The 72089-nt window shown below is 35.1% G+C and overlaps 1 pseudogene across 1 annotated transcript; it reads right to left on the bottom strand.

The window, feature by feature from the left end:
* Window positions 1–59144: 59144 nt before the first annotated feature.
* LOC149181057 (cytokinin riboside 5'-monophosphate phosphoribohydrolase LOG7-like) lies at window positions 59145–62311 on the bottom strand (annotated as a pseudogene). The gene is made up of 6 exons (XR_016256713.1): window positions 62303–62311; window positions 61761–61959; window positions 61456–61486; window positions 60308–60407; window positions 60068–60138; window positions 59145–59675 (listed from the first exon to the last, which is right to left on the bottom strand). The product of XR_016256713.1 is annotated as a cytokinin riboside 5'-monophosphate phosphoribohydrolase LOG7-like (transcript).
* Window positions 62312–72089: the final 9778 nt, after the last annotated feature.

Here is a 72089-nt window from a genome sequence, read left to right as displayed (position 1 = left end):
CTTACAATGAGTTATAAGGTTCTATAAATAACAAAGGTTGGGGTGACCCTTGACATTCCCCTTTTTGACTCTTCACCTACCCTAATGACTCTTCAACTACTACATGACTCTTACATTCAACTATTGACACTTGGACTTTCACTTTACAATATGTTACATATAATCTGCACATGTACACATGTGAGAGAAAATAGGCTTGAGAAAGCCATGCAAGACATCACTAAGACTTGGACAGTTATGGGAAGATTAACTCTTTGACATCCTCACCATGGTTGATGGTGGAGAACAGATGCCAAGCTTGGTAGTCCATGGTGGTGTCCGTGTACTCTGTGGTGACATCTTTTTGGTTGCCTCTGTTGCATCTAGGTACACTAATTAGGCTCCTCTATCCAACTCTTCTAATAACATGCGCATCATTGTCTTGAGTGCAATCGGACCAATGACTTACTGATGCGTAGTGTCTGCACTGATTGTCAAGTCTACTTTAGTGGCTATGCGCATCAACTCGTCAAAGTACATTTCAAACTCCAATCAGACTTGATTCTTTGTATTTTCCTTGGTGAGTGTCCCAGTAGATGGGATAGTATGTGCACGCACAACAACATCCACACTTCTAAACACCATTGTGTTTAAATCCTGCAAACTAGTGATGAGCTACAGGAGTTCCTCATAGTTTCGAATCTAACTCTGGATGTATGCCTTCAACTCTACCACCTTGGGCTTCCTGAACTTGGGAAAGTTTAATAGGGATCCCTTGTATCTCATTGTCCATGTTTTCATGTGGTTGACAACGGTATGCAAATTTGACAAGATTTGTGCTCTCCTAACATAGCGTTGCTGCCAACTATGGAGATGGACAACTACCTTATGCACAGTACTGAATCTAGAATACAAAATCTGCATGAATGTTTCGAGGGACGATAATTCATCCAATATCACTTTCTTCAACTCTGCTCTAGTGGATGATGTAACGTATTCTCCTCCCTACTTGTTCGTCTGTAACTCCTCAACCATTCACTCATTCTCTGCTATCAAGAAGTGAACACTCGAGCTTGTGGCTTTTTTATATGGTCTGGTAGCATTGGCCAATGTTGTTGGATGTTTGCACATGTCACAAATGATCACTCGTTCTTCAAACTGCGCAGGAGATGTGTGGACATCTGGAGTAGTCACTCTACATGATTGCAGAACTCTATGATGCTACTCGTTGAATGATATGTTTTGCATCTCTACTTCCGGACTATCTTCAAGGATCTCATTATATCCTTGATCGCTCAGGAATTGCTCTGCCTCCAAATATGGTGAAGTTGGTGGGTCGACCTCTTGGTTATAAGGCATGAGGCCGATATCCTGTTCTGACTCTAGCTTGTCCATCTGCTAAAGTATCTATTCAATCTCTTGAGCGAAGTGCTGGTCCTGTGACTACTCACCCTGTATGCTTTGTGCTAGCTGTTGGGATGGGTATATAACTTGTATGGGCCCAGTTTCATCAGTTTGTGCATGTTGTGCTTCCTGTTGTACCTATTCCTACTGTAACTCCTCTCGTCTATGCAGCTCCTCTTCTTCTTGAGTTCCCGCTTTAGCACCTGCAACTCCTTCTCTATTTGTCTCTCTACCTTTGTACCATCCTCTTGTCATGATGTCACCTCATAGCCTCAATCTCCAAAACTAATTTCATCACAACTGGATCTCAATGAACTTGCAACTTTGCTTCACCTCTGCGTTGTCAACAACCTTCCTCTTGCATTTGTCGCACATAGGTGTGATGCCTTCTACTATTGTTGATGGTGCTGCTCGTTGTGATGTCGCTTCCATTTCATCTTGATATCCTTGTCCATGAACAACTTGACTTCCTCATAGATAAGAAAGTTCATAAACGCTTGATCGAAAACATCCCCATTTGTGTTCTCAATGGTGTCTTTGACTCTGCTCTCCTGGAAGCCATTGTACCTATGTTTCTGAGAGGAAGATGAACACCTATGATAAATGGAGACATAGAAACACTCATGGAAAGAAATATGTTAGTTGAAAACCAAAACAAACTGAAGGACTAACATCCAACATACCTGTGTGACTGTGTGTGAAGATTGCACAATTTTCACTGCGAGGCTCGGAGACTAACTACCAAGGTGTGCAAGGCACAGTTCAGGCTTCTAAGAGACTGACTGACTACTGAAACTGCACAATGCATAGGCTAACCTAGTCTGCTAAGGATTGAAACTACACAATGTGCAATCTCAATCAGCAGTTACATGCAAACCAACAAACTGTATTACACAGTTTCTAGAGCCAACAAAGCATTTCCTCCAAAAATTGCACAATGCAAGTCTGGAGGTCAGTACTAAGCTAGACTTGCACACTTTCTAGAGGGAAGGAAGAGCCTTCACTTCTAGAAATGTGCAATGCTAGCAGGGCAAGGAAAGGTCTGGGCTAAGGCAGCCCAGACCGGTCGACGAGCAACTGAAAACATGAGAAGTTCAAATACATGATGAAAATGAGTGTAAAAAATAGTGAATGATCATGCATGCAAACAGCGAGTGCAAGATTTAGAAAATTGGAAAACATGCATGTGTGTGAAGCAGGTCGCCACAACGGTGACTCTTTGTTCAAAACTAGTGTCATCCATGCGACAATAGTGACATGCAAATGAAAAATGAAACATTGCTTCTACAAGCTAACATACATTAAAATGACATCAAGCACTCATTGAAATCAAGCAGACAACACTTATACAAAGTGAAACATAAAAAGTGACAGAAATGCGGTGCAAGACATGAGAAGTAGACTTAACCTGAAACAGCTAAGATGAAAGTGTCGAAGACTCCTAGATGTGATGTGGGATGTCAAAGATGGAATATCTATTTGAGGAACGAGATTTGTAGTGTTCGGTTCATAAGTTTTGATAAGATCGAAGTTATGACGTGCATGGCACAAATCTAGGAAAATGCAACACTTGGCGAGAGGTTTCTAAAATGATCTTTGCATGTAACCTCTGGTTGCTAAAATAGATCCCTAAAATCTAGGGATTCCTTTTGCATGATGCCTTTTTCTATTTCAAGAAAAGAATCCCATGCATGCAAATTAGTTTTACTCAGTCCCAGAGGGAACCGGTCAACCTCAAGCCACATGCATCGGTGTACGAACCTAGGATGATAATTTACACAGTTTCTAGGATGAGAAAAGTTGGCTGTCTATCACGCATTGCAAAATTCCTGGGCTAAGAATATCACTGCTTCCCAGAATTGCACAATTTCTAGGTTGAGGCCCCATGCTGGGTCAAATTGCATAGTTTTTTGAAGGAGGACTACCTGACTATTCTATGCAACTCTAGAGACGACGAGGCTACCAAGCTTATTTGCGCAATTTGTGATGGGAAGGCTGGTTCCCCTCCATAATTGTGTAATTTTATGGGAATGTCTCATCCAAGAAATAATCTAAGTTCGGAATGTCGGCCTGTGAGAGGGAGATAGGAAAGCTGACATTCATAAGCCGACAGGCCATTGAAACTCAGCTAAAGCCTATTTACATGACAGTGTAAGACATGCTACTAAGGATAGCTGGTAGGGAGGCTCGAAAACGAAGCTAAGTAAAAATTTGGAGGGTGGTTGTAGCCGCTACAACACTTGGCAACACATCAGTAGATCTCCATCTCTCTGCATGGACCTTGTTCATGAAAAGCAAGTCTAACACCTCCAGAAGTATTGTTATGTTCTCTTATTGTCTTGGGTTCCACACTTGCTTGATTGCAAGATGTAGCATTTATCATGCTCTTGATCGGTCGACACACATTCCAAGCCAAGCCAACACAGTTGTTTTGATTGGGATGAGGGCTATATTGGTGCACAAGCCATATGATAGTTATAGTTTAATTTTTCATCTCTACTGTTGCTCCACTGCCAGCAAGCCTGTACAATACCCTGGCAGAGTCACACAGGAATAAAGCATTGCTCCACTGCCAGGGAGCCTGGTTAGTACCCCCGCGAAGTTACTTGTATCACCACTATGCGCAGGAAGCCTTTTTCTTCTTTCGCCTTATTCATTTTCACTTTTTTGAAATTTCTCACATTTTCATTTTTATTTTATCTATATATATATATATATATATATATATATATATATATTTCATTTCCATAACTCTGCATAGCACTTATTCATTTCAGAGCAAGAAGAGGGATCCCAACTTATTGAGAGCAGAAGAGGTTGTTCCTTTAGACAAGTAGTTTTTATATACCTCTGACGTGCTTGTTAAGGTTTTCCCCCTCACCTTACTCTACTTGACTAAGATAACAAGGGTTAACCCAAAACAACTGACTAGAGTAGGTGACACTAGTTAGCACATAAGAATTGCATTTTCACTAAGGCTCACTTCAATCAGAACGTATTTTCCGTTGATGTATCATGGACTACAAACAACAATTTCTTCATACAAAGGCAGGATGATAGATAACCAAGTATTGATAACTGCACAAGTCCTATTGTACTTTACCCAACTTGTTTCAAGAGTTACAAATGGTTTCATGTGAAACTAACCTACGAACGTAAACAAGCAAGTAAACCTGAACACAAAGAAAAAGTAGAAGCAAATGTGTAAGCAAAGAGAGCAAGCAAACAAACAAACAAACAAAAAAAGCAAGAAGTAAACATGCATGCAAGCAAACAAAACAAAAGAAAACACTACTCTTACTCCTAAGCTAACGGTGCATGGGTCTTCTCATGTGAGGTGATACTCCGAATGCAGCCACCGATGCATTGGTCGACCCATGTTGGTGAAGGCATGATTTGCGAACAACATAGTTGTGTGAACCATCAAACATGAGAGATATAACAATGAAGGAAAACACACTCCAAGTCTGACTACGTCCACAAAACATAAGTGGGTGCAAGAGCATGACATGCAACCCATGGACTTACCATGGTGTTCTGCGACACTGTGCATAGATGTTATGCATGCGCATACTCTTCATTGTGACATGCAAGAAAACGAAAGAAACAAAGACGACTTGCGTCATGCATGTCTACTTGCTATGTAAGATTCCTCCAATGCATGAGCGATGGGATTGTGTAGTTCAAGTGGAGGAATAATAATTTGTGTGTGAGATTGATCTTAAATGCATACAGATGAGTGACAAGGAGCCTTAGGTGTCTCAACAATTTCCTGATCAGAAGTGAAACCAACCTCAAGACAACGAGGACCTGGCATAACCATCAGCTTGGGCTGAAGTGCCTCGACACCCTGGGGGGTTTCGACTTCCTCGATAGGTAGATCATTGAAGACCAGTGGCTTAGATGAATTAACAATGAGTGAATCAACATCATGATCAAATGAAGAAATACAGAGATCATGACAACCATGATTAGAAAATTTAGGATGTTCATCAGCATCCTCATGATTTCATGAATCACACAGAGGGGTAGATGGGAATAAAGAATGTTCACCCTACGCCTTTCCAGAAAAAGCATATGAAAAATAATGTGGATGTTCAATGAATGATTTGTCCTCTCTGTTGTTGGATGATCGAATGACATCTAGTGTGTCCTGTGAATGATCAACAATGCGTGCATCTGTAGATGGAGATACACATGCAAAATCAGTGATGGAAAAATCACCAAAGATGTCAGGGAAAAATAGAAGAGGCACAGAAAGAAGGGAACCATCCTTCACCATGGGTTGACGTTCAGGCTCGTAAATGAAAATGCATATTGGTTGTGTGACATCAACTCTGTCAATGGATTGATCCTCGTTCACAGCAGGTGTAGAGTCTAGAATCAAATAACACAAGATAGTGCAATCCAGAGGATGAGTAGAACACGAATACTGAGATTGAGGTAAGAAATGCATGTGACAACCCATGGGATTCACAACCAAGTCTGCGGGAAAATTGAGAGAAGTGATGTTGGGAGGATGTGACAGTTGAACGGACGTGTGTGCATGTTCTCCCACATCACTCAGAAGTGGTGGAGTTGTTTGATGAGGGGACGACAGGGAGTCACCTGTAACAGCAACCGTGTCCATCTATGATTGCGAAGCTCCATCACCAAAGTATGTTGAGTGGGGTTTGAACTTCAACCTCTTCTTGGGACTGATAGATTTGGTAAGGAAATATTCAAACCTATCCATGAGATACTAGAATTTCATCTGACTTTTCAGAGCTTCAAACTACAACACACAGAAACGGTCCCAAAAATCTGTAGGCAATTGTTGTGGATTCATCAGTTGTCTTAAAAAAAAAATTCAAGAGGTTCTGGATCAAATTGATGGACAATAGATTCAATGAGATAACAAAACTGCTCAATTGAGTGCACGTTGTCGGGTGGAAAACTACAACACCATCCTTGTCGGGATTCGCAAACTGTGTGCACAAGCAACAAGCAGGTGTATTCATCAAGGAAGTCATATGTATCATTGAGAAATGCATAGAATTATTGTAAGTACATAGGCTAGGAAATTTCGCCTTCACCATCATACATGAATTCCGACAAGAGATTTGAAAACTCCCTCATGATGTCGAGACGTTTAGCTTGAGAAAAACATCGCGGAGGGACGAGTTTGAAAGTATCCATGAATCATGTGCGAAGATTCAAAATATGATGAGAGGACAAAGCTTGTCATCTGGCCCTCCTTCTAGTGCCAAAAATGTTGACAGTGTTGAACCTGCCAACATGTCAAGGGATCTCCCCAATAATAAGTCCCAACTAGATCTTAGACCATTTGCTATAGGAGTCCCAACAGTGGGTCATACGGTATTGCCTTGACCACAGTTACATGCAGAAGTAAGTAGGATGTCCTTATTGGTAGAAAGGGTTTACATGCGCAACAAGCCAAGGGAGGTGCATGAATGGTTCTAACACACGGAGAGTGGAGTGAGTGTGCCCCTTGGAAACATGTAGAAACACAAGGCTTGGAAGGGGACACACGAGAAATGATGCATCACAAACTGGAAGGCAGGTGAACCAATAGTCCAAAGTGATGGTTAAACCAACAAAACATCTCAGTAAGATTCATGCAGACATGTACAAAAAGAGTCTACACATACATGTGTAAGCAAAAAGATTCATATATCATTAGAGTAACCAAGATAATTGAAATACAATAACAAAATATGCATGAAACATGCTCGCTTTGTTATATTAAGAAGTGAAATTTCCAAACATATAATACAACCATGACCAACCACTAATCCCAATAAAGGAACATTACAGTCATTGTCACCTTCTCCTCCAAAGAGATTTACTAGCTCTGCACTCTAGAGGAGTCAAGGCTCATTACAATACTCTCTAATCTTTCTCTAATATATTCCTATCGGAAGCTTGGCTTCCCAAAAGCCCTTACAATGAGTTATGAGGTTTCATAAATAGCAAACGATGGGGTGATCCTTGACATTCCCCTTTGTGACTCTTCACCTACCCTCATGACTCTTCAACTACTACATGACCATTATATTCAACTATCGACACTTGGACTTTCACTTTACAAGATGTTAGATACAATCTGCACATGTACCCATGTGAGACAAAATAGGCTTGAGCAAGCCATGCAAAAACATCACTAAGACTTAGGTAGTTGTGGGCAGATCAACTCTTCGACATCATTGCCATGGTTGACGGTGGCGAACTGATGCTAAGCTTGGTAATTTGTGCTGGTGTCTGTGTACTCTATGGTGACATCTTTATGGAAATGAACTCTTGCCTCTATTGCATCTGGGTATACTGATTTGGATTCTCTATCCAACTCATCTGATAACATGCGCATCATTGTCTTGAGTGCAACTAGATCAACGACATACTGATGCATAATGTTTTTGATGATTTCCAAGTTTGCACTAGTCGCTATGTGCATCAACTTGTCAAAGTATGTGTCCAACTCTAGTTGGATTTGATTCTTTGTCTTTTCCATGGTGATTATCCCAATAGATGGGATCGCATGCTCGTGTGCAATAGCATCCATGCTTATAAACACTCATACATGTGAAGCCTTCAAACTGGTGATGAGTTGCGATAGTTCCTCATAGTTCCATATCTGACTCCAAATGCATGCCTTCAACTCTACCGCCTTGGGCTTCATCAACTTATGAAAGTGTAATGGGGCTCCCTTATATCTCATTGTCCATGTTTGCATCTGGTCGACAACAATATGTAGATTTGGAAATATGTGTGATATCCTAGCACAACGCTACTGCCAACCGTTGAGATGGACAACTTCCTTATGCATGGTGCCAAATCTGGAATAAAACATCCACATGACTATTTCAAGGGATGATACTTCATCAAGTATCACTTTCTTCAACTCTTCTCTCATGGATGTTGTAACCTGATCTCCTCCCTACTTGGTCATCTGTAACTCCTTAGCCATTCACCCGTTCTCTACTATCAAGAAGCAAATAATGGAGCTGGTGGCTTTTATATATGTTTGGGTAGCATCAACCCATGTTGTTGAAGGATTGCATACATCAGATATGATCAATCGTTCTTCAAATTACATAGGAGATGTGTGAAGATCCGGAGTAGTCACTTTGCACGATTTCACAACTTTATGTTGCGACTCATCAAATGATATGTTGTGCATCTCTTCCTCTGGATTGTCTTCAAGGATCTCAGTATCTCCTTGATCGCTCAAGACTTGCTCTACATCGAGATCTAGCGAAGACGGTGGGTCGACCTCTCAGTTTTAAGGCATGGGGTTGATATCTTTTTATAACTGTGGCTGCTCCATCTTCGTATCCATCTACTCAAGTATCTGTTCAATCTCTTGAGCAAAGTCCTGGTCCTGTGATTTCTTACCCTATCTGCTTTGCGCCAGCTACTAGGATGGGTCTATAACCTGTATGGGCATAGTTTCATCATTGTGTGCATGTTGTGCCTCCTATTGTATTTGTTCCTGCTACAACTCCTTCTTCGGTCTATGCAGCTCCTATTCTTCTTTGAGTTATCACTTTAGCACCTACAACTCCTTTTCTGTTTCTCTATCTACCTTCATGCAATCCTCTTGTCACGTTGTCACCTCATAGCCTCAATCTCCAAAGTTGCTTTCATCACAAGTGGATCTTCTTGAACTTCCAACATTTCTCCACCTATGTGTTGTCAACAACTTTCCTCTTGCATTTGTCGCAAGCATGTGTGCTACCTTCTGCTACAGCTGATGGTGTTGCTCATTGTGATGCTGCTTCCATTTAATCTTGATATATTTTTCCATGAACAACTTGATGTCTTCATAGATAGGCAAATTCATAGACACTTAATCGCCTGTATGCCTAGTTGTGCTCTGAATGGTGTCTTTGACTCTGCTCTCCTCGAAGCCATTGTACATGTGCTGCTGAGAGGCAAACGAACACTTGTGATACATAAAGACATAGAAACACTCATGGCAAGCAATATGGTAGTTGAGAACCAAAAAAAACTGAAGGACTAACATGGAACATACCTGTCTGACTACCTGTGAATATTGTGAAATTTTCATTGGGAGGTTGGGAGAGTAACTTCCAAAACTATGCAAGGCATAGTTCGGGATACTAGGAGGTTGGCTGATTTCTGGAACTACACAATGCACAGTCTAGCCTGGCCTACTAAGGACTGAAACTTTGCAATGTGAAATTTCAGTCATCAGTGACATGCAAACCAGCAAACTCTATTGCACAGTTTCTAGGGCCAGCAAAGCACTTCCTCCCATAATTGCGCAATTCAAGCCTAGAGGCCACTGTTGGGCTAGACTTACACATTTTCCGGAGGGAAGGCAGAGCCTTCACTTCCAGAAATGTGGAATGCTAGCCGGGCAAAGGCAAGTTCTGAGCTAAGGAAGCCTAGACCCACTGATGAGTGACTGAAAACATGAGAATTATGAATGCATGGTGAAATGTAGTGTAAATAAGAGTGAATGATCATGCATGCAAACAATAAATGTAGGACTCAGAAAATGGGAAAACATGCATGTGTGTGAAGCAGGTCGCCACAACAATGACCGTCGGTGCAAAAACCGTGTCATGCATGTGACACCAGTGACATGCAAATGAAAACTGAAATGATTTTTCTACAAGCTGACATAAATTAAAGTGACAGTAGGCGCTCATTGAAATCAAGAATACATCACTTACACAAATCAAAACACAAAAAGTGACAGAAATGCAACACAAGACATGAGAAAAATACTTACCTTGAAACAAGTAAGCTGAAAGTGTCAAAGACTCTTAGATGTGATGTGGGATGCCAGAGTTGTAAGATCAATGTGAGGAATGAGCTTTGCAGCGTTTGGTTCATAAGTTTTGATAAGATCGAGGTTATGATACACATGCCACAAATCTAGGAAAAAGAAACACTTAGCGATAGGTTTTTAAAATGATCTTTGCATGTAACCTCCCGCTGCGAAAATAGATCCCTAAAATCTAGGGATGCCTTTTGCATGTTGCCTTTTGCTATTTCGGGAAAAGCAAGCCATGCATGTAAATCAATTTTTCTCAGTCCCAGAGGGAACCGGTCAACTTGAAGGCACATGCATCGATCTATGAGCCTGAGATGATAATTTTCACAGTTTCTGGGCTCAGCAGAGCTTGTCGTCTATTAGGCATTGCACAATTTCTAGGCTGAGCAGGTCAATGGCTCCTAGAATTGTGCAATTTCTGGGTTGAGACACAGTGCCAGGTCAGATTGCGCAGTTTTCTGAAGGAGGACTGCCTCACTGTTGCGTGCAATTCTGGAGCCCAACAGGCTTCCCATCCAATATGCGTATTTTTTGAAGGGAAGGCTGGGTCCCCTCTAGAACCGCACAATTTTCTAGGGGAGTGTTTCAACCAACAAATAGTCTAAGTCTAGAATGTCGGCCTAGGGGAAGGAGACAAGCAAGCTAACATGAACAGGCTCGCAGGCCAGTGAAACTCAGTTGAAACCTATGTACTTGACACTGCAAGACATGCTACTAAGAATGGTTGGTAGGGAGTCTCCAAAATAAAGCTAAGGCAAATTTTTGGAGAGTGGTTGTAGCCACTACAACATAACATTTACGATATATTCTAGAATACTCATAATAGAATATACAAAATCAAGGATTGAGATTTCTTTTATTCTTTTAATTCAATTAATTAATTAGAAAAATCATATGAAAAAATATGACAAAGTGATTTATGATTTTTTGAACATGTGATATTGATAAGCCATGGTATTGTAATGAAACCTATTTGAAGATTAAAAATCTTTATCGTATATAAGTCATGGTATTGTAATGAAATCTATTTGAAAATTAATAACCTTTATGATAAATTAGGCATAAATATCCAAAATATTGTTTCATATTTTTCTAAATGTATATTATTTAATAATAATGATGATTTAAAAAATAATTTTTTTTTGAGTTTTACTAAAAAAAATTTAACAACCTAAAATAATTCATATATAATAAATGTTAATATTTTAATTCTTATTATTTATTTATTGATATCTATCCATATTTATTATCCATTTAATTTATATAAATAAACTATTTATTTTATATTACCACATTCTAATCTATTTATATAAACACCATTAAAACCAACTCCCAACGATATCCCATTTAAATGATCTTCGGGCTATTTTATCTTGTATCATCAACACCTCCTACTCTTTATTTTATTAAATAAGTACTACTGAAAACCAGCTCCACATCTCTACCATTTAAATGATATTTGGATTACTGTACATTCATTGGCTCATGAAAAATGTGGACAAGCACTGCAGCTTTAACTCGCTTTTGTTTATAAGGCAAAAGTATAGAGTACTCTTCTATTTTTTCGTGCTTTATTTATCCATTGCCACTTACATCTAATATTTCAATTATTGAATGCAGTGTTGGAGTGGTTTTGCTTAAGCTGCTTACTTGCAGAAAAACCGGTGCGAGAAAGGAAGGTTGGGAGAGAGCGTGACCATCGTGCAGAAGGTGAAGAAAGCGACCAACACCAAGAGTGGAACAGTTCATATTTCAGAACGTTATAGACCTCCGTCTCAGCAGCTCCCCTTTGGAGGTTAATGCATATTTTCTTCGTGGCTCTGCTTTGTTTGAGTTACACTTAGTGAGCGTGCAGTTTCGACCGCTTTAAATATAATTTAATTATAAAATGTGTCAATCATAGTGTTCTAATTTAAAAAAGTGTATGTAACAGAACATTTTCTCTACAAATGTCAGTATGTGGACGCCTTTTGAGATGGAAAAGATTACAGCAGTCCCTAGCAATGGGTGACTCTTGACATATTTGAAAAGGTAGAACAAAATCCATAAAAATACTAGGACCCCCTCTCTATACATTATGTGGTCTATCTGGCTTATTAGAAATGTGACCTAAATAAGACAGTAGCTTATTAGGACGAAAAGAACAGAGGATGCATAATATGCACTTCCATATAGTTATGGAGCAATTATCTGGTTGGCCTTTTTATGGAGCATGCAATCCGTGTTGGGAATAATGCTTAATTTTGTTATGTAAATTGCTGTTAAATTGGTGAGCAGATTTTGTGTTCTCTGTGCAAAATTAGGACAGCAAATTATTAGGGTGGTCAGTAAGATTAGTGGTGTCGCTAGTTGATTGATAATCATATTAGTAATATTTTTACTATATAAAAATGTAGTTAACGGTTTAATTGAATATGATATTTACAGCAGGTTTGAGCTCACACATTGGTTGTGTTTTATTTGTTAATTTGTTTTTTTTATGTGTTTTTCTTCACAATTATGTTCCCTTATCCACTGGCCATTTCATATTCTACAAGTGGTATTTGAGCATGTAAATTTTTTTTATTAAACTTTTGTTGTTGGAATTTCGCCAAAGTTAATCATGTAGAATTTTAACCAGATTCAAGTTCTAGAATTTTATGGGAACCATTATGATTATTAGTGCAATGAGATGCTAACCTTTTTTATTGGAGAAGATTTGTCGGAGATTGTTGAATCAGGTTATGAGGAGCCAGCTAATTGGAATGCCCTTACAGCCAATGAAATAACAACGAGAAATGAAGCAAAGATGAAGAATGCTCAAGCTTTGTTTCATGTTAAGATAGGTCTTGATAGGAGCTTATTTCCAAGTATATCAAAAGCAACAAAAATTGCCAAAGATGCCTCGGAGGCTCTACAAGAACCTTACCAAGGTAGTGATCAAGCTTTAGACATTGAAGCAAGAGTTCTAGAATTTGAAGATGCAAGAAGCTGAAAGTGTGAGTCACTATTGTGTGAGAGTCAAAGTTGTGGTCAATAAAATGGCTACACTTGGAGAAACTATAAGTAATGAAGTTATGATTAAAAAGGTATTGAGATCTTTAACACATAGATGGAATCATGTTGCCATAATTATGGAAGGAAGAAAGGATTTGACAAAACTACAATTTGATCAATTGGTTGGATCCTTGATGTCTCATGAAGAAAGATTGAAGGACATTTTTGAAGGTGTAGAGAAAGATTTTTCCTCTCTATTACAAATTACAAAGAATGAAGATGCAAGCAGGAGTAGTGCCAAAAGAAATCAAGGTCAAGGTAAATGGCAAAGCCAAAATTCATCAAGAGGTAGAGGAAGAGGTGGCTCAAGTGGAAGAGGTAGCTTCAAAGGAAGAGATAGAGGTAGATTTGATAAGAGAAATGTTCAATGTTACTATTGTAACAGGTATGGCCACTTTGAAAGAGAATGAAGATTGAAAGAAGGTAAAAATGCTAACTATGCTCAAGAAAGTGGTGAGTATACTCGAGATCACTTATTTTTATCTTATGCCAAAGGTGAAAATACTAGTAAATATGTTTGCTACCTAGATTCTGGATGCTCTAACCATATGACAGAGAATGAGAAGTTTCTTTCAGCAAAGGATGGAAGTTTCAAATCAAAGATCCAGCTTGGTGATGATAAATCATTGGAGGTTGCTGCTAAAGGAGCTATGGAGGTTCAAACAAAAGAAGGTATAAAGAGTATTCATGAAATTTATTATACTCCACAACTAAAGCATAATTTGTTGAGCGTTGGGAAACTATTTGAGAAACTTTATAGAGTAATCTTTGGAAATAAGACATGTACTATCTATGATAAGAATAAGGGAAATAGGGTGATGATTGTTATGCCTACGCCAAGAAATAGGATGTTTCCCTTGAGGTTTGATGAACATACCAACAATCTTGCAAGTATGGCTCATGAGGATTCAAGTTGGTTATGGCATCTCAGGTATGGACATTGAAATTTTAACATTTTGAAGTTTCTAACCTCACATGCATTAGTTTCTGGTTTGCCCAAAGTAGAAGAGAATAAGGAGGTTTGTGAAGGATGTGCTAAAGGAAAGCATGCAAGGGAAATTTTTCCACCCACTTCAGATTGTTCATTCAGACATATGTGGTCCTATGTAAACTAAAAGTTTCGGTATGTCATCATATTTCATCACCTTTATTGATGATTACTCACAAAATTGTTGGGTATAATTTTTGAAGGAAAAAAGTGAGGCCCTTGATACATTCAAGAAGTTCAAAGCCCTCGTAGAAAATGAGAAAGGGTGCAAGATCAAATGTTTGCGTACTTGCCATGGAGTAGAATTTTGCTCAAAAGCTTTTCAGAGTTATTGTGATATGAATGGCATTAGGTGGCAACATACTATAACATACACACTCCAATAGAATGGCATAGCTGAAAGGAAGAATCGTACTGTGGTTGAAATGGCAAGCTTCATGTTACAAACTAAGTGGCTGAGCAATTCTTATTGGGGAGATGCAATTGCTACAACAATATACATCCTCAACCATAGCCCCACTAGTGCACTGGACAAGATGATTCCCTATGAAGCTTGGTATGGAAAAAGGCCTAATGTTAATCATTTCAAAGCTTTTGGTTGTTCAGCTTATGTGCATGTACCTAGTCATAATAGAAAAAAGTTAGATGCAAAGAGTGAGTTATTTATTTTTATTCGGTATAGTTAGACAAACAAGGCTTATAAATTGTATAATCCTCTAACTAACAAGCTTATTGTCTCAAGAGATGTAATTTTTTATGAAGGGGGACTTTATGTTCATCAAAAAGGCCATGCTAATAAGAAAAAATCTATTTTGAATGATGATATAATTATTGATATTGATCATGAGCAGCCAACTAATGTTTCTGTAACTAGTGGGTTAACTCCACCAAGCAGCCCTTCATCAATTTCTTCAACATCAAGTTCAAGTCCAACTCCTTTTCCAAGTTATACAAGGAAGGTAAGAAGATTGAGTGATATTTATCAAAGGAGTGCAAATCAAGAACATGAAGAAAGCCCAATAGGTGAGATAGTCAATTTCACTTTATTAGCCAAGGCTAATTTTGAACCATCATGTTTTGAAGATGCATGTAATAGTGAGGTTTGGATGCAATCCATGCATGAAGAGATGGATTCCATTCAAACGAATGACACTTGGAAGTTGACAGAGCTTCAATGACAAGAAAAAGATTGGCTCCAAATGGGTCTATAAGACTAAATTTAGCAGTGATGGGAGTGTTGAAAGACACAAAGCAAGATTAGTTGCTAAAGGATTCACACAAAAGTATGGAATTGATTATGAAGAGACATTTGCACCATTAGCAAGACAGGAGACCATTAGAATTTTGATTTCATTAGCAACTCAGAAAAAGTGGACCATACATCATATGGACGTGAAAAGTGCCTTCTTGAATGGGTACTTAGAAGAGGAAGTTTTTGTGGAGTAGCCACGAGGTTTTGAAGTGGAAGGAAAGGATAATAATGTCTACAAGTTGAAGAAGGATTTGTATGGTCTCAAGCAAGCACCAAGAGTGTGGTATGCAAGGATTGATGGATACTTTCAGGAAAATGGCTTTGAGAGAAGTAAGAGTGATCCTACCCTTTACTACAAACAAGAAGATATTGATATTCTAATCATAAGTTTGTATATTGATGATCTATTTTATATGGGTAGTAGTTCTAAGATGAAGGATAAATTCAAAATTTCTATGATGAATGAATTTGAGATGAAAGATCTAGGCATTATGAAATATTTTCTAGGAATGGAGGTTTATCAAAGTAAGGATGAGATTTTCATTTTTCACACAAAATATGCACATGCTATGCTAAATAAATTTGATATGCTTCATTGTAATCCATCCCCTACTCCAAGTGCTCATGGAGATGTGTTATGTAGAGATGATGGTGCTGATTTAGTTGATGATAAAGCTTACAGAAGTATTGTGGGGAGCTTGATATTTCTAACCCACAGAAGGCCTAATATTACATATTCAGTTTTGCTTGTTTCAAGGTATATGACAAATCCATCTAAAATACATATGAAGGTAGCCAAGAGGATTTTAAGGTATGTGAAAGGCACTCTAAATTTTGGTATTCATTACTACTCTTTTGAAAAATTCAATGTTGTTGGATTTAGTGATTCAGATTGGGGAGGTAGTATTGATGACCGTAAGTCCACATCTGGAAATTTTTTATTTTTTGGTTCTGGTTAGATTACATGGATCTCAAAGAAACAAACCATTGTTTCCATCTCATCCATAGAAGTGGAGTATGTTACAATTACCTCAGCAGGTACACAAGCTCTTTGGCTCAGAAAAAATTTGGAATAAATTGGAGAAAAACAAATTTAGCTAGCAGTGATTTATTGTGATAATGTAAGTGCCATCATGGTAGCAAAGAATCTAATTCATCACAACAGAACAAATAATTTTGACATGAAATATCACTTCATTCGAGATCTGGTGCAGAAGAAGGATATTGAATTGAATCATATAAATACTTAGCATCAACTAGCATATATCTTCACCAAAGGAGTTGCAAAAACTCACTTTCTGTCACTACGAGATAAGATAGTAAATCTTCATTAATCATTGGCGGGAGTGTTGGGAATAATGCTTAATTTTGTTATGTAAATTGCTGACAAATTAGTTAGCAGATTTTGTGTTCTCTATGCAAAATTAAGACAACAAATTATTAGGGTGGTGAGTGAGATTGGTAGTGTGAGTAGAGTTGTTTCATATTAGATAGTTTATTGATAATCATATTAGTAATATGTTTACTATATAACAATGTAGTTAATAGTTTAATTGAATATGAGATTTACAACAGGTTTGAGCTCACACAGTGGTTATGTTTTATTTGTTAATTTGTTTTTTTTTGTTTTTCTTCATAATTTTGTTGGCTTATCAATTGGTTTAAAGAAACCATTTCATACTCTACAATAAGCGGGAGTGTGGTTGTGGAGCAATCAGTGTCATTGATAAAGGTAAGTTCTATCATTTCTCGCTGGAAAATGGGAAAGGTACAAACGACAAGGCAGAGATCATTGCATTATGGGGTGTTCTTATAGCGGAAAAATTGTTGAGGTTGGAGAGTATACGGGTTTTTGGAGATGCTAAAGGCATCATTGAATGGCCTAGGGACAACACAAGATTCAACCCACCATCCTTAATAATTGGATCAGGTAAGAACCTTTCAACATACATTTTGCGGGAACAAAACTGGATTGCTGATCTTCTTCCCAATAGAGGTGTTGCTAAGAAAACATGTAAGTTCTTCTTTACAACTAATGAACAGGGGATAATGGTTAATGCTAGCATCATAAACTATTCATAGATGAAAATGTAACAATTTTTGAGAAATATTTATAAGGTATACGCAATACTTTTGGGATATATAGAAGCCTTTGATAAAATATATGACAAAAAAATATGAGAAAGATCTATTAATGATTTATATGTATGAACAATAATGAAACAATAGGTAGCTAGCAAGTACTATATGAGAATGTTAGTCAAAAATATTAAGATACAGTAGAAATAGAAGAAACACAAAGAAAGAGATTTTGAATGCATGTACTATTTTTTTATATATTAATATAAAGAACTAGTATTTTTTTCCCTTAAAAAAAATATATGTGCAAAAATTAATATATAAGTTTGCAGCAGTTTAGAGTCTATTTAACTATGTAACTTCGGACCATTAATATAATGCAAATTAGCGAACAACGACTCCTATCAAATTGTGTTATTATGTGGTTTCTCCACAATCCAAACTTAAAAACTGAGTGACCTACTTAAGTAGGTGTCTCCACCAAATAAAGTTATTTTCAAAATTATTACTTCCCGCTTATCATTCATGGTGATGTGCCACACAGCAACAATTTTTCTATGCTCCAAAGCCTATTCGGGAGAAGATGAATAATGGCATGGGCAGATTGAAAGAATCAATTTTATTTCGTAGTCACATTAGCGTACCCTGCATGTTACATACAATTTGAAAATACAGTTCATTCGGTTCAAGCTGCCCGAAAATCAATCCCAACAAATTTAATATGAATAATCATTGTTGCTACAGAGTGTGCTACGGTGGATGATCAACTTGTGCGGTCTAAAGTTTATTAAAGTTTATCTACAATTTCCAAGGATTCTAAGGAATTTGTAGTAACCGATCGTATCCTAACCCTACATAACTACACTTGTTCTCATTTTTGGTAAAATCTTGTTTTCGCCAAGTCGGTAAAGGCCGAGGAGAATCATTCGATTTCTGTCACAGGTACCACACAACCTCAACAATTGCGTTAGCCGAATTCCAATGTGACCGCGAAAAGTCAAAGGATGGAAGCACACATTATTTGATGTAAGGCATTCCTTTGGAAACTATTTTTTAAGACCCTTTTAACAAAAAAAAAAAAAGAGTACGAATCTTCTCATGAGATATTCATAAGTAAAAACACATAGATGTGATTCAAAGGGCTTATTAAAGGAAAAACACATATATGTTATTCACAGGGTTTATTAAAGTTTTTTTTTTAAATAGGATTTTGTGCGTTATTCATAATGATATAAAAGGTATTTATTTATGAAGTTGTTTATATTTGAAAAGTTTTTTATTAAAACAAAAGGGTTTTATTTGAAAGTCTTTTTTATAAGTACAGGGGAAGAAAAAAATGATTGTACAAACAATTGTGGGGGAGGTTTTATGTGGCAATTTTAAGTTACATTTATAGTCATTGTAGTTAGAGTCGGAGATGGCAGCAAAGAGGCCACTTTTCCCAACTCTCAACAAATGGGAAAAGCTAAGAGACTAAGAGAGTTAAAGCAACAATCACAGCTATTTCAACAAAAGCTTTTTCAGATCTATTTGAACGAACTGGAAAACTAAAAGCAAAATAATTTTATCGCCTTGAAATGCATAAATAATATGTAGATAATCTCATCCTTCCTCTCATTACATATGCAAAGAAAAATAAGGAAGCTTAGGAAACCCTTGAGAGGAATTGTAGTGTAAGGGGGATCATTCAAGTTGAAGATGAAGGTGGATATATCACAACACATCTACAATGATATGAATATTTTGGTGAATCCCACTTTTAATTAGATGACAATGATGTTATCAACTACATAGAAAGAGTACACAAATGCTCCTCAATGCAAGTGTGTAGAGCCACAAGTGGATGCCAGTAAAGTGAATCCAACAATAGAGCTTGTTGATGACAATGAAGTTGTCATTGGAGCATCCACTGTTATGGTGAATTCATTAATGAAATTTGTTGATGTTATATTTCATGAAGACCATTTGGGTAATGATGAATGGTTGCATATGATGCAACAAAAGCATATTATTGATAAACTATTAGTTGGTGAAAGAAGCTCACTTGGGTCAAAAACCAAGTGGAAGACAACGTCTTTGAAGTAACTGAAGTTCATAAAGAAATAGAAACTATAGAATTGAAAATAATGGAGAAACACATTATTGTTTAGATGTTTTCTTCCATTAGGAATTAGTTTCTCATTTCAAAGAATTAGTTCCAACTTATTAAGGTTGTAATTGATTGTTGTTAATTCAATGAATTTGCTAGTGTTGTGACGAGCCACCGGGTCTCCTCTCATTTTTTCTCATTCAATTTTGTCTACCATTATTTCTAGTTGGTATCAGAGCACCAGGGAAGAGGTGGCATAGTCCTCTAGCTGAGGTTAGGTGCTCATTCTCTTGCGTGAGGCCTTTTCGTATTGTGGACCATTGTGGTAAAACGCTAGAAATTGTGACATGCTTGTCTATGCTGGACTTTAAGGTGTTGGAGTCGTGGAATGTTGAGCAAAGGAAGCATCTTTCGGTGGGATCCTTCAAGTTCTTAAATGCTCGAACGTTGAGTAGAGGTGAAGTGTGTTGATCTATTGTTTCTGCAGTCGATTTGGTGGAGCAATCGTGGTTTCGTGGGTTTCTAAGAAGAGGTAGTCTGTTTGTGCACGGAAACGACTGCTCTGTGAGTACCAGACCGATCTGGGTTATTAGTGGTGCCCGTTAGTCTAAAGCGACATTGCAGAGCTGCGTTTAATGCAATCAACATTGGCGTTTTCTTTTTTAAACTGTCGAATATGAAGCTTGCTCACTCCTGGAGTACAGTGAACTCGATAGAGTGAACGAGGCCACGATGGGCAGAGCCTCCTATAGTGTTACCGTTTCCCGTAAACCAAGATGTTTGTAAGCTCGATTAATTGGAGAGACGGTTGCACGAGCTAAGCTATCTTTACAAAAGAGCGCGAGAGTCAGAGTAGCCTGTTCGAGCTCTCCGCCACTTGTCGAGCCGAGTCTGCATTTCATGTGATAAGTCGACTCTGCTCGAACTTATGAAAGAGCGGATCTGCACCAAACATAGCTAGAGCATATTTGACCTGCCCTGATCAGTCGGTGGAGTAGATTGGGTGAAGTCGACAACCAATGTGTTGAAGCAACATGCCACACAGGAGCTGGAGGAAATGAACATCAACTCCTCGGTAAGCTTAAAAATAAAATTGTATTTCTACCACTGCATGCTCCAATTATGTGACAGTTGCTTTGACGATGGAAAGGTCATGAAACCCAAAGATTTACAAATGCATCGCTTCCATCCTCCAACGACACCTGGTCATAGTCAAAGCTGAACGGACTTGAGCGCTCTTCGGGCAACGTAATTTTGTTTGAAACACATCAAAATCTTTGTTTAAGTGATGGCCGCCGGTCCCCACATGTTTTTTTTCTTCTATCACCCCTCTTCATTGAGCGCTGCTACAATATTAGAAACGCAGTTGTCTATAACGCGATTTTTTGAAAGCTTTTTCGGCGGGTTTTTCCGGTCGAAATCCGGCAGGAATTTATTGGAATCCAAGTTTGATAGCTAGTTTCTGCACAATGAAAGCGTCCCAGGGGTTTTCCATGGTGCTGAATCCAAATATGCAGTTAAAAAAACATTTTAACTGCAACAAATAAAGATTTAACCTCAATTTTTTCCGCCGGATTCCGTCACCGGAATCTCCAAAAAATCGCATTATAGACAACTCCATTAGAAACATTATATATGAACTTTATCAAAAATGTCCACACGCTTCCGGTATATTCGAAACCGGCCTAGTCTGTATTTGTTTTAAAAAATGGTCTTTGGTTTTTGTTTGGACGGCACATATGAAAAGGGGATCCTACATTAAAAGGGGTCTTTTTAAGGTTGAGCATTTATGAGAGAAAAAGGGCTTTATTTTTTTAAGCGCTATTAATTTTATTTACCCTCTATTTAAATGTATTTGGAGGTGGTGAAAGTTCTTTTAAAATCCATTGGAGCTCGTGAAAGTTCTCTCGCGAGAAAATGGAAAATCCACTTGCAGAAATATAGCTGAATGAAGCAAATAAGTTAGATGGCACAAACTACGTTAACTAGAAATTCAAGGTGCACACACTCCTAGAAGGCTATGGCCCTAGACCATTACAAGGGGATGAAGCAAAACCTGCTACAGCCATGACAACTACAACAATTCAAGGCTGGGAGAAGAGAGAAAATAAAGCAAAAGTATTTCTTAGAATGTCTATCAAAGACAATATAATTCCTCATATCTGTGATTATAAGACTTCTATTGAAACTTGGAATACACTTTACGAATTATAAGTGACTAAAAACAAAAAACGAGTTCTCTTCTCAAAAAGTAAGTTCATGTACATTAAAATGGAATCTATTAATGCCTTTACTTCTAGAATTAAAGAATTGAAAGATAAGTTGGGGAACGTAGGAGAGTTAGTACCTAGTATTGATCTCGTAATAATGAAGTTAAATGTAATGTAAGAAGATTATGCGATGTTTATTACAATTCTTTTAGCAAGGGAGAAAGTGCCAAATTTTGAGGAATTGACAAATGTACTATTGGAGGAAGAAGAGATGTGCAAGAACTTGAAGCCTTGGAATCTAGATTTGGAATTTGTGGCGAAGAAGAAACTCTTCAATTGGAAATGAGGAGGAGGAAACAGATGAGGAAGCTCATCCCAGAAAAATTCAATTCCGAAATCAAATCAAGGTATGTCATCTGGAATGAAATGCTTTTAGTGTGTTAGAAGTGGGAATCTGAGCACAGACTGTTATAAGAAGAAAAATGATGAATCTAGACATAAACATAGAAGACAGTCTAGACATTTTGTAGGAGAATTATGATATAAAAAATATCAAGTTATTTATGTCTAATGTTGCATTGTCTTTGTAAATGAATGATATTAATACATGATTTGTGGACTCTAGAGCGTCGATTCATATGACATGCACTAAGGTTTGGTAATAAAACATCTACCTTGGAGATGATCATGCATATAAGATCATGGGATATGGTGATATACCTATGGCTTTACCAAATGGAACCATCAGGTGCATCCATAATGTTATGTTTGTTCCTCGGTTCACAGAGATGAATTCCCCTCTAATTATGATAGGAGAAGAAGAGAAGTATTAGAACTTGTGCATTCTCATGTTTGTGGTCCCATGCATACTAGATCCCTAGGAGGAGTTTATTATTATTATTATTTTGTTTATTGATGATTACACAAGGTACACTTGTGTGTACTTCCTTAGGAAAAAGAGTGGTGTTTTTTATTATTTCAAAGAATTCGAAGACATGGCGGAGAAGCAGACATGGTTTTTTCTAAATATCTCTTGTTCAGATCAAGGGAGAGAATACAGATCTGGGAACTTTTTCAAGTACTACAAGGATCATGGAATAGTGTAGCAATTCACTGTACCCTACACTCCACAGGAGAACGGTGTTGCAGAAAGTAAAAAGAGGACATTGGTGGAGTGCACACAACGTATGATCAAAGGTAAGAACCTCTCAAATGCTTTTTGGGGAGAAGCTATTAGTATTGTTTCTTATTTAAAGAATATAAATCCAACAAGGTATCTCGATTTCAATATTCCATTTGAAGCCCTATATGGTTTTAAACCAACACTTCATCATTTGAAGATATTTGGGTGTAAGGGATTTGTACATATTTCAAAGGAGAACATAAGGAAACTTGATGCTAAAGGTATCAAATATATTTTTGTAGGATACTATTCAAAATTTAAAGCATATAAAATGTTTGATCCATCTACTCACAGAGTATCTGTGAGTAGAGATGTATTTTTCCATGAATAGGAAGATGAAGGAAACAAGGAAAACATCTATGAAAGATGGAACATTCTTCCAGAATTTGAAGACAATAAAGTAGAAGCAGAAGCAAAAAATAGTGAGAAGAAAAAGCTTAGGGAGGAATCGAGCGATGTGGAGATCATTAACAGTCAGAGCCCATTCAGAAATGGAGAAGTAATTTTAGAGAACAAAGGTGAAAGAAGTGAAGCATGCAAGAAATCTACTCATCAGATTCGACTACCTCAAAGGTTCAAGGACTATGCTCTCATGATTAGTGTTTTGAATGTCATAGAAGCCATGAATTTTAATGAAGCTATTGAATATGAAGAGTGGAGAAAAGTTATGGAGGAATAATATGAATCTATAATAAAAAATAAAACCTGCGAATTGAAAAAATTTCCTAAAGGAAAAGATCTCATAGGATGCAAATGGCTATATAAACCCAAGTTTAAAGAAATGGTAGCATAGATAAATATAAATCTAGATAGGTGGTGGAAAAAGGGTACTCTTAGAAATAGGGTGTTGATTATGAAGAAACATTTGCTCCTGTAGCTAAATTGGGCACTATTAGATTGTTAATTTCATTAGTTACAAATTCATTGGAATTTGCACCAACTAGATGTAAAACCTTCCTTTCTGAATCGTGACTTAAAGGAGGAGGTATATTTGACACATCTTTAAGGGTTTATGAAAAAAGGGCAGGAACATTTAGTTTATAGATTAAAGAAATATTTTTATGGGCTGAAACATGTACCTAGGTCGTGGTATGAAAAGATAGATTCTTTCCTTTGCGAGCAAGGTTTTATGAGAATTCAAAGTGATATGAATATGTATACCAAATTTGATTGAAAGGGGTATGTGGTGTTGATTCCTTTGTATGTTAATGAGTTGATCATTACAAGAAATTTAGTGAAGTTAATTAATGAAATTAAGATGTAGATGTCATAAGTATTTGAGATGAAATGTCTAAGTGAGTTATATTATTTTTTAGGTTTTAAAGTTTGGTGATATGTTTCTCAGACTTTTGTTTCATAGGGTAAGTATGTCAGATAAGTGCTTAAAATGAAAAGCTCCTTTTGTTCCTATGCAATAGAATGTGAAGCTTCATCTTGATGATGGTTCAAAAGAGGTTGATGGTACATTGTACAGACAACTAATTGGAAGATTGAATTATCTTACTACCACTAGACCTGATAATACATATTCATGTTGAGAATGCAACAAGATGATGGAGCTTAGTGGAAAGGAGTCGCCTTCACTAAGTGGGCCCACAGGCAAATTATGGCGCAAAGTAGACTATGTCTATTTTTAGACATATGGATCGTGGTCTATGAGTTGCAGTATGTTATTTGTGGATGATTGGTCATGTTGGTAAAAATAGATGGACTTCTATTTTTAGACATATGGGTAGGTTTCTATTTTTAGACTACCAGGGTAAAAATAGAACAGTCGAATATTATTGTCTCATAATAATATTTGGACTATAAACATTATCTTATCCTCTTGGAGCACTTTAGTTTGAGCTACAGATGTGGCACATGCAGCTGTCAGAAGGAAATATGCTTTCTTTGTGGGTCAGTTGAGCTATTGCATGCAGGACTTCAATTAGAACTCATGTGGTTGAGTTTCGGTGGAGTTGATTGTGGAGTTGATGGAGATGTGTTCAGTTTGACTTGGTCGAACTAGTTGTATTTTAGTCTAACTATAGAATACACTAGTGATGAGTTGTGTGAATTAAATATTAATTAATTCACTAATTATTAACTCATAAACCAATTGAAGAATACATCAATTAACTTAGTGCATGTACAGTTCAGTGGAGACAGGTGTTAGAGGTTGAGATTGCTATGAGTTGTGACTATAGTTGTGCATGAGATCTTGCAGAATCAATGGGATTGAGTTATGCCAATGAGGACTGCGCAGTGTGGGCCAATACCAAGGCAATTGTATCCTGTGTTCACGTGATTTTCACTTTGGATTGTGCAGTGGAGGCAGGCAAAGTAGCGGAGGAGATTTGAACCTGTGACTTGTTTGGATCTAAGCTAGTTTTGTGTGTAACAAGTGGAGATAGTACTGAGTACTTGTGAGGAGTATTGTACTATGTATTGTTACATGTTCTCAATCATTATAATATACAGATAGTGTGGGGTTATCAGTTGTATGCTTTCCCCAGGTTACATACTGTGTTAATGTGTGCATGCGATTGATGTTTCATTGTTTTTAATGCTGCTAAATTGATGATCAACGTAGAGGAGGTTATGTATTATGCATGTATTCCGCAATAGTGTATAATCGGGATAATCTCTGTGAATAAGTGTTTATTATTCAAATTTCTAAGCAGTTGATCATCAGATCTATTATTCAGAAAGTGTTTACATTTTATTTCTTCAAGCAGAGTCTGTAATCGGGCCAGGTAGCCTTTGGATTCATCCTTCCTTTGGAAGGTGAGATATCCGGTAAAAGCCCATACAGTCAATCTTTGTATGAGAAATACTTTGTTCTCACGAATTCTAGATTAGAGGCGGTTGAGTTTGGAGCTGGTGGAATTCGAATTTGCAGCAGTGTTTTCTTGGTATCAACGTGGCAATGTCTTTCAACGGATTGCGATTGGAGTATGCTCTTGAGGGCAGCTCGAACTATATTGAATGGAAGGACAGGATGGAAGCGGTGTTAGATGATAATGGGCTGAAGGAGTTCATAGAGGCTGAGGTCCCAAAGCCTACTGATATTGCGCAGGTTGATGCTTGGCAAAAGAAGATAGCAAAGTGTCGAAGGATTCTGTTGGAGGGGGTGAAGGATCACATTGTGTCCAGCCTGCATGGAAAGGCTTCTCCATACTTGATGTGGAAAGTGTTGACAGATCTATTCCAAAGCAAGAGCGATCAGAGGAAGCTGCCGCTCAAAGATAAAATCAGAAACATTAAATTTGAGAAGGAAGACAGTATGCCAAAGTATCTCACGAAGTTCACTCAATACAGGGATGAGCTGCGAAGCGTGGGGGTGACTGTCAATGATGAGGACTTGGTGAGCTTGGCTCTCCTTGGTCTTCCGAAGAGTTAGCATTCCTATCAAGACTCTAGCAATGGTCGGGAGAAATTGCCAGGATGGGAGAGACTTTGGTCAGATCTTGTGCAAGAGGAGATCAGGCGGAATACCAGGGACGGATCTTCATAAAAGGCAACTGATGAAGAAATTTGCGCTTTGGCTACCAAAGCAAAGAAGGGGATGAACAAGAAAGCTTCTCATTCCAGTGCAAAAGGCAAGAAGCAAGACATGTCCAATGTGAAGTGCTTTCACTATCACCAGCATGGACACTATGCCACAAATTTTCCGCAGAAGAAGAAGAACAAGCAAGCTGCTAGATCTACAGCAGGAGAGGTTCTAGCGTCGCAGTTTGAGCTTCATTTTTCATTGATCGCATGCTTGGTTTCAAGTGTGATGGGATCGGTGTGGTTCTTGGAAAGTGGTGTGTCTTTTCACATGACAGGAAATTGAGATTTGTTTTCTGATCTAGAGGAGAAAGATCTTGGAGTGCACATCGAGATGGGCGATGATGGTAGATACAGTGCGACCGGTATCGGTACCATTTGTATTAGAGGGAGTCTGGTAAACCCTTTGTATTGAAGGAAGTGATGCATGTTCCAGGATTGAAGAAGAATCTTATCTCTGTGGCGATGTTAGAAGACAAGGGATATGATGTTGTTTTCAGCGAGGGAAAGGCTTTCCTGCGTAGCAAAACAACTGGAGAAAACCGAAAGATAGGGGTTCGAGTGAGGAACCTTTATCAGTTGCATGTAGATGGCTGTGCAGCAATGGCATGCAAGGCAGAAGGATTGGTGAGCTGGGATGATGACGAGCTGTGGCACAGGAGATTGGGTCACCTTCACCATGGAGCCTTGAAGATACTGCAGTAGATCACTACAGGGCTTCCTAAAGGCACTCTTGTGCAGTTAGATCAGTGCAAGGGGTGTACTTTGGGAAAGTTTGTGAAATCCACTTTTCATGAGAAGGATAGTCGTGCCACGACAATCCTTGAGAGAATTCACACAGACATGTGTAGACCTTTCTCAGTAGCTTCGATAGCAAAACACAGGTATTATGTGATCTTTGTTGATGATTTCTCTCATAAGTGTTGGATCTTCTTCAAGCAGAAGAAGAGAGAGACATACTCAAAGTTCTGTGAGTTCAAAGTATTGGTCGAGAAGGAGTCGGGGAAGAAGGTGAAGGCTCTTAGGAGCGACAATGGTGGTGAATACATCTCTGGTGATTTCAAGGATTTCTCCAGTGCAGAAGGGATTCGAAGAGAGCTCATAGCTCCCCATAACCCACATCAGAATGGGGTTGCTGAGCAGAAGAACAGAACGATCGTGGGTGCTGCACGGGCGATGTTGCATGATCAGGGCCTACCCCTTCACTTGTGGGTGGAAGCATGCAATACTACAGTATATGTGCAGAACTGTTGTCCTCACAGGATACTTGGCATGAGTACACTCTAGGAAGTTTATTCTAGTAAGAGGCCTGATATTTCTCATTTGAGGATTTTTGGTGCTAATGTTTACATGCATATGACGAGGGATGCCAGGAAGAAGTTGGAGCCGACCGCAGAGGTTGGGATATTTGTGGGGTACACTGATACGCCCCACAACTATCGTGTGTATTTGCCAGACAGTGGTAAGACTGTTGTGCGACGGGATATAAAATTTCAGGAGGAGAAAGCCATGAAGTGTTCGCTTGAGAGGGAGCCACACTTGCATGCATATGAGGAGCTATTAGTTCCTAAGGATGAGCTTCAGGATGTGGATCAGCCACATGATGAGTTCATGGAGTGGAAGAGACCACTCATGCAACGCCAACCATCAGAGGGCGAAAGCGCTTGACAGAAGCTGAGTGACTGGCTCAAGATGCAGAGAAGGTTGTAGGTCCACCTACAGCCCAACGCGTGCAGAGACAGTCACCTGATCAGTACACTAGATACATGGCTCTTGTGAGGAAATGTGTTGTGACTGAGCCATCCTCTTTCGAGGAAGCTGTGGAGGATCCGGCATGGGTAGATGCTATGGTGGAAGAGTATGATTCGATTGTTAGAAATAGTGCATGGGAGATTGTCCCAAGACTGGAAGGGAAATCAGTGGTGGGTTCGAGATGGATCTACAAAGTTAAGCAGGTAGCTGACAGGAGTGTGGAGAAGTACAAGGCAAGATTTGTTGCCTGAGGCTTTTCACAGATAGAGGGGATCGATTATGAGGAGACCTTTGCACCTGTCACAAGGTATTCTTCCATACGGACGATTCTTGCTCTCTCAGTGCAGATGGGATGGCACATTCATCAGATGGATGTGAAGACTGTGTTCCTCAAAGGAGTCATTGAGGAGGAGGTGTACATAGAACAGCCCGAAGGTTTCGAGATCTTTAGCAGCGAGTTGCATGTATGCAGGCTCAAGAGAGCCTTGTATGGGTTGAAACAAGCACCACGTGCTTGGTACACATGGATAGACAGCTATTTCACCGAACTTGGATTCTCCAAGAGTGAGGCGGATCCTAACCTATACCAGATTGTGGTGGAGGGTAAGTTTATTATCATTGTACTTTATGTAGATTATTTGATTCTAACAGGTGATGAGCTATTGATACTTTCATGCAAGGATGATCTTGCTAATGATTTTGAGATGAAGGACTTGGGCCTCCTTCATTATTTCCTGGGATTGGAAATTTGGCAGTGCAGTGATGGACTATTTGTTTCTCAGGGTAAGTATGCTCGGGAGATACTGGAGAAGTTCAACATGCATGGCTACAAGCCTGTTGATACTCCTCTTCCTGGAGGTTGGAGGAAGGAGGATGCTACTTCGGCGGAAGTAGTGGATGCCACTGTTTATTGACAGTTGGTGGGGTCGCTTATGTATCTGGTCAATACACGACCCGATATATGCTATGTTGTTAACCAACTTTCATAAGCTATGGTTAAGCCAACCAAGCTCTTCTGGAAGGCAGGCAAGCATGTATTGCGTTATCATAGAGGCACATTAGGATATGGATTGTGGTATAGACAGGAGGATGAGGTGAAGCTATGTGGCTTCACAGATGCAGATTGGGCAGGGAGCATAATGGACAGAAAGAGCACATCAGGAGGGGTCTTCAGTATCGGGTCAACAGCAGTTTCTTGGTACAGCAGGAAGCAAAGATCCGTGGCACTGAGTTCAGCAGAGGCCGAGTATATGGCAGCAAGTTTGGCTACATGCGAGGCTATATGGATGAGGAAGATCCTGGTTGGGTTGTTCAGTTCTCACTTGGAGCCTACAGTGATTTATTGTGATAACCAGAGGTGCATTAAACTCTCGGCTAATGCAGTATTTCATGATAGATCCAAGCACATTGACATCAGGTACCATAATATCAGAGATTGTGTGCAGCAGAGAGTCATGTTACTTTCATACATTCCAACGGAGGATCAGGATGCTGATATCTTGACTAAGGCGCTCACCGAGAGCAAATTCGAATACCACCGAGGCAGGATAGGGGTTGCTGATAATCCATATCTTGTTGAGACGGAGTGTTTAGAATGCAACAAGATGATGGAGCTTAGTGGAAAGGAGTCGCCTTCACTAAGTGGGCCCGCAGGCAAATTATGGCGCAAAGTCTATTTTCAGACTATGTCTATTTTTAGACATATGGATCATGGTCTATGAGTTGCAGTATGTTATTTGTCGATGATTGGTCATGTTGGTAAAAATAGATGGACTTCTATTTTTATACATATTGGCAGGTTTCTATTTTTAGACTGCCAGGCTAAAAATAGAACAGTCAAATATTATTGTCTCATAATAATATTTGGACTATAAACATTATCTTATCCTCTTGGAGCACTTTAGTTTGAGCTACAGATGTGGCACATGCAGCTATCAAAAGGAAATACGCTTTCTTTGTGGGTTAGTTGAGCTATTGCATGCAGGACTTTAGTCAGAACTCATGTGGTTGAGTTTCGGTGGAGTTGATTGTGGAGTTGATGGAGTTATGTTCAGTTTGACTTGGTTGAACTAGTTGTATTTTAGTCTAACTAAGGAATACACTAGTGATGAGTTGTGTGAATTAAATATTAATTAATTCACTAATTATTAACTCATAAAGCAACTGAAGAATACATCAGTTAACTCAATGCATGTACAGTTCAGTGGAGACAGGTGTTAGAGGTTGAGATTGCTATCATATGTGACTATAGTTGTGCATGAGATCTTGCACAATCAATGGGATTGAGTTATGCCAATGAGGATTGCACAATGTGGGCCAATACCAAGGCAATTGTAGCCTGTGTTCACGTGATTTGCACTTTGGATTGTGCAGTGGAGGCAGGCAAAGCAGCGGAGCAGATTTGAACCTGTGACTTGTTCGGATCTGAGCTAGTTTTGTGTGTAACAGGTGGAGATAGTACTGAGTACTTGTGAGGAGTATTGTACTATGTATTGTTACATGTTCTCAATCATTATAATATACAGATAGTGTGGGGTTTTCAGTTGTATGCTTTCCCCAGGTTACATACTATGTTAATGTGTGCATGCGATTGATGTTTCATTGTTTTTAATGCTGCTAAATTGATGATCAACATAGAGGAGGTTATGTATTATGCATGTTTTCCGCAATAGTGTATAATCGGGATAATCTATGTGAATAAGTGTTTATTATTCAAATTTCTACAATTCATTTAGTGTGTTGTGTAAATTTATGACCAGACCTCTAGAAATCCATTGCAGAGTAGCGAAACAAGTACTCAGGTATCTTAAAGGAATGATTGATTTTGGTAATAAATATACTCCTTCATTTGATATTAAGCTAACAGGTTACTCAAATTCAAATTGGGGCAGTAATCTGGATGATAGAAGGTCTACCGCATGTTATGCATTTAGTATTGGATCGAGGATTGTTTCATGGAGCACCAAGAAGCGACCTACTGTATCTTTATCATCTACAGAAGCAGACTACAAAGATTTGTGTGCAGAAATTTGCGAAGCTATTTGGTTGAGGCGAGTTCTTCAAGATGTTGGAGAAGAACAAAAGGAGGCTATAGTAATCAAGTGCAACAATGAGATCTCAATCAATTTTGGAAAATAATCTAATTTTTCATGCAAGGATGAAGCATGCTCATTCCCAATTTCATTTTATTAGAGAAAATATACATTCTAAGGAAATTTGTATTGAATATTACAATACTTGTGAAAATGCTACGGACATTTTCACAAAACCCTTTGGGATGATAAAATTTGAATTGTTTAGAGAGATTTTAGGTTTGGAAATCAATCATTTCTCCATGAAGGGGGGAACTTGATACTAATGGAGAAACGGATTTTTGTTTAGATGTTTGCTTCAATTAAGGATTAATTCTTGATTTCTAGGAGTTAGTTCTATCCTAGTCCTATGCATCTTTATAAGGTTGTAATTTATTATTGTTAATTCAATGTATTTTCTAGCATCATGGGAAGCCTCATGGTGTCCTCACCTAAGGACTGCTATTTTTTTCTCATTCAATTTTGTCTTCCATTATTTCTAGTGACAAAGATAGAGAAAGAAATGCAAGAAGATAAATTTCTCATTAAAGGGTAGAAAGAACAGAATCAAAATGATTTTGGAGACATTTTTAAACTTACCATTAACTTTTATTGTGAACGTAAACAAAACAACTATGAAGAAGAGTCAAATTTACTTGAAACATGGCTTGCAGTAGGATGTTTTGATAAAATCTGCATAGAAGTTACAAAAATGAATGCTGAAGGGTGATGAAAACATTAATGATATTTTCATGAACTAGAGTCTTGAAGAGATATTTTTTTACTCTAGATTTATGTTGCAACAGAATATGATGATGAAAATCACACAATAGAAGTTGACATGTGGTAGTCGTTAACACACAAAATAATTTTTGAACAGTTGAAGGGCATGTTTAGACCACCTGGAACAATGGAAGAGTTGCACAACCAAATGAAGAATCTGAAATTTGAAACCTGCAACAGAAAGGAAAATATGAAATAATTTAGAGGATATAGAATTTGGAACAAAAGAAAAAGAAGAGGAATCTAGTTGATGTCAATTTTTTTTAAATTTCAAACCTAGCTGAGACTTGAGCTACAAGCATCTTAGTTTAAATTTTTGTGGTTGTAATTAAGGGGCCGTGCTAAAGAATCTAATTACAACTTCCTATTAGGTGTCATAACTATCCATCCAAGTGTCATAATTAGTTTGAGATCACTTTAGTTTAGTTAAATTTTATTCGAGTCTCACTGCAATCATTTATTGTTGATGTCTCCTATGCAATTCTATTTAATTGTTTAATAATATTGGGAAGAGTAATAGTTTCTCCACTTTTTTCATTCTCTATTCTCTTCTCCACATCTTGCATTATCTAATAGTATTGAGTTTCCTTGGTTTAGGTCTTCGCATGAACTTATGGGTTTCCTCACCATGGCTCGTCATAGGTAAAACTTGCAGGCAATGTGCCACAGAATCACATGATGGTATAGATATATGTCATGGGCATGCCTTTCGGAGTGAAGGTAGGAATGGAATTGGATGGAAAAATTTCCTGTGAGAGGATGATTTGTTAAATACAATTTAAAAATTTACAAAATTAGGAATCTTATGGGTTGACACTGTAAAGACAGGCTCAGAGGTGTAAACTGGGTGGATCTGTTTTGAAATTCTAACCCATATTTGGATGCGAATGCTGATTAAATCGCATTATGGTTCATGTGTTTGGTCAACGTGGTAGCAAGAGCATGTGCACACGGGTCAATTGAGCACAGAGTCAGGTTGATTCATGCCTTGGGTATGAGACAGTTTGTATCGTGTGACATTGATTGAAGGATGGTTCTAACTCACACACATATCAAGTGATGTCGGTTCAAGGAATGTAAAGGTGATGGGAGTGGAATGATGGGAATGACATATGCTGATTGTGTAATGTCCATGTAAACTTAGAGTTTTCTAGAGGTATATAGTGTAACTGAAACGTTGATGCATCCATACTAAAGGGCACGACCCTTTCTATGTTGTGATCAACCAAGGTAGCAGTGATCTTGTGGATTTTTGGTGTACACCACGAATGCAAGACCAACCCCATTCTAGTTGATTTGTAGTACATCTCTCAAAAGATTTAATTAATCTATTAGTTCCTATGTGGTATAGATAACTTGCCTTGGGTAGGGAGGGTTTTAGGATGGAAACCACTTTTGAGAGAGCTAAAATATTCTAATGAGGGTCGAAATAGGGTTCAAGCTTGATCTAGTGGGTTCATCCAATAAATTAGCTAGACTTAGTTACCCCATAGGCCTAGACCTATTTCAACTCACACTGCATGTAGGCTTGTATAAATTTTGTATTTGATTCGTATGATAGAAAATCTGACGACTACGACTTCATTGCCCACTTTGGAGTCACACACATGTTATTGCATTATCTCAAATTTGATATTGATTTCTTTTGTGGTGATGAAACTTTTCAAGTTACTTTTCTCAATGGCAAGACATTTATCCCACTCCCTATGTATGAGTTTTAGTTTATTTTGAATTGGTGAATCGTTTAGATTTCTTTCTTCTAGAACCGAGCTTTTATCTTTTAGATTTCATTTCAATAAACTATCTCACATTGCTACAATCTTAAATTTAGTTTGATGCTAATGAATGCTATAATGGAGTCCTTTCAGAGAAAACAGGTAGTGGTAGGGTAAGGTGGAATCCAGGGAGAAAAAAGGGTTCACAATAGGGAATGTGAAATGGATACACCACCTATATGTGAACAGTGGAGAAAGATACGACTGTAGCAAAGTGGTCACAGTGGGAATCTTGGAGATGAAATGGTTGCAGAAAAAAGGATTCAATTGCTACAATGAAAACATTAGAGAAAAAAGAGTTACCTGTGGAGCCCTAGAGAACAAAAAATTGACCTTAGAGAAATCATTCCAACAGTTAAATGGCAATACAAACTGTGATCAATATTTCAAAAAGTTAGTTGTTATTTATTGAATATGCTTAATTGACTTTTTCTCAACAGTTTGATGTATTTCTTATAGTTTAGGTATAGTTTCATTCAATGCTAATCAAACTAGGGTTCATGGTAACTGATATTAGAGTTCATAATGGAAACAATCAGCTTGGGTTGTGTCCATCTAATATATATTCCTTTCTGGATGAACTTATCATTACAGCCACTGCTACAGTGTTGGATTGAAGAGGTTAGATTTGGTTCTATGTCTAAATTGTTTGTGGTGTTTTTAATGTATGTCTTGCATCAATGATGACCTTTTGTTAAAATACATGTCATCACTCGATTATCAAATGTAAGAGAAATTGAAGTAGCTATGATCTAATGGGATCCCTATGATATAGTGCATATGGTATAATGGTTATGATGTATGATATAAAGAGAAATTGAAATGGTTACAATATAATGATTTAATATATCAATTATTAATCATTATATCAATTATACTAATAATAATTGACATTATTTTAGGGTGTTGATTTTTTTATTTTAAATAAGTGTAATTAACATGACAATGAACTACTTTAAATATCATATTATGGTATGATAAATCAACTAGGTTTTAATGATTTTGTATATTACTTAGAGCACTATAGTTGACATTGTTTTATGGTATTGAATTTTTTGTATTCTCGCATGTATTTGTTTTTAATATTAATTATTTTGAAATAAATAAATAAAATTCGAATGTTAGTTATAAAATGTGCAAAAAAAAGATAGATGTATTTTAAAGTTAATTAAGAAACATGAAAATAAATACAAGATACAAAGTGAAATTTTAAATTTTCTTCAAATTACAATAAAAAAACTAAATTTACAGTAATCCATTAAGGAATGTAACTTGTGTTTAGAATAAGATCCATAAATTTTATGCATGACGTCTCTAACTAAAATCTCCCACACCCGTTTTCAAGTTGGTAATGGATTAAAAAGATTTAAGAGTGTTTGTTCAACAACAATTTGTTTTGGTTGAACAGCATTTGTTCAACCATTGGGTTTGTGTATATTTCTCAATTGACACCCCAAGAAACCTATATTATTAATAATCAATATATTTTTTTGAAAATATATATATATATATATATATATAAAATAATGTTTTAATATATTTATTTTTTTAAATAATGAAATAGGTTATTAATATATTATATATATATATAATATTATTAATACGCTAATAATATTTAAATAATATTAAGAAGAGTTTAATATCTTAATAATATTTTATTATCTTGATAATATTATCTAAATATTATTTATTTTTATAATAATATATTAATAATTATGAATTCATATATTATTATATATAAGGTTTATAATGTTAAGATTGATATTTGGGTTTATAATGTTTGGTTTTTAATATTAGATTTTATAATATTGAGTTTAATATTATGTTTAAAATATTAGATTTTAATATTAAAATTTACAATATTATTAATATTAATATTAATAAATAATATAAATAATATTATTTTTAATAATATAATTATTAATAGAATTTTAAAATTTAAAATTTAAAATTTTATTGACTCTAACCATATGATTTAAAGTGTTAATGATATATCTCTATATCAATAGTTGAACATACTTTAAATGTAAGAGATTAATATTATAAATCAAAGGAATAATAAACCTAAATCATTAATATTATAAACCCAAGGAATTAGAAACTAAAGGGAATAATATAAAGCTAAATAGATTAATAAATACAAGGAGTTAATGTTATAAACTCAAGGGATTATTAATATTATAAATAAAACGAATTAGTATTTTAGACCCAAGAGAATAATATTAAGCCTAAAGAATTAATGAAATCAATAAAATAATTTTATAAACCTAACAAGTTATTAATATTAAAGTCGAATGATTAATATTATCAACCCAACGGAATAATATTAAATCAAAGGGATTAATAAACCAAAGTGGTTATTGACATTATAAACCCAAGGGATTATTGATATTATAAATTGAAGGGATAAATATTATAAACCAAAGGGAATAATATAAAACCCAAGGGATTCATAAATTGAACAAAATAATTATCTAAACACGAGATTAATAAACACAAGAGATTGATACTATAAACTCAAGGGATTATTAATGTTATAAACCCATAAGATTAATAAATTCAAAGAATTAGTAGTATTATAAACCTAGGGGATTAATATTATAAACTAAAGGAATTAATACTATAAACTGAAGCGATAAATATGATTAACTATGTTAGTGTTTATAATATTTATACATTAAAACATGTTAACTATGGTTAACCATTGTGGACATGGTCAACTATAGTCAACATGTTAATCATATTTAATAATAGTGAGCGTGACTACCTTGGTGAATCATACTTACCTAAGGAATCACGGTCCATCTATACGTGACCTATAGTGAAACATACTGGATGGTCATATTTGATGATGGGGACTTATAGTGGATGGCTAGGGTTGATGCTACTAATCCTAGGCTTTATGATATCAATCCTAGGGTTTAATATATCGAACATAGGGTTTATAGTAATAGTGTTTATAATAACAATCTTAAGGTTTACGATAATGGTTTATTTTGTTGCCTTTCCTAATGTTATGGTTTTGTATTAGGGTTTAATATTGTGACATTGGAATGGTACAAAAATCTATCAAATGTCACATTGTGACAAACATTGTGTCAATATGACAATCAATATGAAATTCATTATTACAATTTTACATTGCATTTCAATTTATTCTATTGGGTTTTATAATCTTAGGATTTCATATTAGGATTTAATACTGTGACATAGGAATGGTGAAAAAATCTATCAAACATCATACTGTGACAAACATTGTCTCAATATGACAATCAAACTAACAATCATTGTTGCAATTTTACATTGCTTTCTAATTTATTCAATATCGCATTGTTATGTTACAAAATTCAAATTTAATATTGGGTTTATATATTAGGTCTTCAATATTTTTGTTGTAAGCTTGGAAGGACTACATATTCATCATGTCCAATATATCACATTTCGGGGCAAGGAATTTAACTAGTAACTTCACATCACTATCTATCTAAGACCCATGGACAATATTAGGTACTAAATATTAATCCTACAAATTAATATTATTCCCTTGGATTTATAATGCTTGGGGTTTATAATATTAATTCCTCGGGTTTAATTTTTGTCACAACACTGCATTGCTAAAAACATTGTCTAAATGTGACAATCAATCTAACAATCAATGTCCCAATATTACATTACATGACAATTTATTCAATGACACATTATCCATTAATATTTATCCCCTTAGTTTAATATTAATCCTTTGGGTTTATTAATCCCCCGAGATCAATATTAATCCCTTGCATTTATAATATTCATCTCTTGGGTTTATTAGTCTCATGGGTTTACAATATTAATTATCTCGTGGGTTTAATATTAGGTTTTTAATATTAATCCTATGGTTTAATATTATTCCCTTAGATTTATAATTCCTTTGGTTTATAATATTAATCACTTGGGTTTAATGTTTGTCACAACATTACATTGTGATAAACATTATCTTAATGAGACAATCAATCGAGCAATCATTGTCGCAATGTTACATTACATTGCAATTTATTCATCATCTCACCGTGACATTAATCCCAAGGGTATACTAATCTGTTGGGTTTAATATATTAATAATCCCTTGGGTTTGTTAATCCCATGGTTTTATAATATTAATCCCAAGAGTATATAAGAATAATCTCTGACTAATTAATATAAAAGGTAAATGTTATGGTTTTATAATGTGAGAGTTTTATATTAGGATTTAGTATTGTGATGTTGGCATAATACAAAAGTCTATCCAACACCGCATTATGATATTAGGGATTTTTAATTTTCAATGTATAATATAAGGTTTAAAATAGGGTAAATAATATTAAGGTTTAATATGGGGTTTAATATTAATCCCTTGCGTTTATAATATTCATCTATTGGGTTTATTAATCCTATCAGTTTATAATATTAATAATATATTAGGTTTATAATCCCTTGGGCTTGATATTAGGCTTTTAATATTAATCGTGGGGCATAATATTATTCAATTGGATTTTATAATTCTTTTGGTTTATAATGTTAATCCCCTAGGTTTAATTTTTGTTGTAATGTCACATTGTGACAAACATTGTCTTAATGAGACAAATAATCTAGCAATCATTGTCACAATGTTACATTACACTATAATTTATTCAATATCACAATTGTGACATTAATCTCAATGCTCTATTAGTTCCTTCAGTTTAAAATATTAATAATCCCTTCGGTTTATTAATCTCATGTTCTTATAATATTAATCCCAAGGGTTGATAATATTAATCCCTAACTGATTAATATCAAATGTAAATGTTATGGTTTTATAGTGTCAAGGTTTTATATTAGGGTTTAGTATTGTGACATTGGAATGGTATTAAAATATATTCAACATTGCATTACAGCAAACATCATCTCAATATGATAATCAATGAGAAAATCATCATCGCATTGTTACACTACATTGCAATTTATTCAACGTCACATTTTTACGTTACAAAATTGGGGTATAATATACCATTTATGATATTAGGGTTTTTTAATATTTATTTATGGTATTATGACTTTTAAATATTGTTTCTATAATATAAGGTTTAATATATGGTTTATAATATTAATCCTAAGGTTTGAAATATTAATCAATCTCACAATAATTGTGGCAATGTTTATAATCGCTTGGTTTTGAAATATTAATATTGTTGTTTATACTCCTTGCATTTATAATATTAATAATCCCTTGATTTTATTAATCTCTTGGGTTTACAATCCCTTGCGATTTTAATATTATTAATCTTTTTGGTTTATAATATTAATCCTTGAGTTTATGAGTCCTTTGGGTTTATTAATATTAATAATCCATTGGGTATTTAATATTAATTTGTTGGGTATTTAATAATAATTCATTTTTTATGTTAATCTATTAGGTTTATAACATTAATAATCAATTAGGTTTATAATATAAATCTTAAGGGTTTATATTATTAATCCTTTGGGTTTTTAATATTAATTCCCTGGGTTTATTAATCCCTTATATTTATAATATAAATAATCACTTGGGTTTATAATATGAATAATCCCTTGGGTTTATTAATTCTTTTGGTTTATTAATCAACATCGCAATTTATTCAACATCACATTGTCACATTACACAACTCAGATTTAATATTGCATTTATAATGTTATGCATTTTTCATCTTAGGTCTTCAATATTAATCTGACAGTTTAATATTATTTCCTTGGATTTATAATATGTGGGGTTTATAATATTAATTCCTTTTGTTTAATACTTGTTGCAGTGTCACATGGCAACAAACATTGTCTCAATGCGACAATCAATCTCATAATCGTTGTCGCAATGTTACATGATATTGCAATTTATTCAACATTGCATTGCAACATTACATTGAACTTAATTCAACTTCACATTTTGAGATTAATATTTATCCCTTGGGTCTAATGTTATTTCCCTTTGGCTTATTTATCCCTCAGGTTTAATATTAATCCCTTGCATATTCATCTCTTGAGTTTATTAATCCCTTGGGTTTAATACTATGTTTTTAATATTGTTCCCTTGATTTATAATTCCTTTTATTTATAATATTAATCCGTGGAGTTTAATGCTTGTCAAACATCACATTGTGAAAAACTTTGTCTTAATGAGACAATCAATCTAGCAATCATTATCACAATTTTGCATTACATTGCAATTTATTCAATGTCACATTGCAACCTTAATCTCAAGGGTCTATTAATCCCATGAATTGAAAATATTGATAATGCATTGGGTTTATTATTCGCATGGTTTTATAATATTAAACGGTAACTCACTCATATTAAATGTGAATGTTAGGGTTTTATAATGTGAGGTTTGTATATTATGGTTTAATACTGTGACGTTGGAATGGTACAAAATTATATCCAACATCACATTATGACAAACATTTTCTCTATATGATGATCAATCGACCAATCATTGTCGTATTTTCACACTACAATGTGATTTATTCAATGTCGCGTTGTTACATTACAAAATTGGGGTTTGATGTTAGGTTGATAATAATAGGGATTTCTAATATTAGGTTTATAATATTAAGGTTTAGTATATGCTTTTATAATATTAATCCATGTTTAAAATATTAGTCAATCTAATTCTCATTGTGGCAATGTTTATAATCCCTTGGGTTTAGAATCTCAATAGTTCTTTGGGTTTTAATCATTTGGGTTTATAATATGAATATTAGGGTTTATAATCATAGGATTTACAATATTAATGCTAGGGTTTATAATATCTTCAGTTTGTAATAGTAATCCTAATTTTTATAATCCTTTAGGTTTATAGTATTAATCCTATGGTTTAACATTTATCCCATGGGTTTAATATTGATCCCTTAGGCCTATAATATTTTTCCCTTTGGTTTATAATATTAATAATCTCTTGATTTTATTAATCACTTGGATTTACAATATTAAAAATCCCTAGGTTTTATTAATCCCCTCGGTTTATACTATTAATCTTGAGGGTTTATAATATTAATCCCTTCGGTTTTCAATATTAATCACTTAGGTTTATTTATCCCTTAAGTTTATAATATTTATAATTCCTTGGTTTATTAATCCCTTTAGTTTATAATATTTTTATTCCCTTGGGTGAATCAATCCTTAGGTTTATTAATAGTAATAATCCCTTAAGTTTCTAATATTAATTCCTTGGTTTTATTAATCCATTGAGTTTATAATATTAATAATCTATTAGCTTAATAGTATTAATCCTTAAGGTTTATAACATTAATCCCTTGTGTTTAGAATATTAGTAATCCATTAGATTTATAAGATCTATTCCTTGGATTTATTAATCCCGTCATTTTTTAATATTAATTCATGAGGTTTTTAATATTAATTCCTTTGTTTTATAATATTTATTATCTTTTAGGTTTATTAATCCCTTCGATTTAATATTATTTCATTGAATTTCCAATATTATTTTCTTGGGTTTATAATATTATTTATAATATCATTATAATTATCATATTATTATAATATAATAATAATAGTTATAAATTATTATTGTGATTATTATAATTTTTATTATAATTGTAATATAAAAATAATAATAATTTTTATAATATCATTACTATAATTATATTTTTATTAATATGAATATTAATATCGGTGTATATCAACCACATTTACTAATGTGTTTGTACATGTGATTGATATACCCTATCAATGTATATTAACCACATTTATTAATGTGGTTATGCTAGTCCAAACTCAACCTAGTTACCAAAAAAACATATTTTAACAAAATTTTATTAACCTAACCAATCTTGCATTATTGTTATTAATCATCCCCATCCTGTTAGATCTTAGACTTTTTTTGTCCATATTTTGAATAATAATGTCTTTCGGATTAATGACATCATTAGGATTTGGTCGAAGTTTCAATCCAACTAATGTGGTTCATCCTCACCTTTGTCGTGAGGATGAACCAGATTAATTGGTTCGAAACATCGACCAAATCCTAATAATGTGATTAATCCGAAAGACATCATCATCTTCTTCAATAAATTATACTTTCCATACAATAATAATATTAATAGTTAACGTAAACATTTAAATTATAAAGATTTTCCAAAATAATATAAAGAATGCAATGCATTAATATATAAATAAAATGAAATGATTAAAACATTATACATAAAAGTACTTTATTTCTCTTTAAACTTTATAAATTTTAATGTTGAAAATATATGTTTTTAAGTTGTATATTTTGGACTAGGGTTACCATAATTATGGTAGAGATTTAATCATCACATATATTCTAAAATATCCATAGTAGGATACACAAGATGGAATCTTGAGATTTTTTTCTCCTTTTAATAAAATTGATTAACTAAACAAATGCCATATCAAGTGACTTATGGTTTTTTGGGCATGTAATATCGATGTCATGGTATTGTACAAATTAAGAATCTTTAAGGTAAAATGAAAGTAAATCAATGATTAACAATATTGTTCCATTCTTTTTAATGTATATAAAGTAACTTATATATTAACTCTTTTAATAATAATAATATTATTATTATAACTTAGGGATTTTTAGAGTAAACTATTTTTAGGACTTAAAAAAAAAAGAGTACGGAATCTTCTCCTCAGATATTCATAAGTAAAAACACATCATGTTATTCAAAGGGTTTATTAAAGTTTTTTTTTTTTTTTAAATAGGATTTTGTGCGTTATTCATAATGATATAAAAGGTATTTTTTTATGAAATCGTTTATATTTGAAAAGTTCTTTATTAAAACAAAAGGGTTTTATTGAAAGTCTTTTTTGTAAGGACAAAGAAAAAAAAAATTATTGTACAAACAATTGTGGAGGAGGTTTTATGTGGCAATTTTAAGTTACATTTATAGCCATTGTACTTAGAGTTGGAGAAGGTAGCAAAGAAGCCATTTTTCCCAACTCTCAACAAATACGAAAAGCTAAGAGACTAAGAGAGTTAAAGCAACAACTAGAGTTATTTCAACAAAAGCTATTTCAGATCTATTTGAACGAGTTGGAAAACTAAAAGTAAAATAATTTCATCGTCTTGAAATGCATAAATAATATGTTGATAATAGCATCCTTCCTCTCATTACATATGCAAAGAAAAATCAGGAAGCCTAGGAAACCCTTGAGAGGAATTTTAGTGTAAGGGGGATCATTCAAGTTGAAGATGAAGGTGGATCTATCACAATGCATCTACAATGATATGAATGTTTTGGTGAATCCCACTTTTAATTGGATGACAATGATGAAGGTTTGTTACCAACTACATAGAAAGAGCACACAAATGCTCCTCAATGCAAGTGTGTAGAGCCACAAGTGGATGCCAATAAGGTGAATCCAACAATAGAGCTTTTTGATGACAATGAAGTTGTCATTGGAGCATCTAGTGTTATGGTGAATTCATTAATGAAATTTGGTGATGTCATATTTCATGAACACCATTTGGGTAATGATGAATGGTTGCATATGATGCAACAAAAGCATATTATTAATAAACTATTAGTTGGTGAGAGAAGCTTACTTGGGTCTAAAAACCAAGTGGAAGAAAAAGTCTTTAATATAACTGAAGTTCATAAAGAAGTAGAAACTATAGAATTGAAAATAATGGAGAAACACGTTGTTGTTTAGATGTTTTCTCAAATTAGGGATTAGTTCCTCATTTCAAAGAATTAGTTCCAACTTAGTCCTATGAATCTTTATAAGGTTGTAATAAATTGTTGTTAATTCAATGAATTTGCTAGTGTTGTGACGACGCACAGGGTCTCCTCTCCTTTTGTCTCATTCAATTTTGTCTTCCATTATTTCTAGTTGGTATCAGAGCACCGGGGAAGAGGTGACATAGTCCTCTAGCTGAGGTTAGGTGCTCGATTCTCTTGGGTGAGGCCTTTTCCTATTGTGGATCATTGTGGTAAAGCGGTAGAAATTGTGACATGCTTGTCTATGCTGGAGTTTAAGGTGTTGGAGTCGTGGAATGTTGAGCAAAGGAAGCATCTTTCGGTGGGATCCTTCAAGTTCTTAAATGCTTGAACGTTGAGTAGAGGCGAAGTGTGTTGATCTATTGCTTCTGCAGTGGATTTGGTGGAGCAATCGTGGTTTCGTGGGTTACCGAGAAGAGGTAGTCTTTTTTTGCACGGAAACGACTGCTCTGTGAGTATTAGATTGGAGAAAGCGTTTCTTCGTGGAGAATTGGGGATTTGCACCAGACCGATCTGGGTTATGAGTGGTGCCCGTTAATCTAAGGCGACATTGCAGAGCTGCGTTTAATGCAATCAACATTGGCGTTTTCTTTTTTAAATTGTCGAATATGAAGCTTTCTCACTCCTGGAGTACAGTGAACTCGATAGAGTGAACAAGGCCACGACGAGCAGAGCCCCCTATAGTGTTACCGTTTCCCGTAAGCCGAGATGTTTGTAAGCTCGATTAATTGGAGAGACAGTTGGACAAGCTAAGCTATCTTTACAAAAGAGAGCGAGAGTCAGAGTAGCCTGTTCGAGCTCTCCGCCACTTGTCGAGCCGAGTCTGCATTTCATGTGATAAGTCGACTCTGCTCGAACATATGAAAGAGCGGATCTGCGCCCAACATAGCTTGAGCATATTTGACCTGCCCTGATCAGTCGGTGGAGTAGATTGGGTGAAATCGACAACCAATGTGTTAAAGCATCATGCCACACAGGAGCTGGAGCAAATGAACATCAACTCCTCGGTAAGCTTAAAAATAAAATTGTATTTCTACCACCGCATGCTCCAATTATGTGACAGTTGCTTTGACGATGGAAAGCTTATGAAACCCAAAGATTTACAAATGCATCGCTTCTATCCTCCAACGACACCTAGTGTGGTCATAGTCAAAGCTCAACGGACTTGAGCGCTCTTCGGTCAACGTAATTTTGTTTGGAACACATCAAAATCTTTGTTTAAGTGATCACCGCCGGTCCCCACATGTTTTTTTTCTTCTATCACCCCTCTTCATTGAGCGCTGCTACAATATTAGAAACATTATATATGAGCTTTGTCAAAAATGGCCACAACGCTTCCTGTATATTCGAAACCGGCCTAGTCTGTATTTGTTTTAAAAAATGGTCTTTGGTTTTTGTTTGGACGGCACATATGAAAAGGGGATCCTACATTAAAAGGGGTCTTTTTAAGGTTGAGCACTTATGAGAGAAAAAGGGCTTTATTTTTTTAAGCCCTATTAATTTTATTTACCCTCTATTTAAATTTATTTGGAGCTGGTGAAAGTTCTTTTAAAATCCATTGGAGCTCGTGAAAGTTCTCTTGGGAGAAACAGAAATATAGCTGAATGAAGGAAATAAGTTAGATGGGACAAACTACGTCAACTAGAAATTCAAGCTGCACACACTCCTAGAAGGCTATGGACCTAGACCATTACAAGGGGGATGAAGAAAAAACTGCTACAGGCATGACAATTGCGACAATTCAAGGCTGGGAGAAGAGAGAAAATAAAGCAAAAGTATTGATTAGAATGTTTATCAAAGACAATATAATTCCTCATATCTGTGATTATAAGAATTCTATTGAAACTTGGAATACAGTTCACGAATTATAAGTGACTAAAAACAAAAAACGAGTTCTCTTCTCGAAAAGCAAGCTCATGTACATTAAAATGGAAGATAACAAATCTATTAATGCCTTTATTTCTAGAATTAAAGAATTGAAAGATAAGTTGGGGAACGTAGGAGATTCAGTACCTAGTATTGATCTCGTGATAATGAAGTTGAATGTAATGTAAGAAGATTATGCGATGTTTATTACAGTTCTTTCAGCAAGGGAGAAAGTGCCAAATTTTGAGGAATTGACAAGTGTACTGTTGGAGGAAGAAGAGATGTGCAAGAACTTGAAGCCTTGGAATCTAGATTTAGAATTTGTGGCGAAGAAGAAACTCTTCAATTGGAAACAAGGAGGAAGCTCATCCTAGAAAAAGTCAATTCCGAAATCAAATCAAGGTATTTCACCTGGAATGAAATGCTTTTAGTGTGTTAGAAGTGGGAATCTAGGCACACACTGTTATAAGAAGAAAAATGATGAATCTAGACATAAACATACAAGATAGTCTAGACATTTTGTAGGAGAAGCCGTGAATTATGATCTAAAAAATATCAAGTTATTTGTGTCTAATGTTGCATTGTCTTTTGAAATGAATGATGTTAATACATCATTTGTGGACTCTAGAGCATTGATTCATATGACATGCACTAAGGTCTGGTACAAAAACATCAAGGAAATTAGCAATGGTGGAAACATCTACCTTGTAGATGATCGTGCATATAAGATCATGGGATATGGTGATATACCTATGGCTTTACCAAATGGAAGCATCAGGGGCATCCATAATGTTATGTTTGTTCCTGGGTTCAAGAAAAAACTGATCTATGTGTCTATAATTACAGATCAAAACCTAAAGGTTGAATTCTTCAAAAGTAATTGCAAAGTGAAATATTTTTGGATCACCGCAAACCTTTTGCATTGGGAGCCAGAGTTGGAGACCTGTACAACCTTGATGTTACCAGAAAAATCATCAAACACTTACTTCTACAACTATGTCAACAAAAGGTCTTTGGCATCAGAGGTATGGTCACTTCAATTATCATGATTTATTGTTGCTATAGAAACAGAGAATTGTTTAAGCTCTCCCTATGTTAAAGAATGAATATGCTTATTGTGAAGGTTGTGCATTAGATAAAATTCACAGAGATGAATTCCCCTCTAATTATGATAGGAGAAGAAGAGAAGTATTAGAACTTGTGCATTCTCATGTTTGTGGTCCCATGCATACTAGATCCCAAGGAGGAGTTTATTATTATTATTATTTTTATTGATGATTACACAAGGAGCACTTGGGTGTACTTCCTCAGGAAAAAGAGTGGTGTTTTTTATTATTTCAAAGAATTCAAAGACATGGCAGAGAAGCAGACATGGAAGTTTCTAAATATCTTTCGTTCAGATCAAGGGGGAGAATACAAATTGGGGAACTTTGTCAAGTACTACAAGGATCACGGAATAGTGCAGCAATTCACTGTACCCCACACTCCATAGGAGAATAGTGTTGCATAAAGTAAAAAGAGGACATTGGTGGAGTGTGCACAAAGTATGATCAAAGGTAAGAACCTCTCAAATGCTTTTTGGGGAGAAGCCATTAGTATTGTTTCTTATTTAAAGAATATAAATCCAACAAGGTATCTCAATTTCAATATTCCATTTGAATCCTTATATGGTTTTAAACCAACACTTCATCATTTGAAGATATTTGGGTGTAAGGGATTTGCACATATTTCAAAGTTGAACATAAGGAAACTTGATGCTAAAGGTATAAAATATATTTTTGTAGGAGACCATTCAAAATTTAAAGCATATAAAATGTTTGATCCATCTACTCACAGAGCATTTGTGAGTAGAGATGTACTTTTCCATGAATAGGAAGATGAAGGCAACAAGGATAACATCTATGAAAGATGGAACATTCTTCATGAATTTAAAGACAATAAAGTAGAAGCAGAAGCAAAAAATAGTGAGAAGAAAAATCTTAGAGAGGAACTGAGCGATGTGGAGATCATTAACAATCAGAGCCCATTAAGAAATGGAGAAGTAATTTTAGAAAACAAAGGTGAAAGAAGTGAAGCATGCAAGAAATCTACTCAGCAGATTCGACTACCTAAAAGGTTCAAGGACTATGCTCTCATGATTAGTGTTTTGAATGTCATAGAAGCCATGAATTTTAATGAAGCTATCAAATATGAAGAGTGGAGAAAAGTTATGGAGGAATAATATGAATCTATAATAAAAAATAAAACCTGCGAATTGACAAAATTTCCTAAAGGAAAAGAGCCCATAGGATGCAAATGGCTATATAAACCCAAGTTTAAATAAATGGTAGCATAGATAAATATAAATCTAGATAGGTGGTGGAAAAAGGGTACTCTTAGAAATAGGGTGTTGATTATGAAGAAACATTTTCTCCTGTAGCTAAATTGGGCTCTATTAGATTGTTAATTTCATTAGCTACAAAGTGTCATTGGAATTTGCACCAACTAGATGTAAAACCTTCTTTTTTGAATGGTGACTTAAAGGAGGATGTATATTTGACACATCTTTAAGGGTTTGTGAAAAAAGGGCGAGAACATTTAGTTTGTAGACTAAAGAAAGATTTTTATGGGCTAAAACACGTACGTAGTTTGTGGTGTGAAAAGATAGATTCTTTCCTTTGCAAGTGGGGTTTTATGAGAATTCAGAGTGATATGAATATGTATACCAAATTTGATTGAAAGGGGTATGTGGTGTTGATTCTTTTGTATGTTAATGACTTGATCATTACAGGAAATTCAATGAAGTTAATTAATGAAATTAAGATGTAGATGTCACAAATATTTTAAATGAAATATCTGAGTGAGTTATATTATTGTTTAGGTCTTGAAGTTGTGTGATATGTTTCTGAGACTTTTGTTTCATAGGGTAAGTATGTCAGAGAAGTGCTTAAAATGCAAAGCTCCTTTTGTTCCTATGAAATAGAATTTGAAGCTTCATCCCGAGGATGTTTCAAAAGAGGTTGATGGTACATTGTACAGACACCTAATTGGAATATTGAATTATCTTACTACCACTAGACCTGATATTACATATTCATTTAGTGTGTTGTGTCAATTTACGACTAGACTTCTAGAAATCCATTGGAGAGTAGCGAAACAAGTACTCAAGTATTTTAAAGAAACAATTGGTTTTGGTCTTAAATATACTCTTTCATTTGCTATTAAGCTGACAGGTTACTCAGATTCAATTTGGGGCAGTGATCTGGATGATAGAAGGTCTACTACATGTTATGCATTTAGTATTGGATCGAGGATTGTTTCATGGAGCACCAAGAAGCAACCTATTGTATCTTTATCATCTCCAGAGGCAGAGTACAAAGATTTGTGTGTAGAAACTTGTGAAGTTGTTTGGTTGAGGCGAGTTCTTAAAGATGTTGGAGAAGAACAAAAGGAGGCTATAGTAATCAAGTGCAACAACGAGATCTCAATCAATTTTGGAAAATAATCTGATTTTTCATGCAAGGACAAATCATGCCCATTCCCATTTTCATTTTATTAGAGAAAAGATACATTCAAAGGAAATTTGTATTGAATATTACAATACTTGTGAAAGTGCTACGGACTTTTTCACAAAACCCCTTGGGATGATAAAATTTGAATTGTTTAGAGAGATTCTAGGTTTGGAAATCAATCATTTCTCCATGAAGGGGGGAACTTGACACTAATGGAGAAATGGATTTTGTTTAGATGTTTGCTTCAATTAAGGATTAATTCTTGATTTCTAAGAGTTAGTTCTATCCTAGTCCTATGCATCTTTACGAGGTTGTAATTTATTATTGTTAATTCAATGTATTTTCCAGCGTTGTGGGAAGCCTCGGGGTCTCCTTACCAAAGGACTGCTATTTTTTTCTCATTCAATTTTGTCTTCCATTATTTCTAGGGACAAAGATAGAGAAAGAAATGCAAGAAGATAAATTTCTCATTAAAGAGTAGAAAGAAAAGAATCAAAATGATTTTGGAGACATTTTTAAGCTTACCATTAACTTTTAATGTGAACGTAAACAAAACAACTATGAAGAAGAGTCAAATTTACTTGAAATATGGCTTGCAGCAGGATGTTTTGATCAAATATGCATAGAAGTTACAAAAATGAATGCTGAAGGGTGATGAAAACATTAATGATATTTTCATGAACTAGAGTCTTGAAGAGATAATTTTTTACTCTAGATTTATGTTCCAACAGAATATGATGATGAAAATCACACAATAGAAGTTTACGTGTGGTAGTCGTTAACACACAAAATAATTTTTGAAGAGTTAAAGGGCATGTTTAGACCACCTGGAACAATGAAAGAGTTGCACCACCAAATGAAGAATTTGAAATTTGAAACCTACAACAGAAAGGAAAATATGAAATAATTTAGAGGATATAGAATTTGGAACAAAAGAAAAAAGGAAAGGAAATGTAGTTGATGTCAATTATTTTTAAATTTCAAACCTAGCTAAGACTTAAGCTGCAAACATCTTAATTTAAATTTTTTTGGTTGTAATTAAGGGGCCGTGCTAAAGAATCTAATTAGAACTTTATGTTAGGTGTCATAACTATCCATCCAAGTGTCATAATTAGTTTGAGATCACTTTAGTTTAACTAAATTTTATTCGAGTCTCACTACAATCATTTATTATTGATGTCTCCTATGCAATTCTATTTAATTGTTTAATAATATTAGGAAGAGTAATATTTTCTCCACTTTTTTCATTCTCTATTCTCTTCTCCACATATTGCATTATCTAATAGTATTGAGTTTATATTGCATTATCTAATAGTATTGAGTTTCCTTGGTTTGAGTCTTGGCATGAATTTATGGGTTTCCTCACCATGGCTCGTCATAGGTAAAACTTGTAGGCCATGTGCCACAAAATCACATGATGGTATAGATATATGTCATGGGCATGCCTTTCGGAGTGAAGGTAGGAATGGAATTGGATGGAAAAACTACCTGTGAGAGGATGATTTGTTAAACACAATTTAAAAATTTACAAAGTTAGGAATGTTATGGGTTGACACCGTAAAGACAGGCTCAGAGGTGTAAATTGGGTGGATCTGTTTTGAAATTCTAACCCATATTTGGATGTGGATGTTGATTAAATCGCATTATGGTTCATGTGTTTGGTCAACATGGTAGCAAGAGCATGTGCACACAGGTCAGTTAAGCACAGAGTTAGGTTGATTCATGCCTTGGGTATGAGTGAGTTTGTATCGTGTGACATTAATTGAAGGATGGTTCTAACTCACGCACATATCAAGTGATGTTGGTTCAAGGAATGTAAAGGTGATGGGAGTGGAATGATGGGAATGACATATGTCGATTGTGTAATGTCCATGTAAACTTGGAGTTTTCTCGAGGTATATAGTGTAACTGAAAGGTTGACCCATCCATACTAAAGGGCATTACCCTTTCTATGTTGTGATCAACCAAGGTAGCAGTGCTCTTGTGGATTTTTGGGTGTACACCACCAATGCAAGACCAACCCCATTCTATTTGATTTGTAATACACCTCTCAAAAGATTTAATTAATCTATTAGTTCCTATGAGGTATAGATAACTTAATTAATCTATTAGTTCCTATGAGGTATAGATAAATTGCCTTGGGTAGGGAGGGTTTTACGATGGAAACCACTTTTGAGAGAGCTAAAATATTCTAATGATGGTCGAAATAAGGTATAGATAACTTGCCTTCGGTAGGGAGGGTTTTATAATGGAAACCACTTTTGAGAGAGCTAAAATATTCTAGTGAGGGTTGAAATAGAATTCAAGTTTGATCTAGTGGGTTCATCCAATTAAAGTTCAAGCTTGATCTAGTGGGTTCATCCAATAAATTAGCTAGCCTTAGTTACCCCATAGGCCTACCTATTTCAACTCACACTGCATGTAGGCTTGTATAAATTTTGTATTTGATTCGTATGATAGATAGTGCGATGACTGCGACTTCATTGCCCACTTCTGAGTGACACACATGTTCTTGCATTATCTCAAATTTGGAATTTATTTCTTTTGTGGTGATGAAACTTTTCAAGTTACTTTTCTCAATGGCTAAGACATTTATCCCACTCCCTATGTATCAGTTTTAGATTATTTCGAATTGATGAATTGTTTAGATTTCTTTCTTCTAGAACCGAGCTTTTATCTTTTAGATTTCACTTCAATGAACTATCTCACATTGCTACAATCTTAAATTTATTTTCATGAAAATAAATGCTATAATGGATTCCTTTGAGAAAAAATAGGTAGTGGCAGGGTATGGTGGAATCCAGGGAGAACAAAGGGTTCACAATAGGGAAATGTGAAATGGATACACCACTTATATGTGAACAGTGGAGAAAGATACTATTGTAGCAAAGTGGTCACAATGGGAATCCTGGAGATGAAATGGTTGCAGAAAACACACTAGAGAATAAAGAGTTACCTGTGGAGCCTTAGAGAACAAAAAATCGACCTTAGAGAAATCATTCCAACAGTTAAATGGCGATACAAACTGTGATCAATATTTCAAAAAGTCAGTTGTTATTTACTGAATATGCTTAATTGATTTTTTCTCAACAGTTTGATGTATTTCATATAGTTTAGGTATAGTTTCATTCAATGCCAATCAAACTGGGTTCACGGTAAATCAAATTAGAGTTCATAATGGAAACAATCAGCTTGGGCTGTGTCCATATAATATATATTCCTTTCTAGGGTTCATGGTAAATGATATTAGAGTTCAGAATGGAAACAATCAGCTTGGGTTGTGTCCATATAATATATATTCCTGTCTAGATGAACTTATCATTACAGTCGTTGCTACAATGTTGGATTGAAAAAGTTAGATTTGGTTCTATGTCTAAATTGTTTGTGGTGTTTTTAATGTATCTTGCATCAATGATGACCTTTTGTTGAAATACACGTCATCACTCAGTTATCAAATGGAAGAGAAATTGAAGTAGCTATGATCTAATGGATCCCTATGATATAGTGCATATGGTATAGTGGTTATGATATATGATATAAAGAGAAATTGAAGCGGTTACGATATAATGATTTAATATGTCAATTATAGCAATAATAATTGACATTATTTTAGGGTATTGATTTTTATTTTAAACAAGGGAAGCTGCGAGGCAGCAAGTCCCTGCGTTGAGTGGGGTAGGATTCTTTCTGCCCTGGCGCGACGGAGCCAGTAGGAGTGCACAGAGAGCTTTCTTTTCACCCGGAGTTATGTAAAAACAAATCAAAATATATGCAAAGGAGTTAAATGTGACTCAAAGCAAAACATGTATAAATAAAACCTTCAATGTATTGGGTAGAGCCCATGGCACTAGATTGCACTTGTACTGGATGAAATTATAACAGCTTGCACACCTGCGGATGCTCTCCAGGAATATATGGTGCCTGGAAAATTGGATGTCTAATGGCATACAGCATGGGAAAGTCATCATGGCAATACCAGTGAAGCTCAGTCCCTATAGCGCGCTCAGTCCCTACAGCGCAATACGTAGCAGCCTGGAGCTTCAAAGACCCTACAGCGCAATACGTAGCAGCCTGGAGCTTCAAAGAGATTCTCTGGGATTTGTAAAGCCCTTGTGGGCAAAGGCCTGCAATGAGCAAATGGGCTATGTCTTTATACCAAGGAGACTGGTTATAGCAAGTTTTTATTTAGACTTATTCTTTTGCTCCCTGGTCATCTTCCCCATCAGCTTGTAGGATAACACTTTCCATCCCTTTTTTTAATAATATATAATTTTAAAACTATAAAAAAATTCATAGAAACTATGAAGGCTTAGATAAAAGCAGTAAAATGTATTTTACAGTGTCAATGAACACAAGCATCAGTTGGCTAACATTTTGAATTTCTGTGTTGTAAAAGCTTACCTTTTAAGCTTTCAGTTGGCTAATATTTTGAATTTGTGTGTTGTATTTTAGATGAATACATGCAAATCTAGGAGCACTTGTTTAAAAAATAAACAAACATTTTGGGCACTCGTGCCTTTCATTCATTAAATGTCATGTTCAAAATATAGCCATTTTAGCAACAAGCAGTTGAACATTAAACATTTTGGGCACTAGGGCCTTTCATTCATTAAATTTCATGTTCAGAGAAAACGATTTTTTAACACCTTGAGGCTTTTAGTCATTAAATTTCATGTTCAAAATATAGCTATTTTAATTAATAGCAAGAAGCTGACATGAAGTGATGCAGTTGGACAAAATCACAGATTCTAAGAGATTGATGCACAGATTCTAAGAGCTTGATGCACATGATGACCAACTTCTTTAACAATAGAAATTGGAAACTGTAGGTTTTTATATACTAAAGTAAATCTTGCATATTAAGACAATACAGACAAACTCAGTAATAAAAAATTACATGGCTTTCTGACAGGGCAAAGAGCACAGCACCTCCATGCCTTGAACATGATTCTTAGCAGTATGACTTCAACTGCAATTGAGACCTTACATGGTCAAAAAAATATTTGACCGCTCTCATCATAGTATCCTATGCATGTACACCCAACTTTCATTACATTTCAAAACAGTCCTCCATTACCACAGCAGGCAATGATATAAAATGAAAAAAACCAGGACCTTTTGCCAGAGCATCTGGCTTTACAATAAATTCAATATACTGAACATAGAGTAACAAATCATAAGTACGTGGGAAATATTATGCCAGCCTTTGATTAAATAATGCACTTTAAAGTTCTGCAGATGCCAAAGATAGATAAAGCCCTTAAAGAATAAAGCATGTTCTTTGCTTCTTTCTGCGTTTCTTTTGCTTTGGTGGTTGAAGAACCACCTTAATTGCGGCATCAAAAACAGCCTTAACATTCTGCAATAAAGGTAAAACCAGAATATCTTCAGGAGATTTGAAAATAGAAACCAATGTCAATCTGATCTAGGAGTGTACTCGAATGGATGGAAACTGATAAAAAGGTTGTCAACGAGAATTTAATACAAACAACAAGGCACATGTAATTAGATTACAGGAAAGGAACGACTTCGAGACAGCCATAGAAAATGGCATTCAACTAAACACCCCAGGCTAATCTGTAACAGAAAGGGAGAGAATAACAATTTTCTACATTGCGTTCAACGAGTAGTTGCATGCACTTCAATACAATCCTAGGGCTTGATTTCAAAATAGGCCTGCAGATAATGATTACATGCACCTAAAGATGACCCACTAGGCCCACAACAAACACAGAGCATGATTTGAGTTCTTTTTGGTACTATTAAATTGACAGGACTATTTGGTCTATCTGATCTGTGCTAAGAAGGTTGTGATTCCCACTAAATCAACTGTCAGAAAAGTTCTACAAAAGAAACTATAACTTCCCCTCTGACCAACTTAGTACCTCAAGCTTTGAGACATATTAGGTCAATTACCTTAGGAAAAATGCCACTATCCCCATTCTTTTTAATGATGTTGCAAATTTATATGTATTTGTCATTTAAAATTAATGCGTTTTTCCCTTGATATACCTGCAAAATCTCTCTCCATGGGCATACCTGTTGTGTTTTAGAACTGCATTCAATGTATGCTGCAGCCCCGATTTGCTTCTTCAAATCTTCACCCTGCCAAGACAGAGATGTATATTGGTGTAAGTTATTCCTCGGAAATAATAAGGTACAGAAAATGTAAATCCTATAGTCAAATGCCAATGTGATTGTTCTCACTAGGCTCCCAGAATATCAAAACTTATAGGGAAGTAATTGGATAAAGTATGACAACAGTATAATGAATGATAGATGCACAAAACAATCAACATGGCCATATTCTACATAGGAAAAAATAATGCTAGAACCCATGTAACTCACTTTTCTTACTGGCAAACTTGAACGACATAACAGCTGAGCAAGGAACTCAAGTACCCAGTCTCCATTAAAATTGCAGTAGCATTATCCTCCAACATGCTCATGATGGTAGACAATACGTTCCAGGGCTGAGAAAACATTATAAAGATTTTTTTGTCAAGGAAAGACTGGTGAAATATAGGAGGTTACCTAAAACATCTGCACATCTCTTGGCCTTTGAATCATACTTCCTGGAACATGCATGGTTCCAGAAGGAGCTAGACCACTGACAAGCAACTCAAGACCATTAGAAGAAAGCATGTTACTAATTCCTGAAGAAACCATCCCAGGAATTCTTGCTGATCCTAATCCTGGCAATGCCATTCCTCTGCGAAGTCCACACATCATTCCAGTGCCATTTCCTGTGCTTGGCACTACACAATCATTTGAATTAGGTAAGCCAATGATTGGAAAACCATCAGAAACAGTGACAGCAGATGGTTACAGGCTTCTTCCTGCCACCAGTCGATTATAATGTTGCAACCATTGTTGTTGCTCATCAATGGAGACAGAGATACATAATCTAGCCATATTAGGCACATAATGATACATTACCTTGCAGTGGCTCCAACGTTTAGACCTACCGATGGAGCTACCAAACCAGAACCCAACTGCACACTGTTCGTCCCCTGCAACAGAGTAAGTCCAGCTGACATAGGCTGTATCCCTGAAGATGCTCCTATCCCAGCAAAGGATATGAAAACTCCAAAACGAAGGACAATATCAATGTAACACCAGATTCCTGCATGAAACACAATGAAGTGTACATGTGAATACTTATCAAAGATCCCCACTGCCTGCAATATTTAAAGCATCTTAAACCTTGAATTTTGAGATAGACAAAGCAGATCATCAAGCACAACCCAAAAAAGCATTGTCAGATAATCCTAGGAACTACTTCGATAATGATGAAGCATAGACAGACTTCAGAATATATAGTATTTGCAACTCAGATGGCCTTGCCATTGGAAACTTCCACTGAGAAAAAACTCATGTTGCCTAAATAATGTAAAAGTGGATATTGATAAGCCAAAACTGGAAATGTATGCCATCGTACATGAATAAAGGATGCCATGACATACATAATCACAAGAAGCTTCCTCTCTTGAATCAATTAGGAAATTAATATCAATATTGGCTTCCTTTATTATGTTCAATTACATAGCTGTGCCTTACCTGTTCCAGCTGAGAAATGCACTGTTTTGCACCAAGACCTTGCTCTACAAGAGAAACCTCCTTAACTGCAAAGAAGAATCCAGTACTGGAAAACAAAATGGAAAGTCAATATTAAAATATGGAGAAATTAGTCTTACAAAGAATAAAGAGACTCCATATTTATCAAAAAACAATACGCCAAAGCCAAAATCCTTCTTACAGAGGTTTGAAATGCTAACATGAAAAAACTTCATATAAAGACATATCTCAGCACAAGAAAGTGTCCATGGAACTTTTGAAATAAGATCTTATAAAAATCGAGAGATGACTGCAATGTGCAAAAATTACTGTCCAAGTTCCCATCTGAACTACAGTCATTCTAATAACAAAGGTTGTGTTTGACAGTTATTTGGTACATTAGCTGAGTATTGCTCCACATTTAATCCACCATCCCTGTAATAATATAGACTACATTTGATATTTATCAGGTGTACTTCACATCTATACTATAGAGTATAACATGAACAGATTTCAAGGAAGAAATAGTGTGTAATCATGAACACTGATGTTTCAGGTGTAACCCATCATCCATCATCATAAAAACAGGAATAAACTTGTGTGTCGATACAGTACAGTTAAAGATATCAAAATATGCAGAGGAACAGGTACAATCAAATAAATGGAAATATCAGCTTAGATTTATGGGTTTCATAGGTAAAAGTGTGAATATGAGGGTTAAAGGGTCGGCTAAAGATTAGAAATCTGTTTAAAAAAAACATTCGAGTTACAGAAAAAGAAAGGCTTATTATTGCAACCTAAAAATAAGAGGTTGAGTAATAAAGTAGAAAAGAAAATAAAGTGGATGGGTAACCAAATAGAAATTAAATGAAAAGAAGTAAAAAGCCAATGTTTAGAAGGTAAGTTTTATAGTTAACAGGAAAAGTAAGGGGTGAAAAAAAGTTGAATGAGATTAAAAGAGAAGGGCAATGTATACTACACTTGCAGCGTAGATCTGAACAAGCATTTCCTTACTGCATATGTATTAGGATGGGAGCACTGTTCAAAAGCATATGTGGTAGATAGCATCTGCTTTACAAAATAATGGTTTTGAATAAGGATCGCAGAATGTTTAAACTTTACAGTTCTCTTTACATTGCAGTTTAATATTTTGTTTGCAAGAAAACATTTGCCAACTTTTGTTGGACTTAGAAGGGTAACTTCCAGTTGTAGCATTCTGCATTTTGATTGGAATGGTTTTCAGACTGATGTCAGAGTTCAGATAATTTTCATCTGTGTTTTTTCAATACCCACATAGGAACCTAATTCCCATTAAATACAGAGACTGGACCATTCATGAAATTATGCATTTCAGTAACTCGTTGATAAAATATGGCTACTGAATGTTGTAGAAGTTGGGTCAAATCAGTTATGTTTCGCCACATAATCACAGCCTGACTTGTGTCAAACACATAAATTTTTGAATTTTTTTTAATCTCAAGCCTGCAGTTCTATGGTATCAAACAAATATTTCTCTTTTGAGTTGTTTGGAAATTACCAGCAGCCAAGATTTGTTCTAATTTAGCTTCTATTCTATTATCGGCTAATCAATACCCATAGAATCCTTGTCTTCCACACCGAATTCATTTTGGCAAATATATCTCCTGCCTTGGTCTAGTCTTATAATATGTCTAAGATATTCAGTGAATCCTTGACTTTGTTTATATAAATTTGTACATGCCTTTCCTTGTCAATGCCAAAACATTGACTGGAGTACAAGAGGTTGTTTATGTAGTAGTAGATAGATATTGATTTTGGCTTTGTGGCCTATTCCCTGCACTACAGTCGATTGCAGTACTTCAGGTCTGGGATCCATTCATATACATGCAACAAATAGAAATGCATTTCAGATAGCTTCACATATGCAAGATGGGGCATAAATTATAATCTATAACATGATAAATATTCGAGGAGCAATGCTTAATACGTAGTTGAAAAAGGATATGGTTGTGACTGTGTCAATGGAGATAACTGAGAACTGCTTGCAGGAAATTGCTGTTGTGATTGAAGATACCGGTTCTGTTGCTGTTGATGTTGTTGGTCGTGCTGCTGATGCAGTTGGCGAACTACATGCACATAGGCTTGATTATGGTTTTGAGTTTGAGGTTGAGGATATTGCTGGTTACTATGCCCTTTCTACTGCTGAGGATTCTGAAGATGATGTTGACTAGAAAAACTCTGATTTGTTGAAGAAACCATCTAATTAGAGTAGGTAGTGTTCAAGCCATTGAATGAAGAGGTTGTCTAACCATTATTCTGGCTGGCTTGAAGTGGAAGCTCTTGCATAAGCATCTGTCGTTGCTTTTGACTGGTCTGTAAACCCAAGCATAAACAAAAACAATTGTGAATTATCACAAGTCTGCCTTGAATATTAAACTTCAACCTACAGAAATGGAAGGCAAGTTCTAGAGATATCAAAGAGAGCAACACTTACAGATTCCACTTTAACTTTAAAGGTATTATCTGCTTAAGTTACAGCTAAATGGTAACAACATTGTGCCCATCAGAAATTGTAGTTATAAATCCTGGCCTTGGCAATGCCATTCCTCTGCCAAGTCCACACATCATTCCAGTGCCATTTCCTGCGGTTGGCACTGCACAATCATTTGAATTGGGTAAGCCAATAATTGGAAAACCAGCAGAAACAGTGACAGCAGATGGCTGCAGGCTTCTTCCTGCCACCAGTCGATTATAATGTTGCAACCGTTGTTGTTGCTCATCAATGGAATCACAGATCATTATTAACCCGAAATTTTTCTCTCAAAATATAAAGCAGCAACAACAAAACTATAAACCCTCTCTGAGAGTTGATCCAGTTTTATTATTAGAGCTTAGCCTCATCAATCTAGAACTCGAAAATAAAAAACAGAGAGAAAATTCTTTAATATCAGATCATTTGAACAATGACGAAACTGGTATAAGGCCTTACTTCCATTCTTTGCAGAAACAACAATATGCGCCGCGGGCTTGATAAATCCTTCTTCCACACCTTTATCGAACAAGGCAAGCAAGGAATTGTAGCATCCATCAACATTCAGGAGACCCACCTAGAAAACAAATCCAAGCTACTATTTTCATCAAGTACATAGGATGCCATTCTGCTTATAAGTTCCTTTAAGCATGCAATAGGTATTCAGCTTGGAATTAGCCTTTGATTATGGAATATTATTTCCGATATGAATTGTGTGAATTTGCAGGAAACGTCCAACGTCATTATACAGCTTCTTAAGTCCCTGATGATGGTGAAGTGACCACCTAACCAAAACGTTGGACATTTCCTGCAAATTCACACAGTTCATATATTATATATATTATATACAGCTGTGAAAACTTATGTACTTTAATATTTCAAACCATCTAACCCTTTATTCCACTGCCTACAATGGAAAATTCATGCAAGCAAATTAGGGAAGATTCGATTATTATTATGGATAGATACCGGCTTCTCATGAATGCCAAGCTGTGACCATGTGATCATCTCTAAGAGCTCTTCCATTGTTCCATAACCACCTACAATCAGCAGTAGGTTGAAACAACACTACCTTATTAACAACTCTCTGTGATTAAACCAGGACTAATCTGAACTTCAAGAATCTTGGATGGAATTCGTAAAATTCCACATGTGCTATCGATAATTGTTCATCAAAAATTCCTTAAGACTTATATTAAAAACACACACCTGGTAGAGCAATGAAAGCATCTGCTTGACGTGCCATTTCTGCCTTCCTCTCGTGCATGTCTACAACAGTTTTCACTTCACTAACTGTCTCCCTAGATATCTGTTACAAAAACAAACCACCAGATGGCACTTCAAGTGAGATCTAGACGAAAGAGGAATCATAATTATAAGCACACCCTGCTAAAATACCGAGCCAAACTTGCCAAAAGTGTATCAATATTTATGAACTTTTGCAGCAAATTCATCACTATATATTTGCAATAATTGGCATCAGTGTATGCATGACAGAGTTTATACTCTCAATTTTATACAAATCAGGCTACAGATTGAATGGATATGGAATAAAATGTTGGTATGAAGAAACCCCTTTCGCATCTCTATCTCGGCATAACCAGTGTCCATGGACGTTCTGCAAACGCTGTGGCACTTTCTTTCTGAACTCCTTAATGAACATCGGGGTTAGATTTTTAAGACGTTGGGCTTCGTCGTAATGCTATCTAAATGCAGAATTACAATTTTCAAGACGAATTACTAAGCTTCTATAACTATTTTAGTTACCGAATGAGAGTAAACTTGGGCCTGAATAAGGATTAGATATCTGATTTTGGTTTGAAGTATTTCCTCTGCATCCCATCTTGAGAGGTCCTAAGAGGCTCTTTTTTATTACTGCATCTACACTAGACTTCAACGTGGAAGTTGCATTGACTTTCTATTCCTCAAAAACATTAATTTGCCACCAAGTTTCTGAAACCCCTAACCAACTTGCATTTCCTATGCTTTCACTTTTAATTAAACCATAACCCAGGCAAATGTAAAGAATATAGCCTCCAGATTGTTAGACTCTCAGCCTTTTGCAATCCTAAAAACATAACATTCGTAAGGGCAGAAAGACTACAAGGAAATGTAAACATATAAATTGGGAAGAAGACACTGTAACATGATATTAAATTGCATTTGAACATTCTCCAATTGTGTACTAATTATATTGAAAGTATTCAAGATCGTTGTAAAGAACACTGCACTGTTATGTGTATGGTTAAACTACCCCAAATTTTGCAAAAAAGTGAAAGAAATGGGGAAGAGAAAAACATGCAAGTAAAAAGAATCATTATGTTGTACTGTAAATACAGCATAGAAGTCAATGGTACCTCGTGAGGGATTAATGCGGTTGGAATAACCCTGCCAGAACAAACGGTGATATGTTTAGGGTTGATGGAATAAATTAATTATTGAAAACGAAGTAAACACAGATAACCACATTATCTCGTCATTACAGGAGATGCCAATTTTTGTCAGTTCAACAACATCATTGCTATTGTAAAAATTAATTTCACTCCTAGGAACCAGAATTGAAACAAATAACGTTGTAATGATCTAGATAGCCATAGGCCCCTTCTTATGAAGGGGCAGAAATATCAGAAGAACCAAACCCAACAAGCAATTTATCTCTTACCCAAGAACATCGCAGCCACCATCATGAACAGTCCAAGAGACCAATCACATGAGCCCCACGCTCCCCCACCATAGACCAGGTCAATTTTTCGCCCCACCTGCACCATATGGGCATGAAACCACTTGAATCCCACAAACATGCAGAATGCAAATTCCAATTCCAGCACACAGAAAATAGCAAACTCAACATATTTAAATCCCTGCAACAATATAACTCATGACTACTGTCAAAATTCTATTAGAGAATTCATAAGCCCAATTTTCCTTTAATCAAGCAAATGCTCCATGGCACAGTACGCAAATACGTTCCGAAAACAACAGATACAAAGAGATATATCCAATACCTTGTTTCTAGGGGAAAGGTTTCACTGGGAATCAACCATCCCAGTGGTCCCCATGACTAGGCAAAGGATGATACGAAAACGCAAACCATCAACTCTATTACAGTGCCGTGAGGAAGGTCTGTAAAGTGCTTTAAAAAAATAAAAATGAAAAGACGTCCATGGACCATGTGGGGCCTCCCGTGAGGGCTACATGCCTCACCTCCTCCATAACGTAGCATGCGAGGCTTAAACCATGCCCAAGAAAAATAAATATCACTTGGAACCCATGGCGACCATTCAGAGGACCCACATGCACCCAGCTACTAAGGACCCACCTGCATGTATTACACGCGTTGATGTAACAATCAGAATCAGGAAGCCAGGCAAGTTGAGGAACGGGCAGGCATTCGAATCAGTACGCTCGTGGGGCAGAACAACAAGCCACCATGAATTTTTTGAACAACGGAGGCACCATGAATAAGCCATTTCTGTGCACATTGATACGCTCTGTTAAAGCTGTGCGCGTGTTAAGGATTTTGATAGTGTGCAGTTGGGTTTTGGTTTTCTAGCTTCAGCGGTAGGTCTGAACGTTGGAGCCACTGCAAGGTAATGTATCATTATGTGCCTAATATGGCTAGATTTAATTGCTTTCATACATTCTGGATGCACAATTATTTTTGCTTTCTTTTGTGGCAGGGATGTGGAGAGATTTGCTTCAGAAAGGTCCCTCTTCGTCTCCATTGATGAACAACAACAATGGCTGCAACATTATAATCGACTGGTGGCAGGAAGAAGCGTGCAGCCCACAGAAAGCTTGTTTAGCTCATTCAAACACTTTCATTAAGCGAATGGGATGGAGAATTCAAATCCAGGTTTAAAGGAACCCCTGCTCATTCAAAGGAAGAGACATCCTCAAGAATAATATGTAGAAAATGAGTACTGGGGAGACCATGCTATTGGTATTGTTGAACATGAAAATAATGAGAAAGCTGATGAGGGCGGTACTTTTCTCCGAGCTTCCTTGAATGGCATGAATGTGCTTACAAGTCGATACCTGATCACCCTTGTGAGTTATCTTGTTATACAGGGACCGGAACTATTCATTCGTCTCGTTTTCAGAATCCCAGGAACCATTCATTCGTCTCGTTTTCAGAATCCCAGGAACCATTCATTCGTCTCGTCTCTAGTAGATGTGATAGAGAGAACCAGACCTTGCTACCAAACCTTGCTTATGTATTTTGCCTAATATAGAAAGATGTGGAACGAAGACACCGTATTATATACGCGCCAGGTTCTCTTATGAATGCTAGTCAGGCAATGGAGGTGGGCTTCCGCTCGGATCGATCCTCAATGAAACAATTTGCCCCCGAGAAAAGAGAGAGACATGCATTAAGGTTCGAAGCTACAACGACAGGAAATAGAAGTGAAGAAATGACAGAAGGGATCGGAGACAGTAGCAAATACCACCCTGAATCCATTATGCTCTCTACAAAGAATATATCTATACACACTCCGCTCAGATTAACAAAGGCAAAGTGAGGATAAGTAGAGCAAGGAAGCGAAAGGAGCATACTGCCTAATCCCAATGAATGAGGAAGAAGTTGTGCCTTGAAATAAGGATTGAGCAGCCTTAAGGATTTTCCTCGCCGTTCAACCTCATGGCCTTTTGCGCTAGTAAGTATTTCCTTCCTTTATTCGCCTATGAAATATTGTTGCCTATGGAATATTGTTGCGGGCATGGCAAGGCTGGCAGCTCCATAAATCAAGCAATCCTTAACTGAATAAACCCAGGCCTATATGGATGGAAGGGGAGCCGTGGCGTTCTGAAATGTAATTCAGCATGCTCCCAGACATGTCTTCATTACAAAAGGCGATAGAAACCTCCTCTTCTGCCTGGACAGATGCAAGTTACGCTTCTGCTGGACAGACGGAAGTTACGACGGAGGCTGCAAATAGGGAAACTCACAGCTCGCCAACAACAACGCCGTGACTGTGTCGATTCGCCATGTCAATTCGGTGAACTGACCTTAATGTGCCTCAGGGTTGTTGCAAGCTGTGTTTTGTTGCAGGCTGTGTGCCCTTCCTGTGATTCACCGTCACACCGAAACCTGCCTTTGCCACTGGACAAACATGCATTTGCCACTAGACAAACATGCACTTGCATGCAATATAGATGTGGGGTGCAATCACCATGTGTTGCAGCAAGTCCCTACTGTGCTTATATGTTGGTATATACCAGGGTGTTCCTAAATGCTGAGATAACATTTAATGCTCTCCAATAATGCTAACATTAGTTTGCAGGGACTAAAAATTTGAAAATATCAAACAAACAAAAATATAACCTATTGTTTTTGCTTCGCTTCGGATTAGCTTTGGTTTTTGGCCTCTTTTCCTATTGTTTTCGCTTCGCTTCGGATTAGCTTTGGTTTTTGGTCTCTAGCTTCGGGTTTTTGGGAAGAGGCCAAATAACATGAAAAATCAACATCTCTCTCAAAACTTTGTTTATAGCTAATGAGCGGGGAACAAAAGCAGCTCAAATAATGCTATATTCTTTACTTTCGATTACTATAGTTCATGCCTAAAGGCAAGGACTAATAAGTGTAACTAACATGACAATGAACTACTTTAAATATCATATTATGGTATTATAAATCAACTAGGTTTTAATGATTTTGTATATTGCTTACAGATATATTGTTGACCTTGTTTTAGGGTATTGAAATTTTTGTATTCTCGCATGTATTTGTTTTTAATATTAATTATTTCGAAATAAATAAATAAAATTTGAATGTTAGTTATAAAATGTGCAAAAGCAAATAGATGTATTTTAAAGTTAATTAAAAAACATGAAAATAAATACGAGATACAAAGAGAAATTTTAAATTTTCTTCAAATTACAATAAAAACCTAAATTTACTAAGGAATGTAACTTGTGTTTAGAATATGATCCATAAAGTTTATGCATGACGGCTCTAACTAAAATCTCCCATACCCGTTTTCAAGTTGGTAATGGATTAAAAAAATTTAAGAGTGTTTGTTCAATAACAATTTGTTTTGGTTGAACAACATTTGTTCAACCGTTGGGTTTGTGTATATTTCTCAATTGACACCCCAAGAAACCTATATCATTAATAATCAATATATTTTTTTTTGAAAATAACATATATATATATATATATATATATATTATAATTAATAATGTTTTGATATATTTATTTTTTTAAATGGAGAAATAGGTTATTAATATATTACATATATATAATATTATTAATACGTTAATAATATTTATTTAAATAATATTAAGAAGAGTTTAATATCTTAATAATATTTTAATTAATAATATTTTATTATCTTGATAATATTATTTATTTTTATAATAATAGATTAATAATTATGAATTCATATATTAATATATATAAGGTTTATAAGGTTAAGATTGATATTTGGGTTTATAATGTTTGGTTTTAATACTAAATTTTATAATATTGAGTTTAATATTATTAATATTAATATTAATATTAATAAATAATATAAATAATATTAATTTTTAATATAATTATTAATAATAAAAATTTAAAATTTAAAATTTAAAATTTAAAATTTAAAATTTTATTGACTCTAATTATATGATTTAAAGTGTCAATGATATATCTTTATATCAATAGTTGAACATATTCTAAATCTAAGATATTAATATTATAAATTGAAAGGAATAATAAACCTAAATTATTAATATTATAAACCCAAGGAATTAGAAATTAAAGGGAATAATATCAAACTGAATAGATTAATAAACCCAAGGAATTAATGTTATAAACTCAAGGGATTATTAATATTATAAATCAAATGAATTAATATTTTAGACCCAAGAGAATAATATTAAGCCCAAAGTATTAATAAAATCAACAAAATAATTTTATAAACCTAACACGTTATTAACTTTAAAGTCGAATGATTAATATTATCAACCCAAGGGAATAATATTAAATCAAAGGGATTAATAAACCAAAGTGGTTATTGACATTATAAACCCAAGGGATTATTGATATTATAAACTGAAGGGATAAATATTATAAACCAAAGGGAATAATATTAAACCAAGGGATTAATAAACCCAACATAATAATTATATAAACACAAGAGATTAATAAACACAAGAGATTGATACTATAAACTCAAGGGATTATTAATATTATAAACCTATAAGATTAATAAATTCAAAGGATTATTAATATTGTAAACCCAAGGGATTAATATTATAAACTAAAGGAATTAACGCTATAAACTGAAGTGATAAATATGATTAACTATGTTAGTGTTTATAATATTTATACATTAAAACATGTTAACTATGGTTGACCATTGTGGACTTGGTCAACTATAGTCAACATGTGAATCATATTTAATAATAGTGAACGCAACTACCTTGGTGAATCATACTTACCTAAGGAATCATGGTCTATCTATACGTGACCTATAGTTGAACAAGTGGATGGTCATGGTTGATGATGGGGACTTATAGTGGATGGCTAGGGTTGACACTACTAATCCTAGGTTTTATAATATCAATCCTAGGGTTTAATATATCGAACATAGGGTTTATAGTAGTAGTGTTTATAATACCAATATTAAGGTTTATAATAATAAGCTTAGGGTTTATTTTATTGCCTTTAATAATGTTAGGGTTTTGTATTAGGGTTTAATATTGTGACATTGGAATGGTACAAAAATCTATCAAATGTCACATTGTGACAAACATTTTGTCAATATGACAATCAATATGAAATTCATTATTACAATTTTACATTGCATTGCAATTTATTCTATTGGGGTTATTCTATTAGGTTTTATAATGTTAGGATTTCATATTAGGTTTAATACTGTGACGTTGGAATGGTGAAAAAATCTATCAAACATCATATTGTGACAAACATTCTCTCAATATGACAATCAATCTCACAACCATTGTTGCAATTTTACATTGCTTTGTAATTTATTCAATATCGTATTGTTATGTTACAAAATTCAAATTTAATATTGGGTTTATATATTAGGTCTTCAATATTTTTTTGTAAGCTTGGAAGGACTAAATATTCATCATGTCCAATATATCACCTTTCGGGGCAGGGAATTGAACTAGTAACTTCACATCACTATCTATCTAAAACGCATGGACAATATTAGGTACTAAATATTAATTCTACAAATTAATATTATTCCCTTGGATTTATAATGCTTGGGATTTATAACATTAATTCCTTGGGTTTAATTTTTGTCACAACATTGCATTGCTAAAAACATTGTCTGAATGTGACAATCAATCTAACAATCAATGTCGCAATATTACATTACATGACAATTTATTCAATGACACATTACGCATTAATATTTATCCCCTTACTTTAATATTAATCCTTTGGGTTTATTAATACCCCAGGATCAATATTAATCCCTTGCGTTTATAATATTCATCTCTTGGGTTTATTAGTCTTATGGGTTTACAATATTAATAATCCCATGGGTTTAATATTAGGTTTTTAATATTAATCCTATGGTTTAATATTATTCCCTTGGATTTATAATTCCTTTGGTTTATAATATTAATCCCTTGGGTTTAATGTTTGTCACAACATTACATTGTGATAAACATTATCTTAATGAGACAATCAATCTAGCAATCACTGTCGCAATGCTACATTACATTGCAATTTATTCACCATCTCACTCTGACATTAATCCCAAGGGTATACTAATCTGTTGGGTTTAATATATTAATAATCCCTTGTGTTTGTTAATCCCATGGTTTTATAATATTAATCCCAAGGGTACATAATAATAATCTTCGACTAATTAACATAAAAGGTAAATGTTAGGGTTTTATAATGTGAGAGTTTTATATTAGGATTTAGTACTCTGACGTAGGAATAATACAAAAGTCTATCCAACATCGCATTATGATATTAGGGATTTTTAATTTTCAGTTTATAATATAAGGTTTAATATAGGGTAGATAATATTAAGGTTTAATATGGGGTTTAATATTAATCCCTTGCATTAATAATATTCATCTATTGGGTTTATTAATCCTATGAGTTTATAATATTAATATTATCTTAGGTTTATTAATCCCTTGGGTTTGATATTAGGATCTTAATCTTAATCGTGGGGCATAATATTATTCACTTGGATTTTATAATTCTTTTGGTTTATAATGTTAATCCCCCGGGTTTAATTTTTGTTGCAATGTCACATTGCGACAAACATTGTCTTAATGAGACAACCAATCTAGCAATCATTGTCACAATGTTACATTACATTGTAACTTATTCAACATCACATTGTGACATTAATCTCAATACTCTATTAATTACTTTGGTTTAAAATATTAATAATCCCTTCAGTTTATTAATCATATGGTTTTATAATATTAATCCCAAGGGTTGATAATATTAATCCTTAACTAATTAATATCAAATGTAAATGTTATGGTTTTATAATGTCAAGGTTTTATATTAGGGTTTAGTATTGTGACATTGGAATGGTATAAAAATATATTCAACATTGCATTACGACAAACATCATCTCAATACGATAATCAATCAGGAAATCATCGTCGCATTGTCACACTACATTGTAATTTATTCAACGTCACATTTTTACGTTACAAAATTGGGGTATAATATACCATTTATGATATTAGGGTTTTTTAATATTTATTTATAGTATTATGACTTTTAAATATTGGTTTTATAATATTAAGGTTTAATATATGGTTTATAATATTAATCCTAAGGTTTAAAATATTAATCAATCTCACAATCATTGTGGCAATGTTTATAATCCCTTGGTTTTAAAATATTAATGTTGTTGTGTATATTCCTTGCATTTATAATATTAATAATCCCTTGATTTTATTAATCTCGTAGGTTTACAATATTAAGAATCCCTAGGGTTTATTAATCCCCTATTTTTATACAATTAATCCCTAGGGTTTATAATAGTAATCCCTTGCTTTTTTAATATTATTAATCTTTTGGGTTTATAATATTAATCCTTGAGTTTATTAGTCCTTTGGGTTTATTAATATTAATAATCCCTTGGGTATTTAATATTAATACATTTTTTATGTTAATCTATTAGGTTTATAACATAATAATCTATTAGGTTTATAATATAAATCTTAAGGGTTTATATTATTGATCCTTTGGGTTTTTAATATTAATTCCTTGGGTTTGTTAATCCCTTATATTTATAATATAAATAATCACTTGGGTTTAAATATGAATAATCCCTTGGGTTTATTAATTCTTTTGGTTTATTATTCAACATCACATTGTCACATTACACAACTCGAATTTAATATCGCATTTATAATGTTATGCATTTTTCATCTTAGGTCTTCAATATTAATCTTATAGTTTAATATTATTTCCTTGGATTTATAATCCGCGGGGTTTATAATATTAATCCCTTTTGTTTAATACTTGTCGCACTGTCACATGGAAACAAACATTGTCTCAATGCGACAATCAATCTCACAATTGTTGTCGCAATTTTACATGATATTGCAATTTATTCAATGTTGCATTGCAACATTACATTGAACTTAATTCAACTTCAAATTTTGAGATTAATATTTATCCCTTGGGTTTAATGTTATTTCCCTTTGGCTTATTTATCCCTCGAGTTTAATATTAATCCCTTGCATATTCATCTCTTGAGTTTATTAATCCCTTGGGTTTAATACTATGTTTTTAATATTATTCCCTTGATTTATAATTCCTTTGATTTATAATATTAATCTGTGGAGTTTAATGCTTGTCAAACATCACATTGTGAAAAACTTTGTCTTAGTGAGATAAACAATCTAGCAACCATTATCACAATTTTGCATTACATTGCAATTTATTCAATGTCACATTGCAACCTTAATCTCAAGGGTCTTTTAATCCCATGAATTGAAAATATTGATAATGCCTTGGGTTTATTATTCGCATGGTTTTATAATATTAAACGGTAACTCATTGATATAAAATGTGAATTTTAGGGTTTTATAATGTGAGGTTTTTATATTATGGTTTAATAATGTGACGTTGGAATGGTACAAAATTATATCCAACATCAGATTATGATAAACATTTTCTCTATACGATGATCAATCAACCAATCATTGTCATATTTTCACACTACATTGTGATTTTTTCAATGTCGCATTGTTACATTACAAAATTGGGGTTTGATGTTAGGTTGATAATAATAGGGATTTTTAATATTAGGTTTATAATATTAACATTTAATATATGGTTTATAATATTAATCCATGTTTAAAATATTAGTCAATCTAATTCTCATTGTGGCAATGTTTATAATACCTCAGGTTTATAATCTCAATAGTTCTTTGGGTTTTAATCATTTGGGTTTATAATATGAATATTGGGGTTTATAATAATGCGACTTACAATATTAATGCTATGGTTTGTAGTATCTTTAGTTTGTAATCGTAATCCTAATGTTTATAATCCCTTAGGTTTATAATAATAATCCTATGGTTTAACATTTATCCCTTGGGTTTAATATTAATCGCTTAGGCTTATAATATTTTTCCCCTTGTTTATAATATTAATAATCCCTTGATTTTATTAATCACTTGGATTTACAATATTAAAAATCCCTAGGTTTTCTTAATCCCCTCGGTTTATACTATTAATTTTGAGGGTTTATAATATTAATCCCTTGGGTTTTCAATATTAATCACTTAGGTTTATTTATCCCTTAAGTTTATAATATTTATAATTCCTTGGTTTATTAATCCCTTTAGTTTATAATATTTTTTTTCCCTTGGGTTAATCAATCCCTCACGTTTATTAATAGTAATAATCCCTTAAGTTTTTAATATTAATTCCTTGGGTTTATTAATCCATTGATTTTATAATATTAATAATCTATTGGGTTTATGGTATTAATCCTCAAGATTTATAACATTAATCCCTTGGGTTTATAATATTAGTAATCCATTAGATTTATAAGATCTATTCCTTGGATTTATTAATCCCCTCATTTTTTAATATTAATTCGTGAGGTTTTTAATATTAATTCCTTTGTTTTATAATATTTACTATCTTTTAAGGTGCAAATAATCCAAAATCAGTGCAAAGTTAAGGTAGGTACAACTGCGAAGAGATCATGGCCTTTTCCCCAGTTGTCGCCGCTCCAAGGCCTGTTGGCCCCTTCCCCTGCCCTCGAAGTGCTGATGTCGGCTCGAATGGCCGTCGTTGCAAGCCCAACGAAGTCGCCTGGTGGTTTATGGACGCGTCGCTAATGTCTGTCGTTGTTTGTGGCCCGGTGGCTCACGCGGGCTCAAAGGGGCTCATGAAGACAGCCACCACTGAGATCTGCGGAAGGTCCCTGATGGACTCTGCGTCGAGGGGTTTAAAGAAGGAAGAAGAAGGCGGCCTCATCAGAAGGGTCATCCCATGTAGAAGGGCAAGCCGGTTTTTACGAAAATGCTCAGATTGGAGTGATGGCATCCCTGTTGCAGCGGCCAGCGTGGTCCAAAGGGAAAGAAGCGGGAGTGTGAGAGACTTAAGAAGCTTGGACATCCAGCACCAGGTCCGGTTACCTCTTCTTTTCAGAACCAAGGAGGATGCGGGGCAACTGTTTGACAAAATGCCCCACCGAGTCGTATTCCCTGTTAGGAGCCTATTTTCACTCTCAGCTCATAAGGAATGTGTTGAAAGGGTTTTAGGTGTCTGGTATAACCCTCAAGACTCTGTGGAGGAATGGCCTATGCACAGAGGCGCGTACACCAGTCCTCTCGGACAGCAGAGTCACAGCGGAAAGCAGAGAACAACTATCTCAGAACCCTTTCAGATTTTGGTAGTACTCATCTCAGGTAAATCAATGCTGCAATGGGTGAGATCCTCAGATCATGTGCAGAACCTCAAGCTACTCCTGGAAGATAAGGCGGGGATTCCCACAATCCATCACCGTCTCCTCTATGAAGGTAA

This window comes from Pinus tabuliformis, chromosome 3_2, assembly GCF_031772625.1.
Source record: "Pinus tabuliformis cultivar Carrire ecotype Pingquan chromosome 3_2, CPIR1, whole genome shotgun sequence".
NCBI classification, from domain to species: domain Eukaryota; kingdom Viridiplantae; phylum Streptophyta; class Pinopsida; order Pinales; family Pinaceae; genus Pinus; species Pinus tabuliformis.
Note: the sequence above shows the minus strand (reverse complement) of the source record. Positions and strands in the feature narration are given on the sequence as shown.